The sequence below is a fragment of the Oryctolagus cuniculus genome, chromosome 11 (genome assembly GCF_964237555.1).
Source record: "Oryctolagus cuniculus chromosome 11, mOryCun1.1, whole genome shotgun sequence".
Classification (NCBI taxonomy): Eukaryota; Metazoa; Chordata; class Mammalia; order Lagomorpha; family Leporidae; genus Oryctolagus; species Oryctolagus cuniculus.
The window spans coordinates 27,463,833-27,533,484 of record NC_091442.1 but is presented as its reverse complement, the minus strand read 5'-3'; the positions used below and the strand labels follow the sequence as shown (position 1 = coordinate 27,533,484).

At 53.2% G+C, this 69,652-nt stretch overlaps 1 protein-coding gene and 1 long non-coding RNA gene across 3 annotated transcripts; one reads left to right on the top strand and one right to left on the bottom strand.

The window, feature by feature from the left end:
- Positions 1-21,008: 21,008 nt before the first annotated feature.
- Positions 21,009-28,090, bottom strand: LOC138844195 (uncharacterized). Its single transcript, XR_011379743.1, has 2 exons — positions 27,448-28,090; positions 21,009-21,302 (listed from the first exon to the last, which is right to left on the bottom strand). It is a non-coding gene; the product is annotated as an uncharacterized lncRNA (long non-coding RNA).
- Positions 28,091-47,344: 19,254 nt separating this feature from the next.
- Positions 47,345-61,932, top strand: LOC100351236 (Ig gamma chain C region). 2 transcript variants are annotated; one of them, XM_051845172.2, is made up of 7 exons: positions 47,345-47,616; positions 49,171-49,482; positions 50,528-50,848; positions 52,521-52,829; positions 57,293-57,574; positions 58,418-58,527; positions 59,131-61,932. In XM_051845172.2, exons 1-6 carry the CDS (start codon positions 47,553-47,555, stop codon positions 58,522-58,524), a joined length of 1,395 nt encoding a protein of 464 aa, XP_051701132.2. In that variant the 5' UTR covers positions 47,345-47,552; the 3' UTR covers positions 58,525-58,527; positions 59,131-61,932. The 2 variants fall into 2 exon arrangements, with proteins under 2 accessions (XP_051701132.2, XP_008254429.3); XM_008256207.4 differs by having other exon boundaries at positions 47,348-47,616; positions 57,260-57,574; positions 59,131-61,930.
- The last annotated feature ends 7,720 nt before the right edge of the window (positions 61,933-69,652 follow it).

Sequence of the window (69,652 nt, the reverse complement as noted above, 5' to 3'; positions counted from 1 at the left end):
GGGCTGTGTCCTCCAGCTGAGTGCTCTCTCTCTGTCTCTTGGTGGCAGTAACTTCTCTGTTCCCTCCCCCTTGGGGCTGGTGACAGCTTTGCTTGTCCAACCCCAGGGCTTCTGCCTTATCCTTTGTGGTTTCTTGTACCTTCACAGCGCATTGCAGGTGATCCCTTTGTTGAACTCTAACCAAACACACGGCTTAGGGTGCCGTCTGCTCCCGCTGGGACCCTGGCTGGCACTGCTTTTGAGTCACTCGCCTGGACTCTGCTTCAGCTCGGGTCACTGCCTTGGCTGAATCATCTCGCCTCTCCAGGCCCCCGGGCCTTCTCTTCTGTGGAATGGAGCAGAAATAGCCTCAGAAGGGGAGGCAGGAGTTCACAAACCTGCGTGTCTGTCCTCATCAGAAGGCCCGGCAATCAGGGTCAGGGTCAGGGTCAGGGCTGGAGACAGGAAGGGAGGCGGGGAGCATTGCAAAGCTGTGAGGGAAGGGGAAGGCCTCATGGGAGCCGGGGTCCCTGCCCTCGGGGCCCATCCTCCTCTGCGCCCGGGTGCTGGAGCCCAACAGCAGGGTGCAGCGGCAGGTGGCAGCCCCTCGTGCTGGCAGCTGGAAGACGCGCTGCTCACAAGTGTCTCCGAGCCTTCTTTTTATAACCATTGCAAGCTGACAGAGGCCCGAGAGTGTCAGTCCCTCCCGCGCCGGGTGGCAGCACACACAGGTGCCCGGGAGTAGAGGAGTGGGAGGCGGGGGCCTGGCTGGGGCAGAGGATGTGTGCAACACGTGAGAGCCCTCAGGGCCGGAACCCAGCCCTTGGCAGTGTCTTGGAGCCCTGTCCCTGCATCAGAGCTCCCAGCTTCCGAGCCTGCCCCCTCCCTGGCCCGCCAGCTCCTTTCTTAGCTGTCTCTGGATGCTGGCCAAGCCCCCTGCCCACCCCCACCTCCCCACTCCCCGCCAGTTAACTCAGCACACTGAGAGCACAGAATATTCAGGAAGTCATCCTGATGGGCTGCAGCAGGGGCTGGGGACTCCAGCTCCAGGGCCAGGTCTAGTTATTGTGGCAGCCATGAGCATGTGCCACTGAGAGATTGACAGACAAGACAGCACTGGACCCCTGCTTCCTGTCATCGCCACGGCGTGGTGGGGAGCACTGAGACAGGTGCATGCTGGGGACACACAGAGCCCTCCCAGCAGGTGACTTTGGCTCCCAGACACACAGTTCACCTTGCGACCGTGCTACCAGCCAATGCCATCCCGACCCCATGGCCTCCCCGCTCTGCTCCTGCCTGCGGTACTAGACCCGCAGCACCCCTGACCAAGGTATTCCCTGCCTTCTCCTGGCTCTCTCAATAAACCTTGTGCTTGCCTAATCCAACCTTGACCTTTGCTTCTCAACAGGCCGCTCTCATGCAGCCTCCCAACCTCTATGCTATCGAGGCAATGCTACCGTCGTGAGAACAGCACTGTCTCATCTTTACTGCGCATGCCGGTGGGCCAGCCCAGAGCTCCTCGAGTCCCTGCTGCCCGCTCCTCAGAGAGGAACTCAATTGAGGAACCTGAGACTCCGAGAAGGAAGGAACTGACTTGAAACACAGCTGGAAAATGACTGTGCAATCTCCCAAATTTTTTTTCTTAGTCTCTCTCTCACCCTGTGCACAACACAAGCCAGGGATTGTAGGTGCTAAGTCCCTTTTCGGTCATGCATGGGTCCCCCCTTCAGAGCCTGCCATCGTCCCAGCTTGTAAAAGGCTCTAGATAAATATTTGCTGTGATCGCACAGGAACAAATGAGCAGCCAAAGAGCTGTGAACAATGGCCAGGTGGCTCACCCACCTCGTACAAACGCCGTACTTAGGTTGCAGAACGAAGCTTGTGTTTGAAAGTTCTCGGCCCCAGAAAAATAGGAGGGTGTGAATTTCTATATTTATTAAAACGCATTTAGCTTCAATTCCTATCTCTTTCACACCCATCGGCTCCTTGCTTGGGGAGGCAGAGCTGAGCGATGGAAAGAGCGAGTCGAGATGAGGAGGGCTTCTGGCCCTGCCACCTTTGACTTTCTGGACCTTGATTTCCTCATCAAAAAAATGGGCATCAATGTTGACTGTGTCAGGTGCCTGGCAGACAGAGGGTTGGGTGAGCACAAAAGGGGTCGCTTTCTGCTAGTGCCTCTGGGTCGCCTGCAGAGGTTGGGCATGGTCCTGGTGCAAGGCCCAGTGGGCAGGCGTGGTGGCTGCAGTGGCTGGGACATTAGTCCCCAGAGGGGCTCAGGAAGCCATGCTGGCTGCCTGCTCCCTTCCCCCAGCTGTGCAGAGGCGTCCTGCCAGCCCATCCCAGCCCGCGGGCAAAGGTCAGGCCCCTGGCTGTCCCAGTTTCTGCTGACAGCAGTGGGACCATGCGTGAGTCACTGCATCACCCCCAGGTTTCTGCAGCTGTCCTCAGCTCAGCCAGGCCCGCCTGGATTAGTAACTGGATCACAGTCCCCGCCTCTGAGAGCACCGGGGCACTGGCCATCTCTGCTGTAGGACACCGCGGTGGCAGCTGCTCCAACCTCCTTGGCCCTCACTTCATAGAAGGAGAAACAGGGGCCTGGGGAGGGGAAGGGACTTGTGCAAGGTCACATTGAAGCTGAGTGGCAGAGCAGGGCCTAGAACCGACATGTGCTGCTTCCTGCTCACTCACTCGTACTCTGGATCCTAGCTCTAAAAAACATCTCAATTCCGTCTACCCTCCCAACCCCCCACCCCGGCCACGGTCACAGCCAAGGGCCTGTCGGCAGACAGCTCTCCTTCGAGCAACCACGGCAGCCTCCACTCAGTGAGTTCCGTGTGCAGCAGCCAGCAGCGCTGCTTTAGAAACGGGAATGAGATCCTGTCACCCCCTGCACACTCTCAGAGTTCCCCTTCTAGCTCAGAATCTGAATCTGAGGACACGACCAAGAGCCACCGAGCCCCAGACACTCTGCATCCTTCTTACCGCTCTTCCCCTCACTCGCGTGGCATGAAGCCCACGTGTGGGCCCCCTCTGTGTGTCTAGAGGACTCCCTGTCAGTCCCACCCCGGAGCACCTGCTGTTCCCTCTGCCTGCACACTTGTCCCCCAGGGCTGGTTCCTTCCACTCCTCCTGTGTCGGTGCAGACAGCGCCCACTCCCCCGCCACCACCGCTCTCTGCCCCGCGTCTGCTTCCTCCCAGCACACACACTCCTCACCAGAATCCTGGCCTAAGTGCATTTGCTTACACTCGTAGCACCCCCAAGAGTGGCTACTGCTTGGAGGCAGCGGCCTTAGCCTCCACTGTGGCCCCAGGGCCTGACAGAGTCCCTAGCATGGGGAAGATGCTCAGCAAGCATGAATGTGGAGGGAGAGGCACCGAGCGTGGGTGTGCATGGAGAGGGATCGAGCGTGGGTGTGCATGGAGAGACACCGAGCGTGTGTGTGGAGGGAGAGGCACCGAGTGTGGGTGTGCATGGAGAGACACTGAGCGTGTGTGTGCATGGAGAGGCACCGAGTGTGGGTGTGGAGGGAGAGGGATCGAGCGTGGGTGTGCATGGAGAGGCACAGAGCGTGGGTGTGCATGGAGAGACACTGAGCGTGTGTGTGCATGGAGAGGGATTGAGCGTGTGTGTGGAGGGAGAGGCACCGAGCGCGGGTATGCATGGAGAGGCACAGAGCGTGGGTGTGCATGGAGAGGCACAGAGCGTGGGTGTGGAGGGAGAGGCACCGAGCGTGGGTGTGCATGGAGAGGGATCGAGCGTGGGTGTGCATGGAGAGGGATCGAGCGTGGGTGTGGAGGGAGAGGCACAGAGCGTGGGTGTGGAGGGAGAGGCACAGAGTGTGGGTGTGCACGGAGAGGGATCGAGCGTGGGTGTGCATGGAGAGGCACAGAGCGTGGGTGTGCATGGAGAGACACTGAGCGTGGGTGTGCATGGAGAGACACTGAGCGTGTGTGTGCATGGAGAGACACTGAGCATGTGTGTGCATGGAGAGGCACCGAGTGTGGGTGTGCATGGAGAGGCACAGAGCGTGGGTGTGGAGGGAGAGGCACAGAGTGTGGGTGTGCATGGAGAGGGATTGAGCGTGTGTGTGGAGGGAGAGGCACCAAGCGTGGGTGTGCATGGAGAGACACTGAGCGTGTGTGTGGAGGGAGAGGCACCAAGTGTGGGTGTGCATGGAGAGACACTGAGCGTGTGTGTGGAGGGAGAGGCACCAAGTGTGGGTGTGCATGGAGAGACACTGAGCGTGGGTGTGGAGGGAGAGACACTGAGGGTGTGTGTGCATGGAGAGACACCGAGCGTGGGTGTGCACGGAGAGGCACAGAGCGTGTGTGTGCATGGAGAGGCACAGAGCGTGGGTGTGCATGGAGAGGCACTGAGCGTGGGTGTGGAGGGAGAGGGACCGAGCCTGGGTGAGCAGGGAGAGACACCGAGCGTGGGTTGGAGGGCGAGGCACTGAGCGTGTGTGTGGAGGGAGAGGCACCGAGCGTGGGTGTGGAGGGAGAGGCACCGAGCGTGGGTGTGGAGGGAGAGGAACCGATAATGGGTGTGGAGGAAGAGGGACCGAGCGTGGGTGTGGAGGGCGAGGCACCAAGCATGGGTGTGGAGGGAGAGGCACCGAGCGTGGGTGTGGAGGGAGAGGAACCGAGCGTGGGTGTGGAGGGAGAGGCACCGAGCGTGGGTGTGGAGGGCGAGGCACCGAGCGTGGGTGTGGAGGGAGAGGCACCGAGCGTGGGTGTGGAGGGAGAGGCACCGAGCGTGGGTGTGGAGGGAGAGGCACCGAGCGTGGGTGACCAGGGGGAGGCACTGAGCCACAGAAAGGGGCTGCTCTGCTGCCTCACGTGGCCCCACCGAATCTTCCACAGGACCCCTCCCCTCTCCTTGTCCCCCTCTGGGCTCCTGGCTGTGAATTCCTCTCTCCTACTGGACTCACTTCTGTTCTCAGGAGTCACACTCAGGTGTGTTAGCAGGGCACGCCTATTCAAAGGAAGTTTTTTGTCTTAGCTGACTTCAAAGGCTAGAGTCTAAGAAATGAATAGCGAACGGTGGCATCTGTTGCTTATAAGGTTGGAGGACTGTCCCAAGCCCCTGGAATTGCACTCAGCCCGCAGCTATCCCTCCGTGCCAGGTGACAGCGGGCCGTCCACCCCCAAGTCGGGCCAGGATTACACGGCCGGCCTTCGGGATTGGGCCTGTCTCTTGTCACCTCACTCCCCTCCCTCACCCACCACTTTCCCAAGATAAATCAACCAGGTCAGTCAACACGTTTTGATGAAAAAGAAACAAGTTACTCTTTTGACTCCACAAAGTAGGCCTTTCTCGTGGCAGAGGGGCTGGGGCAGCCCTGAGCATGTGGAATCGGCGCGGCCGGGCCAAGACAAGGCCTCTTTTGTGTCCAGGGACAAAGATAGAGTGTCCCTGCAAGCTGGGGCCAGGGCCTCTCCAGCGCCAGCTCCGGCGGCCGGGATTGGCTGGCCGTCAGACAAGTGCACCCTGGGACGGGCGGCCCAGGCCCCCAGCCACAGCCACCCCGCCCCTCCCTCTGCAAACAATCGGCTGGGGGTGACTAGAATCAGGAAAGCAGGCTGTCTGCGCTGGCCGGGCCACCTGGTGCTGATGGGCCTGGGAGTTCTCACAGCCTGCAGACTGGTGCTGGTGGGGTTGAGAGCCCTTGAACCTGTTGCTCCCACAGCCTTTGGAGCTGAAAAGACTTGGGTTTAGTTCCAGATTGGGGGGCCTTGGGTTTGTCATTCAGCTCACATTCATTGAGCACCTACTGTTTACCAGATGCTGATAAACAACCTGAGAGGGTCCTGGCCCCTGGGAAGTGGCGCTGCAGCTCAGGGCCTCTTGGCACCGGCCCCACCCCCGCACTCCGGCTTCACTTGGTCTGCAAGGGGCGCTGGGGTTTCCACCAGTCCTCGGGTCATTCTGGGGGTCCTGCGGCGTGGGGACGAACAGACCAATCAAGAAAATGTGTATCAGGCCCTGCAAAGGAAGCTAGGCAGGGAAGCCCGGGGAGGGAGTGGGGAGAGCAGCTGGGGCTGCCTGGCCCAGGGCGGGCATTTAGCCTGTGGGGTAGAACACCAGCTGGGAACCAGGCTCCCTGTGTCCAGTGGAAATTCCAGACGCTTACAAATCCCAGAGTCCTCAATATTAAAACCATAATTTAGAAAGTTATTTTCAAGTGGTGTGCTAGAATTGTGTGCAAATAATACAAGCGTGCCATATTGGGTGAGCATCCTAGATCAGGATGTTGGGCCTACCATCTAAGATTGCAACGCTTTGTGTTGGAATGGCTTGGGGCTTTAGAGTGTTAGAATGTGGGGTAGAATTGTGCTAAAATGTTTAATTAGGAGATCAATCTGTGTTCGGATGCTATGGCTGGGTGCAGTGTTACAATAGTATAGCAGAGGGTTGCATTAAAATACAGATTGCATTGGAGGGACCAGTGCTGTGGTATCGGTTCGAGTCCCAGCTGCTCCACTAACTTCCGATCCTCTGCTATGGCCTAGGAAAGGAGTGGAAGCTAGCCCAAGTGCTTGGGCCCCTGCACCTGTGTGGGAGACTGGGAAGAAGCTCCTGGTTCCTGGCTTCGGATTGGTGCAGCTCTGGCCATTGTAGCCATCTGGGGAATGAACCAGCAGATGGAAGACTTCTCTCTGCCTCTGCCTCTTTGTCACTCTGCCTTTCAAATAAATAAATAAATAAAACAGATTGCATTGGAATGTTTTGTTAGTATGTTTGTGAGACTAACATATTGAATTTAAAAATATATATATATATATATATTTATTTGAAAGGCAGAGTGACAGGAAGAGAGAGATCATCCACCTGCTGGTTCACCCCTCAAATGACTGCAGCAGCCAGAGCTAGGCCAGGCCAAAGCCAGGAGTGTGGCTCTCCATTCAGTCTCCCACACAGACGGCAGAGGCCCCAGCATATGGCCATCCTCCGCTGCTTTCCCAGCACATTAGCAGAGAGCTGGATGGGAAGCGGGGTAGCCAGGATTCGGACTTGCGCTGTGATATGGGATGTGGCTGTTGCGGGCTGCGCCACAACACCGGGCCAGCATGTTGAATCTGAGCATCAAAGGACAGCTCTTGGAGCTGCAGGGCGGAGGCGGGGCACGGGGCGCTGGATTTGGGCTCGGCTCTCACACCGCCTCCCAGTGCCATCCTCTCTCTCTCGGGATTTCGGTGTCCCTGGTATTTTTTTTATTTAGTTTGGGGGGCTGTTGGACGGTATGGTCTCCGGGGCCTCTCTCCGCTGGCTGTTTATGGGCCTCTGAGTGCTGGACGCTCACTCTGGACTTCCTCCTGAGCAGGAAGTGAGAATTCTCATTAACAATGAGGCTGATCTTATCAGGGAATTAATGGCTTTGCAGGGAGTAAACAGCTTCCTCACTGACTGGAAAGGAAAAGGACAAGCGATGAGGGCAAGAGAAACCGGACCACAGGGGCAGCAGGACAGGGCCTCCAGCCGGACCCTCCTCCAAACGGAGGGTCAATCAGTCCCCTCCCCCACTCCAGTATCACGCCCCACCCCCTCCAGACTCCAGGACTGAGCCCACTGCTGAGCGGCCACCACTGATGGCTGGGGGAGCTCCTGAGCTCTGAGTCTCCCCACGATCGGATCGATCATCTGTCTGTTAGGCCCCTTCCCTGTGGGGCCAAGAGCAAATGGGTCAAGCAAAAACAGCCGGGCCCTCCCATCCCAACCGCTTGTCGCTCTCTAGCAGGAAAGATGAGGGTGCTCAGGCACCTGGAAAGCCACAGGCTCACACGGGCTGTGGTTGCAACACCCTCAGGGCTTGCACACGCCCCTCCCTGCAGCAGCAGCAGTCTATGCCTGCAGGGCAGTGAAGGAGACAGCGCATGGCCTTGTCTTAGCTGGTCCTCTAGCACTGGGGCAGAGGACCCCATCCTGGGAAGCTTATAAAGGAAGGAGACTCACGGCTCATGGTTCTGCGGGGAGGGACTTTCCAGCGCCTGCTCAGCCTCTTGCGACAGCCTTGGCTGCTCCACGCACAGTGGAAAAAAAGATGCACGCAGAAGAGAGGAGGGGACAAAAAGGACCACCTGCTATAAAACAACCCACCCTGGTGATAACTACCCCGCTCTCATGGGAACCAGATGAACCCCCAGAGGCGCCCGCCGTTTCAACACAAGCTTTATCTAAACCATAACCCGTGCTCCTGTGCGAGCCACTTCCCCTTCTGAACCTGCGGCCTCCCCTGCAAAATAGGGTCAGGGCTTGACCTTAGTGGACGTGGCGGCCAGGACCTGGAGTCAGCACCTGAAGGCGTTTGGCTCAGCGCTCACTGAATGGCAGATGCACTGAGCCTCTGGAGACACGGGCACACCCCACAATCTCCCCCGACTCTAACCCGGGGTTCAGCTGCAGCCTTTCTCCGTGCTCCATGTTGCAGAGTGACAGCCACACCTCATGGTCCTTCTGAGATAAAAGTGGAAACCCAGGGCACAAAGGGAGCCAAGTGTCTTGGCGGTTGGGAGAAGGCTTTCCTGGGAAGCTGGAAGTCGGCGGGATGGGCTTTGTTTAAACAAATCTTTTTTGATACTTCTGAGAGCAGACGCAGCCTTGGATTCTGGAGTGCGGAGGCTGGGCAGAGTTTGAGGCCCACCTTGCTACCCTGGCTGTCCGCTCTCCCTCTCCAGGCTTCAGTGGGGCTTAAGAGGCACGGCCGGGAGCCGACAGCTAGTCTGGTGCTGATGCCCATGTCTCACGTCAGAGGGTCTGGGTTTCGTTCCTGGCTCTGGCTCCTCACTCCAGTTCCCCGCTAATGCAGATCCAGGGGGCAGTGATGGCTCAAGTAATTGGGTTCCTGCCGCCCACAGGAGAGACCTGGATTGTATTTCCAGCTCCTGGCCATGGCCCAGATCTCTTTTGGTTACTATTTGCATGGAGTATATTTTTCCATCCTTTTGCTATTTTTTTTAATTTATTTTATTTTGGACAGGCAGAGCGGACAGTGAGAGAGAGAGACAGAGAGCAAGGTCTTCCTTTGCCATTGGTTCACCCTCCAATGGCCGCCGCGGCAGGAGCCAGGTGCTTCTCCTGGTCTCCCATGGGGTGCAGGGCCCAAGCACTTGGGCCATCCTCCACTGCACTCCTGGGCCATAGCAGAGAACTGGCCTGGAAGAGGGGTAACCGGGACAGAATCCGGCGCCCTGACCGGGGCTAGAACCCGGTGTGCTGGCGCCACTAGGTGGAGGATTAGCCTATTGAGCCATGGCGCTGGCCTCTTTTGATCTATTGATAGCTCTAGATCTAGAGACTGTTATAGACAGAAACTCATTCTGTTAACTTACGTCTTTTGATTGAGAATTTTATCCATTTACAAATAAGCTAATAGTCAATAAGGGAGAACTTACTTTTCCCGTGTTGTTAGTTATGTGTATCTTGTAGTTTCTTCTGTCCCTCGTTTCCTCCATTACTTCCTTGCTTTGTGTTTTGTTGATTATTTGTAGTGATGTTTTTATTCTCTCCTCATTTCTTTTTCCATATATCCTACAGATATTTAGGATATCTATAGAAATCTATAGATAATTAGAAATATCTATAAGATGTAGATAATTCTTTGTGATTATCATGGGAATTATATATAACAACCTAAATTTACAACAACCTCATCTGAATTAATACAAACTTAACTTTAATTGCATACAGAAATTCTACTCCTGTACAGTTCTGTCCCATTCCTGCTTTGTGCTAGTGATGTCACAAGTTATATCTTCATGTACGAGGAGACTTCAGAAAGTTCATGGGAAATGGAGTGAAGAGTTAATAGGAGGGACGACACTGTTGTGGGTTGAGCTGCTGCTTGGAGTGCCTGCAGCCCATGTCTGAGTGCTAGCTCAAGTGTGCCTGCTCTGCTTCTGACCCAGTTTCCCGCTAATGTGCCTGGGAAGGCAGCAGAGGATGCATAAGGACTTGGATTCTTGCCCCCCACATGGAAGACCTGGATGGAGTTCTGGGCTCCTGCCTTTGGTGTGGCCCAACTCTAGCTCTTGCAGCTGTTTGGAGAGTGTGCTGTAGATGGAAGATCTCTCCATCTCTCTCTGTCATTATGCCTTTCAAATAAATAAATAAATAAATGTTTATAAAAAAACATAATGTGACTTTTCATGAACTTTTGAACCCTCCTCATATAAAATAAAATGGAGTTACAAACCAAAAATGACAACAGTACTAGCTTTTCCATTTGCCTGTGTATTTGCCTTTACTGTACAGCTTTGTCTTAATAGCTAATATCCATCTATTTCAACCCAACGGACCCTCTTTAGCATATCATGTAGGGCAGGTCAAATGGCAATGAACTCTCTCAGCTTTTGCTCATCATGAAATAGCTTAATTTCTCACTCAAGTTTGAAATGCAGTTCTCCTGGGTATCTAGCTCTTACTTGATAGTTTTTCAACACTTTGCATAAATTTTCTCTCTCTCTCTCTCTCTCTCTCTCTCTCCCTCCCGTGTGTGTGTGTGTGTCCCAGGCTTCCAGAGTTTGCACAGAAATAGGCTAAAATCGTAGGGCGGACCCCATGCACGGGAGAAGTCACTGACACTTGTTGCTCTGCAGATGCTCAGCTTCTCGTAGGCTTTGACAACTTGACTGTGATGTGGCTTGGTATGGGACACTCTGGATGTACCCTACTTAGTATTCATTGAGCTTCTTAGATTTAGAAATGCATGCCTTTGACGAAGTTTGGGAAGTTTTATCCACTGCTTCTTCAAGTTCTCTCTTCCCCGTTCTTCCTTCCCTCTCCTTCGGAAATCCCCATAACGTTTCGTGTCCGTCTGCTCGATACTACGGCACAAAGTCTCTTAGGCTGCGTTCGCTTTTCTTTTCTCTTCTTTTCTTTCTGTTCTGCAGATTCGGTCGTTTCAAAGGTCCTACCTTCAAGTTTGCTGACTCGTTCTCAGCCTTCTCAAACCCACTGGGGAGCTCCTCCAGTGCATCTCTCCAGAGTCTCACCCCAACATCCGACTTCTCCCCAGGGCTGTGGGTGGTCTTTCGGAAGTGTCCCCCTGTATGTTCTCGCTCCAAGGGTCTGTGGTCCACAGTGTAGCAGTACCTGCTGCTTCTCCCTGCCTGAGATCTGAGTTAGATTAAACAGAGAGCAGTTCTTCAAGCAACCATAAGACGGGTTAGAGTGTTGCAAGAAAGGTTGGCTTCCTCTATGTGGTTCAAGGGAGGGAACTGGGACTCTGCTGTCGCCCCCTCCACACCACAACAGCTGCTGTGCCAGGAACCGGGGTGGGGTGAGCGTGAGTAAAAATGCCCCAGATTTTTTTTTCTGCTGTTTTGAAGATGGATTTTTCTTACTTGGGTGTTCACTCAGTTGCTGAAAACCTTTGGCTGTTTTCCAGAGCTCCTGTGTTAGTTCAACCAATTTCTGGCTGCTTTCTTGATGCATGGGGGGAACGAAAGCTCGAGCTTGCTAGTGTGCAATTTTGCTTCTGTCACTCCTCCAATGGACAATACGCTGCGAACACTCAGATATGTAACTGCACATTACAGGGCAATGAACAGCATCGCTGGTGGGAATATCTATGGGGTGGGAGGGACTATGGATAATAGGGATCAAAAGAGGCCTTGGGAAAGATGATTTCTGAACTGGAAGAAGGGAGAAGCCAAGAAGGGAACTGAGGAAAGAGCAAGAATAAAGACCTCGAGGTGGCAAAGAACCTGGTTAGTCCCAGGCCCTGTTGGAAGGGTAGTGTGGCCCGAGCTCAGGGAGGCCTTGGGTCAGAGCACACACAGCCAGGGGCCACAGAGAGACTGTTGGGGTCTCTCTTAACCATGATGAGAACCCATGGGGGGTTTTAAGAGCTGAAGACACTTGGTAGGTTTTGTTCAGGATGATAAGGCCGCCGTGTACGCAAGGCCAAGGGTAAGAGCAGAGAAACCAGAGGGGAGGCTGATGCAGGTGCCCTGGAGAGACACAAAGCCAGAATCTGGGGACCGGGGACCCGCCCTCAGCGAAGGGCTCAGTGGGAGCAGCCTGGCAGTACCCCAAGGGCCTTCCGGGATGAACTAGGAACAGACCCAGCCAAGACAAACCAAGCCTGGTCCTGGAGTAGGTGTGTGTGGGGGGGGTGGGGAGCATACTTTCATCCCTGTGGGCTTCTGCTGAGGCTCTGGGATCCACCTCCCCCTGATGGGCAGAGGAAAAGAAGAGCAGCTGGACCTCTTGGTCTGTAGAACCAGCATCTGAAAGGCCCACATGTTCAAATGGGAACTGGGCTGTTGAGACGATGAGGAAGCTGAGGTGCAAAGCAGGGATGTGGCTGTGTCCTGAAGCAGGTTGGCCCCCTTTAGTGGGGACGAGTAAGGGACCGCTCTGCTCAGTTCCTGCTGGTACCACGTTATCAGCCTTCTCAGTGCGTCTGGGTTTAGATGCAGTGAGTCCAGAGTTGGGTGGGCCTGGCCAGAGGCTTACCCCTGGGAAGCACAACATGAGGCTGGGCAGGCTGCTGTCCCTCCTGAGCCCGTTCCTCACCCACATGCTGAGAGGACAACAGTCCCCACATACAAGGCTCTGAGCATGGCTGCTGGCTCATAGGAAGTACTCAGTGATTGACCTTGGCAGCAACAATAGCTGTGAGAACTGTTACTATCAGGGGATCCCGCCCAGGACTCTAGGCACTTGCAACCGTGGAATCTAGCCCGGTCCAGACTCAGAGGATGCCAGCTAGGATCCCTCTGTCTGTTTCCTCTGTCTTAGGCGTGGAGCTCAACTGTTCTTAGGTCCCACCTGTCTCATGCAAAGGGAAATGGCTCAGGGAGAAGGGAAGGTAATTTGAGCAGGGAGGGCTGGGAGAGTCTGTGCCCATGCCTCAGACAGGTGGCACTTGGGCTAGGCACAGAGGTGGGGCTGGAGCCATGCATACCAAGATGGCAGAATGGCATTCTAGGGAAGGGCGGGGCCTCGGCCAAGATCCGGAGGATGAGAAGCATTTCTTGTTTTGGACAGCAGGCGGAAGAGAGAGTGACTTTTTTAGGAGAGCAAATTCTAGGGCTACAAGTGTAGTAGACTCAACATGGCTTGGCAACTAACTGGAAGTGGCAGAGGGGAGGGAGGGCCCAAGCCTGACATTCAGATGGTCAGCTTGAGCACCTGGATGTCTGAGATGCAGACGGAGGACAGAAGAGGGCTGAGGAGGACGCTGGGGGTGGGGGGTGGGGGTGGCCGCTCCGGATACACTGTGGTCAAGGAGCTCTGTGCAGGTCCAGACCTGGAGAGAGGACTCAAAACAGGGACGGGCGCATGATGATGGGGATGGCCCCGGGTCTGGCTGCTTGGCTGAGGGAGACCGGCAGAGGAAAGGGATGGGGCCGGGCTGCTGGCTGCTGCCACTCCGGCTCCTGGCCCTAGGACTGGAGAGCCCCTCTCCTCTGTGCCCCTCCCCCTCCCGCTCCTCTTACTTCCTCTGGCCCTTACTTAGCTTTGTCATTTTAGGGAACTTGGAAAGCAGGCCTCGTGTCTTTAACTTAGAAAATTATACACTCCAATGAGCTGGAAAGGGGCTTTTGGAATAATTCTATTGAAAATATGTGGGTTTTCGCCTTGAAATGATCTTCCTGAAATTATCCCCTTTCTCTCTTTATAAATATTAAAAAGAAGGAATCAGAGCTTAGTGCTTTAAATCCCTATTCAGGGACTTTGCCTCCTGCCTCCCAGGAAAGCCACCAGTTATTTCTGAGGAAGAAAAGGAACAGGCTGGCTCCGTTTCCTTTAACATGACGCCCGTCGGAATCCAGCTTTCGGATGCCCCTGACCAGCCCCCCCGAGAGCCCCTGTTCCCCTCCAGCCTGGGGGGTCTGGGACTTGCTGGCATAGTGTGTGACGGGGCAGGGGGCCAGAGGGTCATGAGCTCTGGGAAGGGGGCAGCGAGAACAAAGTGAGGAAGTCTGGAGGGAGAAAGAGGCAGAGAAGAGCAGGGAGAGGGAGAAAGGAGAGATGGAGAAGGAGAGAGAGGAGTTGGGGAAAGAGACAGAGACACAGAGCTGGGAGTGCAGATGAAAGAGAGAGAGTGGGAGAGGGAGAGGGAAAGCACCGGGGAGGCAGGGGAAGTAGCACACAGGGGCAGAGACAAAAAGGGAACACACAGCACCAGAGAGGCTGGGAAGGCTGGGGAAGAAGCTGAGCCAGAGGCAGGAAATGGCAGGGAGAGCGAGAGCAAGAGACAGCGAGAGACAGCGAGAGAGGGGGAGAGAGAGAGGCTGGAGAACAGCTATGTGCAGACTGACAGGGTAGAATAGGGCCAGAGACAGTAAGGCAGACCCGGAGGCAGGGGAGACAGACCCAGTGCGACGCTGAGCCACACACCAGGATACTGAAGGGGCTGTGCCACTAAGGCTTGTGCGTGGGCACCAGTGGTGATGGGCAGCTGAGACGGCGTGCAAGAGGGGAGGAGCCTCATCCCCAGCCTGGCCATCTGTTATACACCCCAATCCCATGACTCAGATCAAGCATCACCCATCTGTAATCCCCTAGGGTCAGGTGGAGCAGACAGGGCGTGGCTTAGGAGACAGGTAGCCCCCAGTCTAAGCATCAGCTCCACCAATCATGGCCGTGTCCCCTTGGGCACCTTATACAGTCTTATGGAGTCTTGGCTTTCTTTTTTTTCTTTTTAAGAATTTATTTAGGCCGGCGCCGCGGCTCACTAGGCTAATCCTCCGCCTGCGGCGCCGGCACACCGGATTCTGTCCCGGTTGCCCCTCTTCCAGGCCAGCTCTCTGCTTGTGGCCAGGGAGTGCAGTGGAGGATGGCCCGAGTACTTGGGCCCTGCACCCCATGGGAGACCAGGAGAAGTACCTGACTCCTGCCATTGGATCAGCGCGGTGTGCCGGCCGCAGCGCGCCGGCCGCGGCGGCCATTGGAGGGTGAACCAACGGCAAAGGAAGACCTTTCTCTCTGTCTCTCTCTCACTGTCCACTCTGCCTGTCAAAAAAAAAAAAAAAAGAATTTATTTATTTCTTTGAAAGGCAGAGTGACAAGAGAGAAAGGGAGAAATGATAGACGTGGAGATGGAGATAGAGATAGGGATGAGATACAGGTCTGTTCACAGCTGCTGGGACTGAACCAGGCTGAAGCCAGGAGCCAGAAACTGCATCCCAGCCTCCCATGGGGGTGGCGGGGACTCAAGTACTTGAGCCAGCACTTGTTGCCTCCCAGGTGCATTAGCAAGATGCTAGATTGGAAGTGGAGTAGCCAGGACTTAACCCAGGCTCTCAGAGATGGGATGCCAGCGTCCCTCGCAGCAGCTTAGCCCTCTGCGCCACAGCACGCACCCCCACACCTTCATTTTCTCATCTGAAAAATGAGGACAACCATCCCTGCATCACAGGATCGTGCTGTTGCCTTCACGAGGCACTGCGCAGAGAGCGCAAGCCAAGTGCCCAGCAGCGATGGGCGCTGTCCAGCTCGGAGCCCCCAGTCCAACCGCAGTGCTTCTGTGATGTCCCCCGCGCCAGCCCTGACCTTGGTGCTCTGGAGTGAAACAGCCTGGCACAGGCACCTGGAAAGGGACCCCAGCGGGTGGAAAGGAGTAGGAGGTATCCTGGGTGGGAGAGCTCCTGGGGAGGCTGGATCAGGCGGCCATGGGGGGTGCAGTACAGGCGTGGTGCACTTGGCTGTGTCCCCTCCCTGATGCGTGACCTTGAGCCCTCCAGGGCTTCGGTTTGCCCAGCTGACCGGTGGGGGCTGCACTCCACGCTCTACCATTCAGGGGTTCTCAGAGTCTGTGATTGTGAGCAGCCCGGCCTGGCAGGGGGGCGGGAGGGTGTCCCCGGCTCCCCCCACCCTCCCGCCATGACTGCGGCAGGAACAGAGGCCGGCCGGCTCTGAAGGATCTGTCACAAAGCGCCGTGGTCGCTTACCGGTTACCACATAAGCCAGGCCCTTGATCTGCCGTGTTTGAGGAAACCCTTTGTTCCTTTCAAGCCTCTATTCCCGCAGCCAGAGCTGGTGCAGGGACCCAAGCAGTGAGTTTGCTCTTTCTTCCTTTTCCTTTTGGATTTTTTAAAAATAACTGGCTTGTGCGTTCAGGCAGTATTCCAGAATTGGTTCCCAGGCTGGGGCTTAAGGCCAGGGACTCCAGCAGCCCCTTGATGCCCAGAAGGCCCTGGGGGAGGGGGAAATGAAAGGCTAATGGGGGAGGGGAGGGCATGCACAGGTGTCCCAGAGGGAAACTCAACTCGGGCTCAGGGACTGGCATTGTGAGGTGACAAGGAAGCATCCCCAGGCTGGCTGATCCTGGTGCACCTGCCCTCCCGGTGTGGACCTCAGTTTTCCTGCATGGAGCTTAGAAGCCCTAGCAGACCTGGCTGCCTCTCCCCATGGCTAGACCCAAGGCAGACATTAGTTAACCAATCGCCTTTCCTTGCTCACTTGGATAAGCTCCGAGAACCCTTTATTACGGAGTGCTCGGGTCATCCACTAAGTGGCTTCCAGCCTGCAAAATGTGATCGTCAGTCTCCCATCCTGGGACCAAGCCATCTCCAAGGGACCCCCATGAAGTGGGTATGTGGCAAATATTTTTTGGATGAATGGAAAATTTTGTTAGCCCTTCCTGCGTGTCAGGCATTGTTCTAAGTTCTGCTCTAAGCAGTGAACAAAATACAGTTCCCGACCTCAATCTAATGTGTGAGGGAGACAGGCAGTAAGCAAATAAGCAGAAGAATCTATCAGATGTCAGGTGGTGATCAGTGCTATAAAGGAAAATCAACGAGAGTAAAACAATAGGGAGTGACAGAGCGTGGGGTGGGGACTCATTGAGGGTGGGGACTCGTTGAGGGTTGGGGGTGGGGGGCGGGATATGGAAGCACAGAACTCAACTCCGCAGGAGCCGCCTAAGACACCAGCACTCTCAGTCAAAACTGCCTTGACTGGAAGATTCGCATTTTTGTTGAGTAAGATTCCAGAAACCCATGACTAGGACTGTGTAACCACAGTGCAGCTCTGCCCGACTCTCACATCCCATGAAGCGATGCGAGCAGTCTGTGACTCTGAGATTCCGGGATTCACGGAAGCATCTTTTTGCTTGAATAGACCCGGATTCATTGCCTCTTCTCTCCCCACTACCCTTAGGAAATGGAGCCGAAAATAGCAACAGTCAAAACAACAAGCCGTTGCGGTTCTAAGTGCCGTAGTAAACAAACGGGCCCATGTCTGCGGCAGGCTTTGCTCACAGCGGTCCCAGACAGAGCCATTCACAAAGGGTCTGCCGCAGGCAGAGCGGAGTGAGCACCCAGGGGCAGGGACGGCCGAGGCTGGCGTTCTCACAGCCAAAGCTCGGGACCACTGAGACGGGCCCTTTGCCTCTGGGGAGCAAGATGGTAGGCCCTGTAAGGAGAGGGTAAAGAAAGGGGGTGGCGGAACCTGTGCTGTGGCACAGCGGGCTAAGCATCTGTGTGCAGCACTGGCATCCTATATGGGCACAAGTTCACATATGGGTGCCGGTTCTAGTCCCGGTTGCTCCTCTTCCGATCCAGCTCTCTACTGTGGCCTGGGAAAGCAGTGGAAGATGGCCCAAGTCCTTGGGCCCCTGCACCCAAGTGCGAGACCCGGAAGAAGCTCCTGGCTCCTGGCTCCTGGCTCCCGGCTTCAGATCAGCCCAGCTCCGGCCATTTAGGTCATTTCAGGAGTGAACCAGGAGGTGGAAGACCTTTCTCTCTGTTTTTCCATCTCTCTGTAACTCCACCTAATAAATAAATAAAATATTTAAAGAAAGACAGAAAGGAGGTAGTGTGGGAGCCAGACCGAAGCCTGATGAGGTTGCCGTTGGCAGAAGCTGGGAAAGCGAGTACAAGAGACTCCTGCCGTGTGTCCCAGGGAGAGGGGCTTGGTAGTTTCCCCTGGGCGGGGAGCAGGTGGGAGCAGAAGGCTAGGGAGGGGCTGGAGCCTGCAGGAGTCTGGAGGGCAGGGTTAGGAACAGGGAGGGGGCTGCCCGGAGGTCTCAAACGCAAGGACGTGATGTGATTCCTGGTTTAGAAGACTGCTGGTTGCCCTGAGTAGCCTGGACCGTGGGAGCAAGAGTGGGCGCTGGAAAGCCAGCGAGAGGCCGTAGACCTCATCCCAGGGAAACAGTGGAGGCTTGGATTCAGATGGTGACTGTGGACTCATCTGCTCCCCCATCCCCTGTTTCTCCCACCCACCCACCATACATTTACTCTGGGGAGTTGGGCACGGCGCTGAGATACAAAAAGGAGTTAGACATGGTTTCCTGCCCCCAGGGGCTCACAAAACAGCAGGGTGCGTGACACAGTGCCATGCCACGGTACCCGTGCACCAGGAGCTCCTGGCTGGCGGTGCCCCACGCCGGGGAAGGTTGGGAAAAGTCTCCTGGAGGAAATGCTGATGCTTGAGCCGGGTCTTTCAAAGGCCATGGAGGATCTGGACAGGTAACAAGAGAGTGTTCGCAGCAGGGGGACAGCTTCTGGAAAGACGAGGGAGCATGAGAGAGCCTGGTCTGTTCTGGAAACATGTAGCTGTCCAGGTGGGCTGGACCAACAGGTGTGTGGGGGACATTATGGGGGAGGGGCTTGGGCTGAGTTGGGAAGAGGTGAAGTTTGTGTTCAGAAGCGGGTCTGCCCCTTCCTGCTCGCCTCTGCCTGCCTCTACTGGAGTCAAATAATTTTATTAAGTGTCGGCTCCTAAACAAGATGCAGCTGTTTAGCAGATGTTGCCTCCGAGCCCAGATGGAGGTGCATCTTGGCGACGGGCACAGCATTTCCAGGGCGTCTAATTTGGGAGGCTATGGAGGGGAAAGGAATTCAAGATGCTGCCATCATTCTTTAATAACCACCATTAACGGCGCACCCCCCTCCCACCAGCACCCCAGCCACATGTCCAGCATCCCCGTGGGCTCCAGCCTGCAGGCACAGAGGCGGGCTGGCAGGTGGGCTGGGAGTTGGACTTGCTGCTTCTCGCTCAGAAAAACAACAAGAAAGGGGAATGCAAAAGTTGCCAATCCACAGAGTCTCCAAGGACTTCGATGAGCGTGGAAAAGGACTCCCCCCATTTTCCATGAAAGGGGACAAATGGTAGCCACCCTCCCCCCACCTTCTGAGCACCTGCTCAGAACCAGGTGCTGGGTCAGGTGCTTCTCATAAATGCTCTGCGAGTCTCTCACCCTCCCAGCAGCCATGCACAGCCCTGCGGAGGGCCCTGGCCGCCTCCTCAACTTGGGGTGTCCTTCCTCCCCACGTCCACGTGGCCCAATCCCCCATGTCCGTCAGCTCTCAAATGTCCCCTCCTCAGAGAGGCCTTCCCTGATCCCTCTCCGCAGGCTCCTCCTCCAACCCCTTCCTTTGCTTGATTTGTCCTCATCACCCAACATGTATGCATCTGTTTGGTGTCTGTTTCTCCCTTCTAGATTTTCAGCTCCCAAGGGCCAGGACTTCTGTCTGTTTCTTTCACTGTAGCCTCCCTAGCACTTGAAACAGCATAGAGTCCTAAAAATATTTGTTCAGTGGGTGAATGAACCATCAGTGGATCTCATTGAACACCGGGAGATGAAAATCACCTTCCCCAGAGCTACTGGGCGGCCAAGGGGCCAGCTGGGATTTGAATTCAGGTCTGTCTGATGGGAAAGACCTGCCCCCTTCACTCAGGGCTTCTTGTTGCTTCCATGTAGCACTCATTACTTTGTACGTGTTGTTTATCTGCTCCAGCCTTTGGTGTCAGTCTCTCTCTTTGGTGGCAGCTCCGTGGAGAGCAGGATTCATCTGTTTTGTTCACAGCTAAATCCTCGGCACCCAAACAGTCACTCGTAAGTATATGTTGGATAAAGGAGGGAAGGGCTGGGAGATGAGGGGCTGGGGGTCTTCACCCCCTTCCTGTGGGGGAGGATGGGGAACTCCAAGGAGCTTTTCATCCCCCTACTGTCTCCCACATACAGACTTAACATTTAATCTTGGAAGCCACTGTGCAAAGTAAGCATCATCCATGCCATTTTACAGATGGGAAGACTGAGTTTCAACCAGAGAAAACGGCTTGCCTCGCCCAGGATCGACTAGTTGCCGCTTGGCGGACTGGGACTTGGACCCATGTCTCCAGAGCAGACCCATCATGCAAAAGGGATCCCTATTTAGCACTTGCTGGTTCAGTCCACCCAAAGGCACCAGCTACCCGGCCAACAGGTGTACTCACAACCCACCTGGGCCTCTCCCTCAAGGTCGGTGCTGTGAGGGCCCTGTGAAACTCACTCGCTTCATTCACAGCTCCCAGTTTTGTCCATTTAAATGGAAACTTTCATGTTATTTTAACCCAAATCCCCCATCCACTTCAAGGGAAGCTTTGAATCCAAGAGGAAGGTCAGGAAGCGCTTTGGGAGGTAGCACAGGCACCCACTGGAAATCATATTAGCATATTCATTATCATCGGGGCCCTTTGAATGTGTTTTTTTAGCTGTTCCCTTTAAGTGACTTGGGGACAATGGCTCCTTTCTGTCCACAAAGTCCTGGGCCCAACATGGGTTGTGGTTGGCTGCTGTGTGCCTCTCCGAGCTGCCCACATGGCCACCATGAGCCCATGCTGTATCAGGGCTGGGGACAAAGGCCACCTGGAGCTGAATGAGGCCACTGTCTGAGGGTGGAGAGGTGTCGTCACTGTGGCAGGTGTGGTGGGACCCCGGGAAAGGGCTCAGGTAGCCAAAGATGTTACCTCCCTGCCTTCTAGGAGGCTGCACCCTGGTCACAGGACACCCCTGGGTGCAGCCAGTAATCACCGGTAGGTCTGGTGATCCATGCCAGGATCACCAGGGGAGCATTCACCAACAGTCAGTGCCCAGTGCCTCTCATCGCATCATGGGGGCCCAAATCCTGGCAGATGGGGCACAACCAGGCATCCGAGGGGACTTCAGGGTGCAAATGGGCAATGGGACACAGAGCCGGGCTGCTTCCTGCTCCAACCAGGGACCAAGGGCACAGAGATGTGAGGAGCGGATGGTGGGGGTAGGAAGGGCAACAGGAAGCCCCCAGGGGATGTGCAAGGGAAAGAGAGTTTTGGGGAAAAGGCTTTGCTTTGTTTATTTTTTAGAAGGAAATTTTCAAATGACACAGAAGCGGGGAGCTTAATGCAGTGAGCCCACAGACCTGCTGGCCGTCCACACTGAGCCCTTCCTGTTGCTGGGGTCTTTGGGGTACGCCGACCCCGGCTGCTCTGCAAACCTCCTGTGAAGTCCACGCCGCTCGGGGGCAGATCTGTGACCACAGGCCCTTGCCAGGGACACGGAGCTTGGGTCTCAGGATAGCGCAAGCTGCAGAAGCACAGCCAACAGCGGGAACACAAGTCCTTCTGTATTCAAAGAAAAAAAAAGAATTATCCTAGAAAGAAACCCCCACCTTTTCGGGCTAACTCCTCCTGGAGTGGCTTCCCCTCTGCTCTCAGGTGTTGGGACAGGACTCTGGGCAGCTTCCCCCTGAAAAGATCAAGACACAAGGGGACAGGGGCCGGCGCTGTGGCTCAGTGGGTTAATCCTCTACCTGTAGTGTTGGCATCCCATATTGGCGCCTGTTCGAGTCCTGGCTGCTCTTCTTCCGATCCAGCTCTCTGCTGTGGCCTGGGAGAGCAGTGGATGATGCCCGGGTCCTTGGGCCCCTGCATCTGCGTGGGAGACCTGAGGAAACTCCTGGCTCCTGGCTTTGGCTCGGTGCAGCTCCGGCCATAGCAGCCATCCGGGGAGTGAACCAGCGGAAGAAAGACCTTTCTGTCTCTTGCTGTCACTGTCTGTAACACTACCTCCCAAATAAATAAATAAAATCTTTAAAAAAAAAAAAAAAAAAAAAGACACAAGGGGACAAGCCTAGGGCCTGGGAGCGTCCAGGCGTGAGAACCTGGTGGGGATGACTCCAGGAAGTCCTGGCCTGTGACTTCTCGTTTATTTGATGCAGATTGGCTGAGCACCTACTGTGTGCCCAGCATTGTGTCCTTGGGAATGGGATGCAGTGGTAAACCCGGGAGCTGCAGAGACTTCCCCACGGGAAGGTTGTATTCGAGTGCAGGAGATGGACAGTAAAACAGGGAGTGAACTATGCTGTGTGAAGATGGTGCTGTGGAGAAAAAGAAGGCAAAGAGCGAGACTGGGGGAGGGAGTGCTGGGGTGGGCAGGCGCCAGGAGGGGCCTCTCTGCCAGGGACAGGGATGAGGGAGCGAGACCTGTGGGCGGAGCCCTGTAGGCTGGGGAACAGCAACTGCAAGGGTCCGGGGGTGGGCGCTCTCCTTCCAGGAGCAGTGAGCAGCCTTGCGGGGCAGGCGCAGAGCGGGAGCCAGGGAAAGCGTTGGCACCAGGGCTCTGTAGGGAAAACTGGAGAGATCGGACTGGCTAAGACCCCGAAGGCCTGGGCCAACACTTTCGTTTTTCCTCGGAAGGAGAATGGTTGTGACCGGAAGGGTTTAAGCCAAGAGTTTTGGGTGTCAGCAGGCCCTCTCTGGCTGCTGCGCCTAGAACCAGCTTCCTTAGAAAGACCGCCAGAGCAGGAGGTGGCTGCTGCGGCATCCCGGTGTGACAGGTAATTGTGGCCCAGACCAGGGTGGTCATGAGGGGTGCGGCCGGAGTGGCCAGTTTATGCAAACACTGCAAAGCTCAGCCAGTGGAACTTGCCGGCTGAAGGGACGCCGGGGTATGAGACAGGAGAGTAGCAGCCTTTGAGCTAAGCTTCTAGAATCAGGGAGTTGAGGTTCCCTGGAATGGGAATCCTGGTGGAGGCTGCCGTCACTTGGGGCTTGCACAGGAGGATGTCCTGGAGCTGTGTCCCTTTCTGTTTACCATCTTCACTGCTTGGCACTTTCCCTAAGGTCAAAGGTGAGGGCTGAGATAGCCTCCTCTGGGTTGAAAAGAGCCTGGGGAGAGCAAGGGCTGTGCTGTGGCACAGTGGGTTAAAGCCCCAGCCTGCAGCGTCGGCATCCCATATGGGTGCCGGTTCACGTCCCACCTGCTCCTCTTCCAATCTAGCTCTCTGTTGTGGCCTGGGAAAGCAGAGGAAGACGGCCCAAGTCCTTGGACCCCTGCACCCATGTGGGAGACCTGGAAGAAGTTCCTGGCTCCTGGCTTTGGATCAGCACAGCTCTGGTCATTGCAGTCATTTGGGAAAGTGAACCAGCAGAATGGAAGACCTCTCTTTCTCTCTGTCTCTACCTCTCTCTGTAACTGTCTTTCAAATAAGTAAAATAATTATTTAAAAAAAGAGAAAAGAGCTTGGGGGTTCTGGGGGTCTTTGTAAGGCAACCAGCAGGGATTGGCAGGCAGCATTTTTGGTCACCATCCCCGAACACAGCTTAGCCCCTGAGAGCCATGCAGGACCTGGAGCTCCCGGGCCAGATTCATTCCCAGCCCTCTCAAGACTTGGGGGGAGATGATTTTCACCACCTCTTCCCTCACCTGGCGCCTTTGCTCACCCATCGCTTCTGCACCTGCACCTGGTCTTGGAATTATCTGACCTTGTAGGGGTGTTTATGCAATGTTGTCCCAACTCTCTGTGATCTCAACTCAAACTGAGAGTTCCAACTGTTGCTGGTTGATTTAGTTAATGGTGCTCAGCCCTACTGGGTGGAGCTTCTGCACTGGGCAATATCATTGGCTACAGGATAGCCTATAGTTTGGCAGCTTTTGGGTCAGGTGACTTCTCTTCCAATCAGGTGTTGGGCAGTTGTGGAGCTATTGGGTACAGAATTCACGGTCAACAGTGGTAAAGATGGAGGCAGTGGCAGCAGCGTGGCATCCAGATGGAAGTGGACTGGATGGGACAACTTGGGTTTTGGTTAAGCCCCGCCTCTATCACCGACTCATGCGTGACCTGGGGCAGCTTGTTCAACCTTTCCGTATCTTCATCTCTACATCTATAAGAGCAAAAGAGTAGCATTACCTACATCTTGGGTTGTGATGAGGAATGTATAAGCTAATCAATGACATGCTTGTAGCACAGAATTTAATTAAGGCTCAAAACATGCCAGTCACTGTTATCATTGCTGCTGGAGGAACAGTTCATCTGCGCTAGTTCGGGTGCTTTAATGGTACACTCTCAGTCAGCTCTCACACAACCCCAGGGGGGCAGGCTCGCCTGTGGGTCCCACCCTACCGAGGTGATAATGGAGGGACAAGAGCAACACCAGGCTGTAAACACAGGTCTGTGTGGCTCCAGAACCAACGCTCTTAATCACCACGGCCCCCCAGACAGGGCACCTCAGTGTGCACAACCTCCCTGGGCCACTTCCACCATCTGCCCTCTTCCCCTGACTCCCAGAAGTCCCTGCCCTCCAAGGACTGAGTGCCTAGTGTCCCCCGATGCCCCAAAATGCAAGTCTGCTGTGAAGGGACCGCACCCTCTCCCCTGCGGCTGACAACGGCTGCTCCCACCCCTCGCCCCACGTGGTCCTCAGCGCGTCCCCTCAGCAGAGCAGGGATTCCTCCCTCCTGTGTGGCAGGTGCACAGAGATTCACCCAAAGAATGGGACTCAGGTTTGAACCCAGATCCAGCTGGCCCTTTTCCCTCTTCTACTCTCCTTGCAAGGACTTTGGAGAAGAGTAAGATTGAACGTGAAGAGAATCTGGAAAATCCAGGAGCCCCCATAGGGGTGAAGTAAAGGCAAGAAGAATGTGGGGTCCGAATAGAACCTCGGAGCCGGGGCAGGAACGTTCCTCCTTTAACCAGGCTGGATGCTGGACCCTTGGGAGGAAGGCGGGGGCTGCAGGCTCTCGGCTCACGTTTGTGTCCTCATGCTCACACGCTGAGTGTGGATGCGCCTTGCCCACACTCCAGGCAGTACACGGTCCCGGGCAGCACATGTGTGGGTGCACATCTCTGGAACCAGATGGAAGAGAATTTGACTCTCTGCACCTGCTCACTGTGTGGCTTGGGACAAGTCACTTGCCCTCTCTGGCCTCCCATGTACTCAGGGGTGAGCCTCCCTCACTGGGTTACTGCAAAGATTGAGTGAGATGCGTTCACGCAGAGCCTAGTGGGCGACAGATGCTATTATTACTGTTTCAGACATTAAAATCCTGTAGCCCTCACATGAAAAACTTCAGACGCTTGCTGTTGGCATGGGAATGATTAAAACATTCACCTTTCAGGAACACGCATTTACAAAATGTAAAGGGAAGATTATTTTGATGACAGTGTGGAGGATGGATTAGGTGGGACAAGATGGGAAGTGAAACATGTTGGCTGGGAATGTGTTTGGTTGCTGGTGGCCAAAACCTCGATGGGGAGGGGTACAGATTTCCAGTTTTTGCTCAATGTCCGTGGTCCCCTTTTTCCTTCGTCAACAAATCCCTAACTGCAAGGCTGAGCCTGTGGCATTTTAAAGCAAATGTTACAGCTTCTGCCTGTCCTCCCATAGCCAAGGTGTGGCCACATGGGCTCTGGGCAGCTCAAGAGATCGTGTGTGACTTCTAGCAAATGCCTGGATAGGGAAAGTCAAATCCTTTCTCCTGTGTCTCTGCTGGCTGCAATAGAAGATGTGATGGCAACATCTCAAGCAGCCATCTTGGGCCATGTGGCAAGTTAACAACAGCTGTCGAATCTTTGACTGTCCTCGCTTTGAGAGAAGGGGGCTGTCTCCCACATGCTCGAATTTGGGCGGACCTGTGATTTTGTTGACTAAGAGCGTCTGGTGGAAATGATGCTATGCCAATTCCAGGCATACTCCCTTAAGGGCACTGGCATCTTCTGTTTCATGAGCTTCCACAAGAAAGGTCAACATATCTTGCTGGAGAGCCTACCGTCCGCCTGAGCTGTGTTCCCGCCACACCCACCACGGAGCGGGCGTTCAAGCAAGACCCTGCGGGTTAGCCCGACCATCAGCTGAAAGCCACGGAGTGACTCCGATCAGTGCCCCATGGGTCACAGAGGGCTCTGTCAAGCTGAGCTCTGCCCAGATTTCCTTTTTTTTTTTTTTTTTTAATTTGACAGAGTTAGAGAGAGAGAGACAGAGAGAAAGGTCTTCTTTCTGTTGGTTCACCCCCAAATGGTGGCTACAGCCGGAGCTACGCTGACCCGAAGGCAGGAGCCAGGTGCTTCTCCTGGTCTCCCGTGCGGGTGCAGGGACCCAAGTACTTGGGCCATCCTCCACTGCACTCCCAGGCCACAGCAGAGAGCTGGCCTGGAAGAGGGGCAACCAGGACAAGAACCCGGTGCCCATATGGGATGCCAGCGCTGCAGGTGGAGGATTAGCCAAGTGAGCCACGGCGCCGGCCTCTGCCCAGATTTCCAACCCCCCAAACTGCAGACAGTTGGGTAGCAGTAGGTACCCAGGCAGACTGAGAGGCTGAGGTCGTTTGCTAAAGACGATGCAGCAACTCCACCAGCCCTGGCCCGGCTGCCTCCCAGTTTCTCGTGACGTGGGAACAGCAGGCCCTCTCTGTTGAAGCGTCTGTGACATGTGGGGCTGTTGCTCTGTTTCCCCAATTGTTGAATGAAACATCAACTCCTGCCCTATTACCTTCCCCAGGGAGCCTGCGTGCGCAGAGTAAGAACCAGGAAGGGAAGGCATTTATCATGTAGTACAAACAGTGCTCATGTCCCCAAAGACCAATGAGTGACACGCACAGCTATGATGTATTTAATGAGTGCATAATGGCTGTGAGCTGGCCTTGAACCAATTGCAGTGGAGCTTGGGATCAGACACACTAGCACTTGAGCCTCAGCTCTGCTACTTTCTAACTTGAGGAACTGGAGCAGTCACTGAATCTCTCCAAGCCTTAACTTCCTAATCAATAAAACCCAGATGCTGTGAATTCCCTTGTAGACTCTGTGTGATATGGTCAGTGTTGTGACACAGCGGGTTAAGCCACCACCTGTGATGCCACAACCTATATGGGTACCAGTTCAAGTCCTGGCTGCTCCATTCCCAGCTCTCTGCTAATGCACCTGGAAAAAGCAGAAGATGGGGCAAGATCGTGGGTCCCTGCCACCTATGTGGGCGACATAGATGGAGTTTCAGGCTCTTGATTTTGATCTGGCCCAACTCTGGCCATTGTGGCCATTTGAGGAGTGAACCAACAGATGGAAGAGTTTGCTCTGTGTGTGTGTGTGTCTGTGTGTGTGCCACTCTGCCTTTCAGACAAATAAATAAACCTTTCTTTAAAAAAGAATCAAATTAAATGGGATTAATCCATCTATTTGATAAATAGGATGTTCTAGGCCAGATCTGCCCTTGATATTGATGGGATCTAATGCTCACTCACCCCTAAATCCAAATGTTTAAAATTGCTAAAAGCTATAAATCAAGCTACCATCTCGATTCAAAGCTGTTCTGTCCTCTCCTTTATACGTGCGACTCTATGAACAACCTGGGTGGCCAAGGAGCGGCTGCACTGGGATATGCTGGCACTGGCATAGTGTCCCCATCCCCCAGGCTCTCCACAGTCCCGTGTGCAGACACCCTGGCCGCAGGGGCCAGCTCCATTCCCACCTGCCGCCCACAGGGCCCCTGGGCTTACCTCTGGGCCTGGTATTCTGCCCCCAGAGAACAAGAAGGGGCCTGGCAGCAGGCTTGGGGTCTGTGAGCAGGGAGGACAGAATCTTCCAGAAAGTAGGCAATAGCAGGAACAGGTATGTCCTCTGGCACCGTGGACATGTGCAGCTGCTAGATAGCCAGAGGGGGCCGTCGGTGGTGTGAGAACCAGGGCAGGGTCCCTGTTGCCTGGGTCTAACCGCCATGTGTGTTGCCCGCACAGGAGTAGGTGGAGCGGATCCCAGCCCCGCCCCCAGGGTGCTGAGGGCTCATCCTTGTAATCCGAGCCTCAGTCGCAGCCCGATCTGTAAGACAAGGGCTTAGCCGAGCTGACATTTCCAAGCGTGTGTTGCAGACCCAGGGCTGGGAACGTGGTGAATGTCACCAGGAACGTCCTTGAAGCCAGGAGCCCAGATGGGAGGGGGCGTGTTTCAGGCCTGAGTGATCGGCTTCCCCCGCGGACGGCGGCTGCCAGAGCGGGGAGAGGCTCTGCCCTCCGGCCCGGGCCCTTCGCTGGAGCGCCGTCTTCGGTAGCCTCTGCAGCAGCACCACTTCCCATCCCATCTAGAATGAAAGCCCCGCTCCTCGCCGAGAACTGCGAAGCCGGCTCCCGCCGGCCCCCGTGTCCCGGTCCCGCCTCTTGGCTACTGCTCTCAGCTCAGGGAGCACCTAACCTCAAGGCCCGCCAGGGGAGCCCCCGCCCTTCCTCACGCTTATAAAGCCCTGAGTGCGCTCCTTGACTTCCCCACTTTGCTCCGGCTGGACCCCTGCCTGGAGGGCACCTGCTCTGCTCTTCTGCTCTCTGAGATGGTTCCTGGGTCCTGGCGACGCCCGCAGGGGGCAGCTCCCTTCCAGCCCCTTCTCTTTAGAGAGTGTCACCAAGTGCCACCCTCCCTAGTGCAGCCAGGAGTAACACCGGGAGGGGCATCAAAAGCCTCAGGGGTCCAAAGTCGGGCTCTGTGTTGTTCCCATGTCCTTTGCATAGAAGTCTCAGCCTCAGTTTCCCTATCTGTCAAAGGGGGTGAGGACGAAGCTCTCCTACTTATGTGGTGAAGACACAGAGCTAAGGCACACACGGAGTTTAGAACAGAACATGGCAAAAAGCATTGCCTTTGTGTGACCCCTGTTGCCCTTTGAGCCCTGTATTGTTTGTGTATTTCTTGACTTTTCCCCTTTCTCTCTGAAATCAGACCCCCGACTGCAGACTCCGTGTCTGCCCAGCTCACCGCCGCCTCCCCCGGTGCCTGGGCACACGGTGGGGCCGCAAGGAGCTGGCACCCGCCTGAGATATAATATGCAACATTCCTCAGCGCAGTTAGGGAAACTGAGGCACGGCGGGCCGCTCCTGGTCCTCGCTGACGCAAAGGGAGGGCCGGCAGGGACCAGCCCCCGCCGCGTGCGCGGAGCCGCGCTGCGTGCGCTCGCCGTGCCCGCGGGTTTCTGCCGCGCCGGCATTTTTGTTCCCGGAGCGATTAAGTCTTTCAGGCCCGGTAGAAGCGAAGGCGGAAAAGCGGCGGCACCCCGCTTCAGCTGCGGATCGGGCCTCTTGTCGCCCGCGCTCGAACAAAGACATTTGCATGAAAACAGCATCTCCGCTCGCAGCAAGGACCTGTTGGGGGTGCGCCACGCGCTCCAGGGCCTCGCAGCTGCGCGCCGCTCCCCGGGAAGGGAAGGAGCTGGGTGCGGGGACCAGACTGAAACCGGGCGGAGAGGGGACGCTGCCGGCCGCGCGTCTAGGACCGCGCGCGCCCTCCTCTCCACTCCTCCGCACGATCGTCCCCGGCGCGGCGCCCGCTCCCTGCGCGCCAGGAGGAGCCGAGCGTAGTAGCGGCCACCCCGGAGCTCAGGCCCTAGCCTGCTTCCCCCCGCAGCCCCGGCTTCAGTCTCCGGCCAGTCCCACGGGGGCGCAAGACCGGCACCAGGCCTGTCTCCAGAGGCAAGCGGGCTTCCGGAAGGGCTCAGTGGGAATTCGCTCCTAGGCCACTCTCCAAAGCCGTTCCTTAGCCGCCTCTCCTTTGGAGAGCCCCCCTCCCCCACGGCAGCGCTCAGAAGCCGGCTAAGCTGCGCCGCGAGAACAGGTTTAGGAACCAGGGAAACCTGCGTTCAGAGCCCGCTCTCACTCATTGCTGCGGTCCCCTGTGAGCCGGCTACTCCGCCTCTTGAGGCCTCAGCCTTCTCATCTCTAAAGTGGGCACAACACAATCCTTACGGTGCTGTGGTTCAGTCTGAGTCACAAATTCGGGGTCTCCGTTCTCGGAATCACGGCTTCCAGTTTACAGACCTGGGACAGGTCCAGGGCAGGAAGGTCACACAGGGCGGGTCAGAGGCGAACCCTCCAGGTCTCCCTTCAGCAGCGCCAGTGGCTTCCGAGAGCAGGGAAGAGGTGCGGACTTCTGCCTCTCTCTCTGGGAGGACACTCTCGCTTCCCCCAGACCCGCTGCTCCACCTGGGGCTGCCTGCAGCAAGATTCTGGCGTGAGTCCCCTATCCCAGCCTCATGTTGCAAGTCGAGATCATTCTATTTTTTTTTTTTCCAACTGAAAACCCAAGCCGTTTCTGCCGGAGCCAGCCTGCTCTGGAAGGTGGACCGCGGTCTCTCCTCGGTTCCTCCCGAGAAAGAAGCCTTGCGCTGCCCTCCAGTGGCAGGCGCAGTGGCGCAGGCCAAGCCGAGGCGCAGGACCCGCTTGTCTCCGCGCGTGGGCCGGGGCGGACTGGGCGCAGGAGAGCGCCGTGGGGCCGCGCACGGCGGTCCCGGTGGCTCCGAGGAATCCTGGAACCAGAATAATAGACTGTGACCTCGAAAGGCACAGGAGGCTGTCCATTCCGCTTTGAGTCATGCTTGAATAGCTAACACGTTTCCATGATGGAGAAGATACCCAGGAAAGTAGAATGAAAGTCTCGCTTCCGGGCGTGCTTCCCAGACGCTAGGTCCCCTCTCCGGCGGCAGGCATTGCTGCGGGGGTTCTCCCCCCTCGTAGAGCCTGGGAGCCGGGATAGGAAAACACAGATATTTTACAGGGGCAGTGGCTTCTCCGGGCTACCCTTCTGCATCTTGCTTTGCTCTCCCTTAAAAATGGATCACAGAGGGACTGTGGCGCGCGGAGTGAAGCCTCTGGTGGCTGCCAGCATGCCCTATCTGAGCGCCAGGTCAAGTCCAAGCTGCTGGCAGCTCCCTGCTAATGCGCCTGGGAAAGTGGCAGATGGTCCGAGGGCTTGGGCCCCTGCCACTGACGCCGGCGACTCAGAAGTTCAGGGCTCCCGGCTTCCACCTGGCCCAGCCTCAGCCACTGTGGCCATCTGGGGAGTGAACCCCGCGGATGGGTGATCTCTTTCTCTGTCTCCTTCTCTGTCATTCTGCCTTGCAAATGAAATTTTTAAAAATGGATGATGGAATTTGTTCCATTCTGGTTTACATGGAGCTGTCTCATTCTTTTGAACATTTATCTAATGTTCCCCTAAATGTGAGGTGCTATTGATGGGTCTTGAGGTTGCGCCTAATCTTTTGTAATCACAGTGTTACAACAACCACCCCCGTTCCCACACTGTTATAGCCTGGGCATGGGGGAATCATTAGCTATTGTCCTCTGGCAAGGAAGGGTCTTCAGAAAAGTTAGGAAAATGCAGCTTATGGAAACAACTCTACACGGATTTGCTAAAAAATTGGCACCCAAATAAACTCATCTTTTAATTGCATTTCCACAACCCTGGTATGTGACAAACACTCCCAAACTCAGTGGCTTTACCTGAACCACCTTTGTCATTTCTCATAGGGGGCTGCTGAGCTGGGCCGGGCTGGGTTCTGTTTGCCTTGGTTGCCTGTGCCTGGAGCAGAGGGTGGGCGTGCTAGGTAATTGCTGCGTGACTGGCTCCTCCAGGAGGGTCCCAGCCACCGCCTGGCCGTCCCCTGGCTGTGATCCGAGATGAGAGGGATGCTCGGGTTGCAGGTCTGTCTGCCTGCAGCAACACGCAAGGCCTTTCGGGAATGCGGGCTGTTCTGAGCTCACATCCTTGACCTTCCTTGTTGGCCCAAGCAAGTCTCAAGGCTAGGCCAGATTCAAGATGGGGAGACGTAGAAGCTGCAGCTCCCAGGGACGGGGCACAGACTGCGATATAGGAGGCATAAACTATTGTGGCAGTTTCAGATGATGTTTAAATAAACTTTTAAATTTTAGAATAATTGTAGATGTACAGAAAAAGTTGCAAAGATGGGTCAGAGTTTCTGTATGTGCCTCAGCCAGCTTCCCCTGCAGGTTACATATTACCATGGGGCGCATACCGCATTTTCTCAGTATGGCCTCTGGTGGACCTTAGGTGGAATCTTCCGTACCCGACGGGACTGCTGTGTCATCGGGTGGTTCTGTGTTTAACTTTTTGAGGACCCTGCGTACCGTTTTCCATAATGGTTGTGCTAACTCACATTCCCGGGCACGATCGCGAGGGTTCCCTTTTCTCCACGTCCTCATTAAGCTGGTATTGTCCTTTTAGTGTCTGTGAGATCAGCGGGAATGACCCTCTTTGATGGGAATGATTTGTATCTTTTCTCTTTTTTTTTTCCTCTGGGTTAGCCTGGCTAGAGGTGTATTAATTTGATTAATCTTTATAGAGAAACATCTTTGTTTTCATTGATTTTTTTTCTATTCTTTTCCTGTTTTCAATGTCCTTGGTTTCTGCTCTAATTTTGTTATTGTTTCCCTCCTACTGTCTTAGGTTTGATCCTGTGTTCTTCCTCCAGTGTTCTAAGTGGAAGTTTGGGCTGTTGCTTTTAGAACTTTCTTCTTTGCTAACGTACAATTTAATACTATAAATGTCCTTCCAAGTGCTGCATTAGCTGGATCCAACACCTTGATAATCTGCATTTTCATTTAGTTCTAAATATTTTCTGATTTCTCTTGACACTTCTGTTTTGCCCCATGGTTTATTTAGAACTGTATTGTTTAGTTTCCAAAGACATCCAGCTACCTTTGTGGGTCCTGAATTTTGAGCCTTTGTTGTTCAGAGCCCAAGATCCGTGTGGCTTCTTGAAGAACTGACCCCTTTCTGGTGATGTAATGTCCCTGTGTTACCCTGATAATCTCCCCCATGCTAAAGTCTACTTTGTCTGAAGTGAAAATAGCTACCCCAGGATTCTGTTAACATTAGCATAGTGTCTCTTCCTCTGTTTCTTTACTTCAAAACAACATTGAAATGTAGTTCGCATACCATAAAGTTCACCTTCTTCAAGTGTACAATTGTGTGGTTGTTAGTGCGTTCACAGCAATGTGCAATCATCACCTCCATCTAATTCCAGAGGCCTTTAAGCACCCCAGGAAGATATCCACAGCCTTTGGAAATCTCTTCCCATCCCCCGCCCCGCTAGCCTCTGGCAGCCACTAAGCCACGTTCTGTCTCTATGGATTCACCTGTTCTTCCCATTTGCTATAAACGGAATCCTGCAACGTGGTTCCATAGTATGCCTGGCTTCTTTCACTTAGCATAATGTTCTCAGAATTTAACCATGTTGTATTACGTGTCACCTCGCCACTCCTGGGTTCCTTTGTCACGCTGGCTGATGTTCTGTAGTATGGTGCAATGTTATTTGCACAGCTCCATTTTGCTGAGCAGTTTGTCAGCTGGTAGACCTTGGGCGTGTTTCCATCTTTTGTCTCTGTTGAGCAAGGCTGCTGTGAACATTGCTATATGAGCCTTTGTGTAGGTCAATGTTGTCAGATCCCTAAAAGTGGAATTGCTGAGTGCTATGGTAACTCTGCACTGTAAACGTTTTGAGAAATCACCAAGCTGCTTGCCAAAGCACATACACCATTTTACCTGCTCCAGCAACGTAACAGCGCCCATTGTTGCCACAACCTGGCTCATGCTTGCTAGTGTACGTCCTTTTTTCTTTGTATCTTCATATTTTGATACATTTACATGACATAAATTTGCCATTTTAAGCATACATTTCCATGGTGTTTCTTACATTCACACTGTTTTGCAGCCATCATCACTAGGTATTTCCCCATGTTTAGAAATCATCCCAAATAGAAAGTCTGCAACTATTAAGCAATAATTGGCAATTTCCTCCTTCCACAAGTAACTCCCGAGGTACTTTCTGTTTCTATGACTTTGCTTGTTCAAGAAGTTTCATGTAAGTGGAATCACACAATACCTCTCTTTTTGTGCCTGGTTCCTTCTCCTGGCGTGACGGTTTCAAGGTTTTCCTTATTGTGGTGTCTATCAGAATCTCATTCCTCTCTATGGCCACATAAACAGGCCATCCTAGTATTTGTCATGTTTTGTTTAGTCATCCATCTGAGGAGGGACATGTGGTTCGTTTCCACCTTTTGTCTGTTGTGATTCATGGTACAATAAACCCTGCATAGAAGGATCTGTTTGAGTCTCTGTTCTCTATTCTTTGGTGGGGCAGGGAGTTGTATAGTCAGGAATGGAATTGCTGGGTCATATGGTAAGTCTATGTTAAGCTTTTTAAGAAATTGGGAACTTTTTTTTTTGACAGGCAGAGTGAGACAGTGAGAGAGAGAGAGAGACAGAGAGAAAGGTCTTCCTTTTTCCATTGGTTCACCCCTCAAATGGCCACCACAGCCGGCGCGCTGCACCGATCCGAAGGCAGGAGCCAGGTGCTTCTCCTGGTCTCCCATGCAGGTGCAGGGCCCAAGCACTTGGGCCATCCTCCACTGCACTCGCTGGCCACAGCAGAGAGCTGGCCTATTTCCTCTTCTTAACACCAGTGTATGAGGGTTCCGATCGCTCCATATCCTTGCCAGCACTTGTCATTTTCCATTTATCAATACCATCATCATCATTTTATAGCCATCCTGGTAGGTATAAAGTGGAATCTCACTGAGGCTTTGGTTTTGTATTTCGCTGAGGACTGATGAATGCTGTTGAGCATCTTTTCATGTGCTTACTGACCATTTGTGTATCACCCTTGGAGAAATGCTTCTTCAAGTCCTTTGCCCATTTTTTTAAATGGGTGGTTAAGTTTTCTTTTGTTGCTGAGTTGCAGGAGCAGTTTATACAAATATATACTGGATATTAAATCCCTATCATAAATAAATTATAAATATGCTCTCCTGTTGCTTTGGTTGCCTTTCTATTTTCTTGGTAATGACATTTGATGGTAGAATTTTAATTTAATTAATTTATTTGACAGGCAGGGAGACAGAGAGAGAGAGAGACAGAGAGAGAGAGAGAGAGTGAGAGTGTTCCCATCTGCTGATTCACTCTCCAAATGCCCACAATGGCTGGGGTTGTGCCAGGCTGAAGCCAGGCCCTCAGAGCTCAGTGTAGGCCTCCCACATGGATGAACCATCACCCACTGCTTCCCAGAGTCTGCAATAGCAGGAAACTGGAACCGAAGCAGGGTCCAGACCTGAACCCAGGTGCTCTGTATCTTATCCATCAGGCTAAATGCCTGCCCCTAAATCTTTAAACTTGAATTAATCTTTTTCTTTTGTTTTTCATGTCTTGCAGCCACTGCCAAATCCAATATCTTGGAGATTTACTTCTATATTTTCTTCCTTGAATTTTATGATTTTGACTCTTTTTTTTTTAAGGCTTTGTTCATCTTGAGACAATTTTTTTTGCATTGACTGTGAGGCAGAACCCCAGCTTCACTCTTTTGCGTGTGGAAATCCAGTCTTCCCAGCACAATCCATTGTTTCCTTGTTGACTGGACCCATCACCCTTGTCAGAAATCAGTTGGGTTTATTTCTGGACTTTTGATTCTATTTCATTGGTCTGTCTGTATGGCAGGACAACACTGTACCAATTATTTTAACTTTATAAGTAAGTTTCCAAATCAGACATCTGAGTCTTCCAACTTTGTTTCTTTTCAAGCTTACCTTGGCTATTGAGGACCCCTTAGAATTCCATATGAATTTGAGGATTGGATTTGCCAATTATACCAAAAATTATTTTCAGGATTTTGATAAAGATTGTCTTGCATCTGTTGACTGTTTGGGGTAGCATTGACGTATTAGCACTATATATTGTTAATCCTATCTGTGAACATAGGAGTTGTTTCCATTTATTTAGGTCTTTAATTTCTCCCAGCATTTTGTAATTTTCAGTGTATAAGTCTGTCACCTCCTTGGTTAAATTTATCCTTTTGGGTGATATTTTAAATGAAATTGCTTTCTTAATTTCCTTTTCAAATTGTTCATTGCTGATGTATAGAAACAGCTGACTTTTGGATGTTGAGCTTATACTCAACAACTTTGCTAAATCTTCTGTGGATTCTTGGGGATTTTACATATGTAGGATCATGCTCTCTAAGTAGCGATGATTTCACTTCCTGCTTTCCAGTTTGGTTACTCTTTATTTCTTTATCTTATTTCACTGCTCTGGGCTAGAGCTTCCAGAACCGTATTGGATCACAGCGGTAGGGGCAGGCACCTGTCTCCTCCCCCATCTCCGGGGAGAAGCAGTCCGTCTCTCAGCGCTGAGAAGGCCGCTAGCCTTGTGTCTTTCAGAATTCCCTTTACCAAGCTGAGGCGCCCTCCTTCCACTCACAGTTTTCTGAGTGGGTTTTTATGTATTATTATTAGGAAATGATACAGATTTAATCCAATGCCTATTCTGAATCAATTGAGATGATTGGGTGGCTCCTCTCCTTCATCCTAGTAATGTGATGCATTACGCTCATTGATTTTCCTGTTGAAATCACCCTACAGTCTGGACTAACTCCCACCTGGTCATGGTGTATAATCCTTTTACTATGCTGCCAAGCTCAGCTGGCTAGTATTTGAGGAATTTTATATCTCTATTCATAAGGAAATTGGTCTATAGCTTCATTTTTCTTTTTTCACTCGTGTGTGTGTGTGTGTGTGTGTGTGTGTGATGTGTTTATCTGGTTTTAGAGGCCGGATAATGCTGACTTCAGAGAATGAATTAGCAAATGCTTCATTGTCTTTCATTTTCTGGGAACAGCTTAAGAAGAATTGGTGTTCACTCTTCAAGTATTTGATAAAATTCACCAGTGAAGCCATCAGGTGCTTCTTTGTTAGGAGACTGTTACCTTTTTTTTTTTTTTTTTTTTTTTTTTTTTTTTTTTTTTTGACAGGCAGAGTGGACAGTGAGAGAGAGAGACAGAGAGAAAGGTCTTCCTTTGCCGTTGATCCAAAGCCAGGAGCCAGGTGCTTCCTTCTGGTCTCCCATGCAGGTGCAGGGCCCAAGCACTTGGGCCATCCTCCACTGCCCTCCTGGGCCACAGCAGAGAGCTGGACTGGAAGAGGAGCAACCGGGACAGAATCCGGCACCCTGACCAGGACTAGAACCCAGGGTGTTAGTGCCGCAGGCAGAGGATTAGCCTATTGAGCCGCAGCGCCAGCTGAGACCATTACTATTATAGATTCAATTTCTTGTGACATGTCTGGGTTATTTTCTATTACTTTGTAAGTCAGTTAAGATAATTTGTATATTTCTAAGAATTTGTCCATTTTATATGGTTATAGAATTTGTTGATATAATACTGTTCGTAGTAGTCTCTTATAATTCTTTTTAATTCTATAAAATCAGTATTAATATCCTGATTTTTATTTCTGGTTTTAGTAGTTTGAGTCTTCTCTTTTTAAAGTCAGTTCCCCTAAAGATTTATCTAATTTTTGATCTTTCTGAAAACCCATCTTTTGATTTTGTTGATTTTCTATATTTTTTCCATCTATTTTCTAAATATCTGACATATCTTTATTGTATCTTTCCTTCTGCCAGCTTTACATTTTTCCATTTTCAACCTTTGGGTTCAGCTTGCTTTGCCTTTTGCAGATCCTTAAGCTATTTAGGTAACTATTTAGGTAAGTTACCAATTTGATGTCCTTTTTTCTTTCTTAATGTGAGCATTTACAGCCACAAATTTCCCAATAAGCACTGCCTTCAACATATCCCAAGAGTTTTAATTTGTTGAGTTTGCATTTCTCATTTGTCTCAAGGTATTTTCTACTTCCCCTGTGATTTCTTTGGCTCATTGGTTGTTATGTCATTTAATTCCTACATATTGTGAGTTAATTTTCCACTTTTATTTTTGCTTTGGTTCCACTGTTATCGGGGAGGATTTTTTATTTTGTAATAGGGTTTATTTTGTGGCCTAACATAGATTCTGTCCTAGAGAATGCGTTTCCATTAGACCCTTTAATATATTGATTGTAGTGATTTTAAATTCCCTGATCATCTCCCAGTCTCCCAACCTGTGCTGTATCTCTGTCTGCTTCTGATGGCTGTTGTTTCTTTTTTTTTTTTTAAGATTTATTTATTTGTTTGAAAGTCAGAGTTACACAGAGAGAGGAGAAGCAGAGAGAGAGGTTTTCCATCCACTGCTTCACTCCCCAATTGGCCGCAATGGCCAAAGCTGCGCCGATCCGAAGCCAGGAGCCAGGAGCCAGGAGCTTCTTCCGGGTCTCCCACGTGGGTGCAGGGGCCCAAGGATATGGGCCATCTTCCACTGCTTTCTCAGGCCATTGCAGAGCTGGATCGGCAGTGGAGCAGCCGGGTCTCGAACCGGCACCCATATGGGATGCGGCGCTTCAGGCCAGGGCTTTAACCCGCTGCGCCAGAGCGCCGGCCCTGTTGTGTTTCTTTAGTCTGCGTTTTCTCCTTGCTGTTTTGCATGTGCGATAGGCTGAGTGGTGGAGGCTGGGATGGGGAGATTTTCCTGGATCTCCAGGTGCACCCTAGTGCAGCCACTTTGTCTCCTGATAGGAGGGAGCCCTGGCCGTGAAGGCAGGGGCCACAGGCCAATGGGAGAAGCAAGGGGAGGATCCTCTCCTGGAGCCTTCGGGAGTGGGGGGGGGGGGGCTTGCAGGCCTGCTTACCCCTTGAATCCATCTGGCCTCCAGGACAGGAAGTGCGTGAAGTTCTGTTGGTTTTAGGCCCGGAGCTTGTGTGGATCTGCCACAGCAGCCCGGGCAGCCAGCACAGATGCCTTGTAGACTCCTGTTGAAAGTTGCCCGTGTGGTATAGGAAAACAAATCAAATTTAGCTGCACGTCTCCTGGCAGCTCGGAGGCCGGGGGTGGGGGGGGGGACTTCCCTTTCCTTTAGCGGCCTAGTTCTCCCCTCCCCTCTTGGTTCTGGGGTGTGCTGTACCACCCCTCAGAGTCAGTGCCTGGTAGCTGCAACTCGCTATGTGATGCTGGGGCCTCATCGCTGCCGGGACAGAACAGGGGAGCATTTGCACGTGGGCTTGGCCACAGTGAGGAACCGGGGGCAGCACAGGACGGAGCTCTGTCCTGAGCCCTGCTTTTTGTCTGAGAAAATGTGAACTAGGATGGAGGCCAGAAGAGAGAATGGAGAGAACATTCTTTTTCTTTAAGATGTATTATTTTCTTATTCATTTGAAAGGCAGAGAAAGGAAAGACAGGGAGATCTTCCCATGGGCTTGTTCATTCCCCCACTGGGCAAAATGGCTGGGGCAGGGCGGGCCAAAGCCAGGAGCCTGGAGCTCCATCCGGGTCTCTCACATGGGTGCCCATGTACTTGGGCCATCTGCTGCTGCCTCCCGAGATGCATTAGCAGGGAGCAGGAGGGGAAGCGGAGCAGCCAGAACTCCAGTCGGAGCTCCAAGGATGGCCGCTCACCCGCCATGCTGGAACATGGGGGCCCGGCGGGAGCATGCCTCATCTCCTAATGAAATCTCTTTCCAGGGCCTCCATCTCAGAGCTGCAGACCTCAGGAGGGTTTCTCTTCCTCCAGATGAAACAGGAAGTCTGCGGGGAGGCAGGAGAGTGCAGAGTTCCTTCTGCCAGGCTGGGGCAATGTCTCAGCAACGCCCTTTGGACAAGCATCCCTCTGGGGACTGGGGACAAGGGGCGGCAGGGCCTCACCGTGGCCCCTCCCTGCCAGAACCACAGGAGAGCTTTCTGGGCTCCTCCCCAGAGGAATCTCAGTGGAAGGTTCCTGGAGGACAAACCTGCAAGAGAACGAGGGCCTCCCTGCCCTCCTAGGACCATGTCCGCGCTCCTGGGCCTCATGCGCTGCCTGCCTGCACCTGGGCTGCAGCAGTCCACCGGGATGACCAGGGAACGCTCTGGGTTCAAGCAGATCTTGGGGACTGGATCCGTCTGCATGCACCGACTCCCCAGATTTGGGGCTGGCAGTTTATTCTGCAAGCTCAGTTCTCTGATGGGCTCCAGAAAAGCCATTGACTTCCCTCTTGCTCAGCTTTTTCTTGCTATCAGGACGAGAGTAATGACCTCCGGGCTCCTTACATGTCGGAGTTGAAACCAAAGTCCTCACTGCGGCCATTAGGAACGTCAATGAACTACAGCTGGTAAGAAATACTAAGAGTCACAAAATCATAGGACTGTCATCTTGGAATCATAAAGCCTTTGGCAATAGACTCGTAGAGTTTTACAGCTGGGGAAACATAAATTCTAAGAATGAAAATTCCTCATTGAAAATCTCCATGGCCTCGCCACTGCTTATGGGATGACACGGACATAAAACGTTTCATGTGATCTGACCCGTTCCATCTCTCCAGCCTCATCTCTCACCACTGTCTCACCTCCCACTCAAGACCCACTCTCCTCCCCACTCCCTGCCAAGAGCAATTTCTGCCTCCCACCCAGGGTGCCTGCCCTGTCTGCAATCACTTGAGATTCCCTGATAGATCCTGAGTGTTGCCTGGAACACAGCAGACTGTCAGCAATTATCTGTTAATCTAATTAAAATTTAAATTATTGGACTGGGCACTTGGCACAGCAGCTAAGACATCACTTGGAGTGCCTGCATCCCATATCAGAGTGCCTGGTTCAAGTCCCAGCTGCTCCACTTCCAAGCCAGCTCCCCACTAATGCGCCTGAGAAAGCAGCAGAGCATGCCCCAGGTGCTTGAGTTCTTGCCGCCCATGTGGGAGACCCAGATGGAGGCCTTGGCTCCTGGTTTCAGCTTGGCCCAGCCCCAGTTGTTTCAGCCTTTTGGGGAGTGAACCCATGGACAAAAGGTCTCTCTCTGTGTGTAAGTCAACTTTTCAAATAAATAAATAAATCTTAAAAAGGAAAAAAAAGGCCCCGTGCTCAGTTGGCCTTGGGTTCAAATTACGGGTCAGCTGGGTGGCCTTGATTAACCTTTTCTGCAACCATTTAAGTCTTAATTTCTCTCATCAGCAAACTGGTAATGAGAAAATGAGCCTCCTCCCGGGGCTGGGTGAACCATGCACCAATCCTAGCCAAGGGCTGAGTGTCTCCCGGCTGTGATGGTGACCATCTGTTTGAATGCCTGTCTCTGTCTCATCCCCCCTTCTCTGTCACTTCTCTCAAGGGCAGGGGCTGATTCTGATGAATCTCTTTGCCCCCGGCACTCAGCATGGCTTATGTTAAACACTGGAGAAATGTGGAGTTATGAATGAAAAGAAACAAATCTTAGCATGCCATTCTCATCACTCGACTCGTAAAATCCGAGAATCTCATGTCACATTTATAACTGCAAAGTTGGGAGCAGCTTGGAGATCAGCGTCGTGAGGCTTCCAGTATTTTGGATGATCCCCCACAGTTAGTAGCATCCTTTTTCGTGCCTCCTGGTGCAAAGACACACACGCGCACACATGCACGTACATGCACACGTCAAGACAGTACTTGTCCAAGCTATGTGAGATAAACACAGATATGTCCTCTCCCCCTCTTCTCCCTCCCCTTCTGTCTTCTATGTTTTTTCATTTGGAAAACTGCTCATTTCCATCAGCGAAGCTGAAAGCTCTGTGACCTTGGCTTTGAAAGAGCACTTCCCGGTCCAACGGCTCAGCCAGACTCCTTCTGCAGCCCCTGCACCCGGCTCTCCGGTGCTTGCACGCTGCCGTCGGGGGAAGTTCCCCACAAAGGTGAGAGGTTTCATTGCTGGATAGCAGCCATTGCTAGACAGTCCTTCCTTCTCTCAAGCTGACAGGAGCCTCTGTGACTTCCTCACCGGTCCCCGCCTTGCTCACAGGGCTCTCTGACAGGTCCCCTCGTCTCCCCGAGCGTCTCTCTGTCCTCGCCGCTCCTGCACAGCTGCCTCACCCAAGCACACACATGGAAACCCTCCCCACAAAAAGCCTCTCTTGCAGGTGAAGGCATGGATCGTCACCCATCGCTTCCCATTCTCACATTCACCTGCTCTTCCGGGGCTGGGAGACCATGAGGCCAATCCCTGGGTAGCAGCCGAAGTCTTCAGCTCCTGGAGCAGAGAAGAGCATTGGGACTGCATGAGACACCAAAAGAGGGTTCCCAAGCCCCCACCCCAACTCTCTCCTCTTCTTGTTTCCTTTCTTCGACTGCTTAAGTCTTTCCACTGAGATACCTATTGGGTTAACAAATAGCATTTCAGGAATCAGAACCGGGCAAGGTGAGAGAGTAGGTTGGTGTTTCACACCTTAGTCCGAATTTCCCCGGCCACTCTTTGGCTCCACCACCCTAAGAGCAGCCAGAGGTTGGAATTCTGATGGCAGCCCTCCATGGGGTCTCTTCAGGAGCAGGGAGGGAGGCCCTCACCCCGAGGTAACTGAGAATTCTCAGCTCTGGACAACATCCTAGGCTCGGGAGGTCCAAACTCCTTCTTCACTCATTCCCTGGGCAAGTATTTGTTGATCAAATTGTGCTTGATGTTGAAGATAGCACGGAGGCCAAGCCAGCCCTCCCTGGAGGGTTCAGGGCAGGAGTGATAAGGACAAGGACCCCATGGCAGCAAGATGTGATAGGTGCTCAGTAAGGTCAGGGGTGGAGGGGCTGGGAGCCAGGTCCCCTTAGCTCACTGGGTGCTGGGGCCTGGGAAAGCTTTGTGGAGGGTGCTTTGGAGCTGAGACCTGCAGGACAAGGAGCCTGGGCCGATGCTAGCCTCCAGCTCTGGCTTTCCCCATCAGGGTTTTCTTCTCGATCCAGATGCTGCTCTATTTGGTTTAACTGCAGAGTTGAAGACTTCTCTAGGACCCGTGTCTGGGATGGGACCGTGATGGTATCTTGAGATACCATGGGACGGCTGGTATCCTGAGACATCCGGGTCCAGAAGTCCGCCATTTTGGCTTCCATTTGTTCAACTCTCGAAAGAAGAGAGAGGGAAAGGACGCTGAGGCAGCAATGTCAAGGCCATCTTCCTGGGGTTGCAGAGCTGCCCAGGCAGTGACGCAGGGACTGGGATGTCACAGAGGGGTCCTGTTCCTCTGTGGTTGTTTGCCTCACCTCAAAGCAAAGGCCAAGGGCAGCACCTGTCATGGAATAAGCAGTGCCCTTGTTCCAGGTGTTTCAAGGTAGCCACGGCGGAGCAGTGAGTCAGGCTTGCGTCTCTTTGAGCACAGGCCCTGTGGGACCGCAGGGGTCAGGCCGCCAGCAGACACTGTGCTGAGGGAGGCCTGAGTCCAGCTGGGACCCCCAGAGTGCAGGAAAGGAACAATGCCTGCAAATATTCAGGACTGAAGGAGCCTTAGAGACCACTGGGCCCGCACCCTTGGCGACCCAGCTATACAGTGCAAGTCCCCGAGAGCTGGCCCAGGCTTACCCTGTAACCTGGAGGCAGAGCCAGACCTGCACCCCAGCCCCAGCTCCCTCTCTCCCTAGAAGTCTCCCCCCATTTTCAGAAGCTCCCCTACCCCTCGCCTACCACTTGCCAATGTCTAGCCCTCTCCTCAGGCACCTGACTGTCCACACTGCAGCAGCCTCTTGCCTCCTCCTGGCTGCCCCCTTGGCTTCCTCCTTTACCTTCCTTGAACCCATCCACCCCCCCACCCATCCCCCAAGCCAGAAGAGCCTAACTTTTCAGTCTGCAAATTGGAGCCAGTCAGCCCTGGGCTCAGCCCAAGACATTGCACACTGATGGCAATCCCACGGCCTCACCTCACACTGCAGATTTGCCTGTGACTGCCTGCCCCCAACTGCTCCCACCACAGAGGGAGGCTCAGAGATGCACACTCCTCTCTGGAACATTCCTTAATGCTGACTCTTCTCTGGCACACAGCTTCCCGGAGTGAAGGCCCCTGTCTTGCTCACCTCCCTTGCTCAGTGCCCTGCATGGTGCTTGGCACAAAATTGGCCCTCCATAAAGAGTTGTAGGAATGAGTGAACAGAGACCGAAACCAAGTCAGTCAGCAAACACGTGTACAGAGGCTGTTCTGGGTCAGGAGCTGTGGTAAGTCCTGAGGACTCAGGCCTGGAACAAGTGGATGAGAGAGGGTCCTCGTCCCCAAGGTCACCATCTGGGGAGACACACATCTTTGCCGAAGCCTTGGAGTGACACAAGTGATTTTCCCACTGAGACCAAGCCCCGTCTAGGAAGATGGAGTGAGAACGAAAGATCCAACTGCAAGGCATTGGGTGTCAGGGACCCTGGAAGTCCCTTTTCAGGGATGTGAGGGGCTCTCTGTCAGCCTGAAAGGCCAGGGTGGGGGCCCCCGGGATTTCAGCCCCAACAAGAGGGCAGGCGTATGGACTGGGTGAGAGCCGGGGCCCACTGGGGCTGGAGGCAGGAAGAGGACTGAGAGGAAGCAGAGCCTTGGCCAGCAGGCAGGGGCCCAGCCCGGGGGAGCCCTATGGGTCTGTCAGCACTCCTCAGCCCCACCCCGGGCCTCCAATCTCCCCACTTCTCCTCATGCCTTCCCACCTCACAAGGCAGGCTGACCGCAGCTCCCCGCCCTGTTGCGGCCATTTCCTCATTCCATGCAGACGCTGTAGATTCGAGAGCCTTTGAAAGCAAACCCACTTCCTCCAGGAAATCTTTTCTGCTTTCCCACTGGGAGTACTTCCTTCTTTCCCTTACCCCACAGCACATACCCTCCTTTTACTTTAGTTAGCCAGTGACCCATCCATTCTTCCATCCACGAATTCATCCACCTGTCTATGGACCCAAACCTCTACCCATGGATCCATCCATTCTTCCATCCGTGGATCCATCCATCCATCTATAGACCCAACATCTATCCATGGATCCATCCATCTATCCCTTCCATCCATGGATCCATCCATCCATCTGGGAATCCAACATCTATCCATGGAATGACCCATCCGTCTAACAGATAGATGTGAACCAAACCATCCCACTGACTCCTTAACTGTGTTCCAGATACATATTCACAGTAGTGGACAAGCACATAACCCCTGTCCTCCGGAGTCTACAACACAATAGGAGAAACAGCGTTGGGCAAATAATTGCAAATCTGATTACACCTGTGCTAAGTGCTATGCAAGAGAAGTACTGGAACCCTTGGGGGAGTCAGGGTAGGATTTCCTGAGAAAAGTACGCTTCATCCAAGACCTGGCTGTCCAACATGGTAGCCAGTAGCCACACGTTGCTATTGAGCACTAGAAATGTGGCATCAGATAATTGAATATTTTATTTTATATAATTTTACCTAATTTTTATTTAAAAACTAAGCAGTGAAATTTTATTGCTGAAACAGGACTTTATTGTTTTGGTGGTGTAACCAGGAGTATTGGGCAAGAGAGGGAACAGAGGCAGAGGATCTGAAACTGTTTGCTGGCTGAAGCCCGTGTCTCGGAGGATGTCGCAGGCGCCTTCTCTTCCCCAACACTGTACTGGGAGGCGGAGAGCTCAGCGGGAGTCAGATTTTCGAATGAAGACGCCTGTGGCTGAGCAGGAAGCGCCCCCCCCCCCCGCGCTCTGGTTTCTACATCCTGGACGCTCCCTGACCCTCTCTGTAGAACCCTGGCAAACTGCACCCCAGGGAGGGAACCAAACCCCCCACTGTCTACTTCACTTGTCCCTGGTACAAAAAGCTTTCCTGGCTAGCACCGTGGCTCACTAGGCTAATCCTCCGCCTGCGGCGCCGGCACCCTGGGTTCTAGTCCCGGTCAGGGTGCCGGATTCTGTCCCAGTTGCTCCTCTTCCAGTCCAGCTCTCTGCTGTGGCCTGGGAGTGCAGTGGAGGATGGCCCAAGTGCTTGGGCCCTGCGCCTGCATGGGAGACCAGGAGGAAGCACCTGGCTCCTGGCTTCGGATCGGCGCAGCGCACCAGCCGTGGCAGCCATTTGGGGAGTGAACCAATGGAAGGAAGACCTTTCTCTCTGTCTCTCACTGTCTAACTCTGTCTGGCAAAAAGAAAAAAAAAAAAAAAAAAAAGCTTTCCCCCTGGGAAAGCCCGCGGCTGCTGATCTGGTGACGCCCCCTGGGCAAACAGAACCCGTGCCCTCTAACAGTAGCACTGCACTTTACTTTGCAGAGAACGCAAGGTATTAAAAAAAAAAAAGGCGTGTAAAGTATCACAATATTTTATAATGTTTCACATGTTGAAATGATGCAACTTTGGATATTGGATTAAATAAATTATATTAGTTCAGATGAATTTCACCTAATCCTTTTAAATTTTTTAAACTATTTTATTTGAGATAATAGTTTTTAAAGATTTATTTATTTATTTGACAGGCAGAGTTGCAGAGAGACACAGAGAGGGACAGTGAGGTCTTCCATTGGCTGTTTCACTCTGAAATGGCCGCAAAGGCCAGTGCGGTGCCAGATGGAAGCCAGGAACCAGGAGCTCTCTGGGGCCAAGCCTTGTTGAAAGTCCAGTCCTAACTAGCCTGCTATAAAATGTCGGTTTCATGTCCAATTTAGTGCCTACGTCCCCCCTCGCCTCCACCGAGCCCCGCCCTAGATCCTGCGTGCATGTGAGCTGATCTTTGAATGGGGCTCCTCTGCCCCTGCTGTATTTGGGCCCGGGAAAAGAGGAAGGAGAAGTGAGCCTTTCTCACCCAAAGGCGCTCTGCCCTCTGTGGTGGGATCTAGAAGCTGGCGGTCTCCTGGGCACAGGTGCGGTCCCCAAGAGGCACCTCATGTGCACATGCATGTGTGTGTCGCGGGGACGCTCCCTGCACAGTCTCCCTCACGCCAAGTGCACCCTGCTCCCCAACTCCCAGCCTGCAGTCCGTGCTGCATCCCTCCTGCACGTGGCCAGCGCTCCCAGTGGACTGCAGGCAGAACCCGGTAAGCCCAGCCACCCGCCTCCAGAGGGGACTCTCGAAGGCCCCTGGCCCCGGCTCCTCTGCATGGAGGAAGTCCCGGCTGCTCCCCTGCCACCTGGTCTCTCTGCCAGATCTGTCTTTTCAGTACCCTTTCCTTCTGCTCACAGGGGCACACGAGTGGATCATCAAGTCCACAGTTGTCTCGGGAGACACGAGGAGAGAGACGAGCCGGCCTCCTCCTCCTGCAGGCCGTCATATCTCCAGGAGTAACCCGGTCGTTATGACTCGCCGAGCCGGGCGGCCGTGGAGTAGAGAGGAAGGGGAGGTTTCACAAGATGCCCACCCCAGGCCGACAGCTTCTCCTGGCTGGTGCTGCGGTATGGACCGGGGCACTGAGGTGGCCAGGGGAGCAGGCCAGACTTGCTGCCTCCTAATCAGTCCTCAGTACTTCCCCGGCCCCAAAGGCCCGTTCATTGCTACCAAGCACCCACGATGCTCCTGGCACCGTGCTAGCTGCAAGATGTAGCATCTTCCTGGCAAATCCCCTTTCTGGGCGGAGACAGATCAACGCAGGCAAGCCTCTGGGTCAGGGCCAACCGTGGGAAGGCGCAGAGTACAGTGAGGGGATGGCGGGAGGCTGGGGGAGGCCAGGGGAACAGGTGGCTGTTCGGTTACAAATTCCTTTTCCCCCAGCTGGGAGCTCAGTGGATGATTCTGGGCCTCCTGAAATGGCGAGGCAGGGGGGCTTCCAAGTGCATGCCCTTTCTTCTTCGCATGGTGGCATACTCATCCAGTTCTGATCCAGCCAGTAGCAGCAGAAGCCATCCTGAGCCTGGAACAGATCTGCTTCTCAGTGATGCCTGTTTGATGTGGAGGAGCCTCCAGATCCGGGACTCCCAAGGCCAGCATATCAGAAGGCAGCTCCAGGGCCTGAAGCTTGAGGCAGAGCCCCAGCCCCTCCCAGCCCAGCGCAAGTGCATCCGAGAGCCAGTGCCCAGCCAGAGGAGGCAGCAGAAGCCGCCCTACCCAGGGGTTTGGGGTTTGGAAGAGGCCTTGGCCACAGTGACCACTTCTCTCGTGGTGGCTCAAACCTTGCCCCACGCCTGGGGGTGGGTGGGCAGTGGAACGTATAAGGCAGACCCAGCCATCAGGACACCTAGGCTTGTGCAGAGCCTCGTCCAAGGGTTGTGGTCGGGCTGGACCAGGGACGCTGTAGCCTCTCGCCATGCCTGCCTCACCTGGGCAGGCGCTGGACTTCCTCCTGTCCGCCCTGCTGCTTGGACTCACAGGTGAGTCCTGAGCCCTGCCCCTGGGGATTCCAGGGAGACCCAATCCCCACACCTGGGTCCCGGGCAGAACACAGCCTCAGGCTCTCGCCAAGCCATTTTCTTGCCTGCCAGGTATCATTTCTCCTCCTCGATGAGGACCTTGTGGGAGAAGGGAGACGATGGAGTTGGGGGTGAGAGCAGGAAGATGCGACACATGGGTCAGGGCCGTGGGGAGGCCCAGGTGAAAGAGGAGCCCACCTCCCAGCCGGTGTCCCTGCTGTCAGCTCTGGGCTGGGTCAGAGGGTGTGGGGGGCAGACAGACAGGGGGAGAGAGAAGTCCCCTGACCAACCCAGTAAGCCCTCAGCAGCCACTGACAGGCTGTGCAACCTGGAGCAGCTTGCTAACCCTCTCTGAGTCTCTGCCTCCTTTTCAGAAAGTGGGGGTGCTCATGCCAGACTCCCACGGGTGGGGTGTGGGTGAAGATGAGCACGCACCCCCAGAGCATCTTGCAAATGGCAGGGTGCTGTGTGCAGCGAGAGGACAAGCCCCACGGCCTCCTGCTGCCCTCTGCCACCTGTCCCTGTGTTGTCCCTGCTGACCTGTCTGCCTGTCCCCCGCATCTACCACTTGAGCAGATGCAGACTCATCTCTGTGCCCCCAGCACCCCACTCCTGGCCTGGTGTGGAGCAGGGGCCCAGGGATACTCTGAGGACCTGGACAGCTGTCCTCGTCTGCTCTTCTGCTCAGAGACAGCGCTGGTGCATCCCAGGATCGGGGCAGAAACTCCTTTGCTTCAGTCCTGGGTGAAGCTGCCAGGGTGGGGAGAGCTGCCCATCACTGGGGGAGAACAAGCAGGGGACCCAACCCCGTGGTGATGGGGGAGTCCCCTGAGGGTGGCTGCCAGGAGGCTTGGTGCTCTCAGTTTACATGTGAAAGGAGAATCTTGACCCTAGCCATCCAGCACGGTCCTCCCCCAGTACTTCCCATCTCAAAAACACAGGCTCACAGCCACCTGATGCTGGGGGTCAGGGGGCCCGGGCGGGGGTGCTCATCCGGGATTCACTCTGCTTCCACCCACCCAGGACTCCACCAGGCTGGCAGGCTCCGTCTCTCACATGCATTCCCAGTCCCTTCGTTCCTCACCACCCCAGTCCAGGCCACCGTCACATCCCCGTGTGACCCCTTGCTGGGCTCCCTGAGCTGGTCCCCACCGGGGCTGCACGCACAATGCCCTGCTCATCTCTAGAAAGGGGGAAGGAGCCAGCTCGCCCTCTGCTGGAGGGCCTCTGTCCCCAAGCCTGGCTGCCTCCCACGCTGATGACCCACACAGCGGTGGGTGCCTGCTGTCCCCACGCTCAGCGAGGCTCCCGTTCACTCCTCACTTTCAGCTCCACCCTTGGGGAACCAGCCCCCCGCTGTTCTCTGTCTGCATCCCAGTTGTATTTGCTTGTGCCCTGGCCACGTCTGTCTCCGTGTGCAGACCCAGGACCTGCCCTGCTGTGCAGCCCTCCACCTCCGTCCCTCGCCAGCCCGCTCCGCTCCACGCATAGGGTCATGGACCTTCTGTTTTGCAGCTGGGAAGTTCTTCATCACCCTCACGGGCCCTTCCTCGAGGACAACCCCCGGAGCTTCCGTGCCTTTCAACTGCACGGCTGGCCCCTTCGGCTCCCAGGACATCAATGTCACTTGGCTGAAGGACAGCGACGAGCACCCAGCCTCGGCGCAGCACCTGCTGCCTCACAACGGAGGCAATTACTCGGTCAGCAGCAAGGCCTGGGTGACGCTGGCCCGCCAGGACGTGTGGTCCACGATCGCCTGCGAAATCACACACCGCGTCCTGCCCAAGCCCCTGCGGGCGGCCCTGAACCTCTCGCAGGTGCTCCGAGGTGAGCAGGGCGGGGGCCAGTCCCGGCAGCATGGACTTGCAGGGGTTCCCCAGACAAAGCCCCATCTCACAAATGGGGGCCCAGAATCACCCAGCCTGTTCCCAAGGCTGGTGCCGCCCGTCGCGCCAGCGTCCCACGGCAGAGCTCCGGTTTGAGTCCTGGCTGCTCTGCTTCCCCACGAACTCCCTGCTGATGCACCTGGGGAAGCAGCCGACAATGCCCCACGAATTTAGGCCCCTGCTGTCCACGTGGAAGACCCAGATGGAGTTCCTGGCTCCTGGTTTCAGCCTGGCCCCGTCCTGGCCATTGCAGCCATTGCAGCCATTCACAGAGTGAACCAGCAGTTGGAAGATCCTCCTTTTAAACTAATTAATTAATCTTCAAAAAAAAAAAAAAAAGGAGAGAAAACACTGATTGCAGAGGACAGCTGTCTGGGCTCTAACACTCCTACTTGAGTCACTGCAGGCCGTGTGGGTTTGCTTGTGCTCCTTCACCCTTTTGAGCCTGTTTCCTGGTGAAATGGGAATGATACTAAGCCCTTCTCTGTCCAACCCCTCTGAAGAGCACGTGTCGCCCTTCATAACACCCCTCGGAGAGCACCGGGCACAGTAGAACCGGCCACACGTGTTTCATTGTCGTGTTCTCCACTGGTGTGGCCTCACCCTCACAACCTCTTTGTTTGTATGTTACTTTTGACTGATTTAAATGTTTATCATTCATTCAATTAATATGGAGCACCCACGGTGTGCCAGGTACTTCCACAGTGTTAGGGATGTTGCGATGAACAAAGTGAAGTCCTTGTCCTCAGGGGGACTTTTAATCACCCTGAAAATTCGACTGTACCATATGAATTATTTCAAACACAACAGAAAACAATACGCCAGCCACCCCTGAGCCCCTGCCTGTGTCTAATGGACTTGAACATTTAACCCCATTTGCCTTACACTGAGCGAGCCATCCTGAGGCTGGTCCCCAGGAGGGGGCACAGGGGCGGGCAGGCAGGGGTTAAACCCCACCATACCCTAATTACTGTCTCCCTGTCCAGTCATCCCCACCCTGAGGATCACCACCAACCCGTCTGCGACCCACGTCCGCGAGCGTCAGAGAGTGAACCTCACCTGCCACGCCAGCCACTTCTACCCCTCCGCCCTGTCCCTCACCTGGATGGAGAACAGGCACACCTTCCTGACCGTGGAGTGGCCCGCGGTCACAAGAAACGCAGACGGGACGTACTCTCTGAAGCACACGTGGCAGGCAGAGGCCACGCTGGAAGGGAGTGAGTTTGCCTGCTGGGTGGTCCAGGATGATCAGCCTCCTGTCCAGGCCAATGTCACCCTGCGAGCACAGGCACCCGAGCCCAAGAAAGGTGGGTGCGGCTCTGGCCCGGCTCCCCCGGGGCAGCGTGGCCAGGAAGGGGCGGGGACTCGGGCTAGGAGTGCGTGACGGTGATGGGCGCAAGGGTGCAGAAAACCCTCACACATTCACCCCAAATCCACTCTTCTCCAACCTCATACCTAGAAGGAGGGGTGCGACGCCCCCTTCCCAATCCCACGCACCTGCCTCAGCGCCTGGGTGCGAGTTAAGGACAGCTGGGCACTCAGACTCCTTCTAGGAAGGACCCTCGGAAGCTTTTGAAAGTGAACTGTGCAGAGCAGAATTCCCGACTTACACGGGAAAGAGCGTGGATGGCGAGTCCTCCTTCCCTCGCCCCAGCCCCAGCCTCTTTCTCCTCCAAGTCCTGGTCCATCCCTCTCGGGCGCATCCGTAGATCCTTTTGCCCACCAGGGGGCGCTGCCGGCCGCAGTCCGGGCCAAAGGGCCCGCTTTCCTGAGGTCCTGCTAGGAGGAGCGTGGGAGAACGAGTTGCTGGGGGTAGGGGGCGGGGACTAGGATTGGCCCCGCCCAGGTGAGCGGGAGTGTGGACCGGCCGCTCTGCCGGAGCGCGGGAAGTGGGACGGGGCGCTCCCCAGGAGGCGGGGGTGTGAGGCGCCCTAGGCGCGGCCGGGGACGGGGTGGGCGAGGCCGCGGGGCTTCCATCGGCCTCTGCCTCTCCGGACCGGCGCTGGCCTCGGCCTGGCCGCCGCGAGGAGCCGGGAGCGGGTCGGGTTGCGTCCGCGTCGAGTCCCGCCCGCCACAGAGCGCCGCGGGCGTGGGCCCCTGCCCGCTGGCCCGGAGCCGCGCTCCCGTGGCTCCGTCCTTGGTACAAACGCCCGGGCGGCTCTGCCTCCGCAGCCGGCCCCGGTGCCTCGGATCCGGTTCGGCCCACACCCGCTGAGCACTTACTTCGGCGCCCGCGGGACGGCCGGGCAGGTCCCTCCGAGGGCCTGGGGAGCGGCGCCGGGGCTGGAATGCAAGCCAGTCCGCTCTCCTGGCCCCCGCCTGCCCCGCGTTTTTCTCTTCTCTCCTGCCTGGGGATGCGAACCCAAGGGTTATCTGAAGCGTCTCCTCAGATCCCGGTCTTAAATATATTTTTTTTAGGATTCATTTATTCATTTGAAAAGCAGAGTTATCAGTCAACGCTGAGAATTGAGTCATTCCCATCTTACAGATGAGAAAGCCGAGGCTTAGAGTTGAGTGGCTCGGACTCACCCAGAGAAAGGGTTGGGGTGCAGACTTGGACAGGCAACCCAAAGCCCGTGCCCCTCACCTCTGCCTGGCTGCTCTCACCCCCTCACCACCCACCCATGCCTTGGTCCGGGAGCCTGAAGGCAGGCCCTGGGGCCAGACTGCCTGGCTCAGTACCTCTGCCCCGGCCAGCCAGCCGAAGGCCTTGAGCAAGTTACCAAGTCTGTCTGGGCCTCCGTTTGCCTGTCTGTGGAATGGGCTGGCAACAGCTCCCATGCCCCAGGCTTTGTGGGAGCTCCCAGTGAGCTGGGAAGAGACCGTGCCGGGGTCAGCATGATGGGCGTGCTCCCCCTCTGGCCTGACCTCGGCTCCTACGAGAGCGCAGCCCTCGAGCCTCGGGCAGGAGGAAGCCGGGGCTGGCTCCCAGCCGCCTTGGGCCCGGCTGTGCCCTCACACCGGCGGCTCTCCCTGCAGGCAGGATGGCCCACTCCGTCAACCTGGAAGGCCCGCGTCAGCGCTCCAAGCCCGGCACCAGCATCCAGCTGACCTACAGCTCCTCGGGGGTCCACACGCAGCACGTGATGGTCATCTGGTTTAAGAACAGCAGCAAGCTGCCCAGGTCGCAGACCAGCGTGCAGCCCAGCGGGCACACCTACAACGTGACCAGCAGTGTGCTCGTGCCGCTCCGGGCGGACGACCTGTTCTCCTCCGTCGTCTGCCATGTCAAGCACGGGTCCACGCTGGTCTTCGAGCAGTCTGTCCACCTGAGCCAGTACCTCCGGGGTAAGGCCTTTCTCTCTGCTGCGCCGCCTGAGTGCCGAGCCGGGTCGTGGCCATGGCTGAGCCTTGGTTTCTTCGCTGAAGAAAGCATAGTCCTCTCTTGGCTGACACAGTGATTCAGTGGAGCAGCACCTGCAGGGTACTTAGCACAGTTCTGCACAGGATGCTTAACACCTGTGGAGTACTCAACACAGCACCTGCAGGGTACTTAGCACAGTTCTGCACAGGATGCTTACCACCTGTGGAGTACTCAACACAGCACCTGCAGGGTACTTAGCACAGTTCTGCACAGGATACTTAACACCTATGGAGTACTCAGCACAGCACCTGCAGGGTACTTAGCACAGTTCTGCACAGGATACTTAACACCTGTGGAGTACTCAACACAGCACCTGCAGGGTACTTAGCACAGTTCTGCACAGGATTCTTAACACCTGTGGAGTACTCAACACAGCACCTGCAGGGTACTTAGCACAGTTCTGCACAGGATGCTTAACACCTGTGGAGTATTCAACACAACACCTGCAGGGTGCTTAACACAGTGCCTTGCTCCCACTCGCCGCTCAGATGGGGCAGCTGTTACCAATCATTAGCCTTCAACAGTGCCTTCCAGAGGGTACTCCTTGCACCTGCAAGGTGGAGACAGAATATTTCTCCTCTGAGAATGCAGCTTTATTATTATTGTTTCACATGAAGAAGAGTGAAGGGCTTTGTGAGCTTCGAACTTCCAGGGCTCTGGAGTCTCTAGCTCTTTCGTTGTTCCTGGCATGGGCCTGATTCTTCGTCCGGTCTTTTGGTTGGTTTTTCCATGCTTTGGCAGATCTGTGAATTCTGTGAGGTCAAAAGGTACCGAGCCCGGAGGGAACAGTAGCAACTATTCTATCGCCAAAGACCATTCTAAAGCCCAGAGAAGGCAAGTGAGGGGTCCAGGCACGCACAGCAGTAAAATGCATTCTTTAAATGCGTATCGGACTTTACAGTTCGCACAATATTTTCTTCTTCACTTTCTCATCCACAAGACAGGGGAGGAGCGTGCTGTTATCATGGAAGGGAGCCGGTGCTTTTACCAGGAGGCATGCCGGTGGTAAATCCTGAAGCAGCCGAGCGCGCCCTCAGTTACGCATGGACACACGGTCCTGTGGGGTAACGTCCGGTGCACGCAGCTGTTGGTCTCGTCCGTGGTGTCCGGGAGTGAAAGCTTCCAAGATGGTTGCGCTGCCGCGGGGCAGGGTCTCCACTCCACTGCCTGCACCTGCTGTGGGCTCACCTCCAAGCTGCCTTTGTTCTCTCAGCCTCAGTATCTTTGGCTTACAATAGAAAATGGATAGTTCAGGGGGTCCTCCTTATCCGAGTCATTACTGTTCGTATTTGAAAAGCAGAGACAGAGATCGTCCATCCTCTGGTTCACTCCCCCAATGCCTGTAGTAGCCAAGGTTGGACCAGGCTGAGGCCAGGAGCCTGGCGCTCCATCTGGGTCCCCCACAGGGGTGGCCGAGACAGTTGAGCCATCACCTGCTGCCTCGCAGGGTGTGCATTAGCAGGAAGCTGGGGCCAGAGCAGAGGTCTCTGGTGTGGAGTGGGTGTCTTAACCGAGGCCAGAAGCCCGTTCCTTGAGCATTTATGACGCAGTTCCCTATAGCAAGGACAGTTGTGTGGAGAAGTTGTAGCAAATACAAGTATTGACGAGCGAGGTGATTGCTTATAAAGTTAGCAGCTGCTCCACCCTCCCGCCGACACTGCTGCTCTCAGGTTGTGTCTCCCATCGCACAAGTCTTGGGGGTAGGGTGCGGGGGGGTCTTTATTTTGGATCCCCTGAAAGCAGAGCCTGAAGCCCAGACCCAGGGGCAGGAGGTTGGGAAGTGGTGCCCAGGGGGGTGCCCCCAAGGGTGTCTAAGGGACTGTGGACAATGGGGGCTTCTTGCCGGTGTGTGGGGGGGACCATCTGAGGCACGTGCAGGCAGGTGATGCCTCAGCGCGTCCCATGGAGGAGAGACTGGGGTGTCCCATAGTTGCAGAGAACCCTGAGGCAGATGGGGCAGGCAGGCGTGGCAGCTGGGGTGGGACTCCGTGTGCGGGTGGCCCCCTCTCCGTGTGCAAGGTGGCTGCCTTGCGGTCCGGGAGGGGGCGTGGGAGGGGAATTGGAGCCCAGACGCCTTCTGCAGGAGGCTGGTCACCAGATCGTCCCGTGTGAACAGGACCCACTTCCGCTGCAAGGGGAAATCGGAGGTCTAGCCACAGTCATCTGTGAACTTGGTGGGAATGAAGTGCGGCGGTCTCAGACGCAACTCTGCGCAGCTGGGTGTGGAAGCAGAGGGGTGGGCGTTTGGTGCAGGGGTGGAGATGCTGCGTACGACGCCCACGTGCCGTGTCTGAGCACCTGGACTTGAGTGCCGGCTTCTGATCCAGCTTCCCGCTGGTGCACACCCCAGAGCAGCTGATGATTCAGATACTGGGGCCCCCGCCACTCACACAGGAGACCCTGACTGAGTTCCAAGCTTCTGCCTTCAGCCTGGCCCAGCCTTGGCTACGCGGGCATTTGGGGAGTGAACCAACAGATGGAACTTCTCTGTCTCTCTGCCTTCCAGATAAATAAAACTAAAAGTTATTTTTAAAAAATAGAAGAAGAAAGGAAAGAAAATCTGTGATAATGACGCTATGGGCACTTTACAGAAGGAACACGGATTAAAAGGGGCCTCTGTGAAAATCGACAAAAGATTTGAAAATTTTCAAATAATTTTCCCAAATTACCTATTAATGGTTGTGCTGTGAATGTGCAACTGGAGATGAAGGATTTGTTGGAACCATAGCATAAGTTTGGGGGAGAAAATTCTATCAGGTTCCTTCCACTGCCAACACTTGTTCCTTCTGTTTGATTCATGGCTGCAATTATATCCTATATCAAATTAAAAATCCACATGAAATAAAATTATTTTTATTAATTACATGTGTTTCAAGATGAGATTTCAAGCAATTCTGCCTTGATTGTTTCTATGAAATTGGGACCTGACTTTGTATAGGTTCCTGCTAAGGGTCGCTTTTTGCTTTTCCCATACCAAGTGATTTTCTGTGCTTACCTCACTCAGTTTTGTGAAGAATAAATAAGAAATACACACACGGGGTCTCAAACACTGCCATGGTGTGCATGGACACAGTTGTCCCCCGCTGCGTCCAGGCCTCTGTCCTCCTAACACTGAGTTGGACACTGTGCAACTGAGAGCTAGAATAGGCCACCTGAGCCCCGTGGCACCTGCCCCGTGGCAGCTCGCCCCAGCTTCTCCCCATGGGCTCCACCCCAGCTGTCAGGCCTTCACCATCCTGGGCCTCCTGTCTCAGGTCTTACTTTGCTCGGTGGGAGTCCCTGTGCTGTTCCGCAGGGAGAGACGCAGCACCCGGAGTGAGCACTGGGGACCGTGTCTTGTCTGAGCTGTCCAACCCATTAGCAAAATCGCTGACAGAATTTTACAGGTCTGAGTGGGCTGTGAGTGAAAAAGGGGAATTTTGAAATCAGATGCCATCACTTCTTGGCCTTTTGGCTAAGATCAAGTGTGAAATCAGATGCCTTTAGTTCTTTCAGATTGCACTACATAAGAATCATTCTTTCTACCCCAGACCAGGACCTGGAATCTGTCTGAACTGTACCCGTGAGAGCTCATCTGACCTTAGAGAATTTCCTCATTGCAGTCTTGAAAACAGAGCACGGATGACTTGTGCAGAGTCTTGCAGCTGACCGTGGTGTCGGTGCCGGGACCAGAAGCCAGGTCTCCCAGCCCTTGCTGAAGCTGTGCCACGCTGGGCGTTTATAGGAAGTCCACTGAACTAGGACAGGGTCCCTCCAGTGTTTCTCATTGTGAACATTTTCTGTTGCACAGCTGGAAAATCTGGTTAAAGGAGAAAAATCTCAGGGTCATTAGGCTAGAGTTGCAGGTGCTCAGAATCAAGTGTTTACTGCTGTATCATTTGGGTGTCAGAATAGCACAGAGCCAAGAACACTGCCTCCAGTGCAATCCCAGCTTTGCCGCGTGTGACGTTGGCAAGTGCCTCACCCTCTCCACACTCAAGGCCTTCCTGTGTAAAGTCTTAGGTCTCGGAGCAGAGCCTAAGAATCTTCAGATCTCAGCACAACCCAGGCATAAGGGAGTCGACCAATTTGTAGCCAGTGAAGTGGAATTCACACCTTATCTTTTCCTCTTCCATGGGCAAAGTGGGAAAAGGGAAGATGAGGCTGGCATCCATCCATCCCATTCGCTCCTCCCTGCACCCACCCAGCCCTCTGAGCGTGCCTTCATTCATGCACTCGCAGCCTCACCCAGCCCGGTCTCCTCTGCAGGCGTCTGTCCCCCAGCGCAGCTCTGGGTTAGGCCTTGAGCAGATGCCCCCGTCCCCCCACGGCAGACTTCCCACGGTCACTTTCTGCTTTCTCTGGGCTTTGTCAGTTTCCCCTGCAGTGACAGTGTCCCATTCTTCAGCGTCCTCCGGCTTGGTGGCGGTCACCTGCCACGTGCAGAGATTCTATCCACAAAGTGTGTATCTCACCTGGGTGGAGGACTGCCACACGCAAAAGGGAACCGAGCAGCCCCTGTCCAGGAGGAACGGAGACGGCTCCTACAGCCTGAAGAGCTTGCATCTCGTGAATGCGTCGGTGCAGAGGACTGAGCGGGTGGTTACCTGCAGGGTGCAGCACGAGGACCAGCCTCCCGTCCAGGCCAGCCTCATCCTGTCCACGACAGCACGCACCCTCGGGAGCCCAGGTAAGGGCCCCTCGGCAGGGATCTCCTGAGTGGGTTCCCGGGACACTGGGAGGAGGGGAAACATGATCATCATCAAAGTCTTGTTCAGCTTAAGAGCCTGCAGTTCCTTGGATAGCCAGAGCGGTTTCTGGCCAGTGGCTTCCCTCGGCGGGTGGTGGCCCTCTTGGAAGTTTCTGTGGAGAGAGCCGTCTCTGAGCTCGGCCTCTGGGCAGTGGCCCTGAGAGCTCAGCTGGGTGCCCTCCCCTGCAAGGGCTGTCAGTGTGGCTGCCTTTTTAAAATGGTTGGTGAATTCTGCGGAGGCAGCCTCGCCTGTGCGTTGATCCTTAGGACTCGCCTGAGCAACCTTACTCATTGCAGGGGTGGGGATGGGGGGAGAATCAGGTGAGGATGGAGAAGTTCTTCCGGTTAACTCAGGCTCTGAATTCCCTGTGCCCAGTTGTGCACCTGGAGAGAGGGTGTGAAGGAGGCTCCTCACTCACTGCGTCCTTGTGAGGATTAAGTGAATTAATATACACACTTCGTTACATTATAAATATATATGTGTAGTCCACACGTATGTCTGTGTGAATGTCAGCTACTGTTACAAGTGTTTGAATTCAAGTAAAGCTATTTTTTAGTTTCCAGTAATTACAGCTGCGTGAACTTAGACAACTGAGTTGATTATCATCTCAGGCCTCAATGTATTCATCTATAAAGTGGTGCTAAGTGAGCTTGCATTAAGCCAACCACAAGAGCATGGGCTTGGATTCTGATGGAACTGGGTATAACTTGGGGACTCGGGGACTTCCGACCTCAGGGCATTGAAGCACACTCACTGGCTCCTTCTGTCCCCTGGCATCTTAGGTCTGGAAATCCCTGCCGTTGTTTTTGTGGCCTTACTCCTGGGCCTCAAGGTTCTGCTGGTGTTGAGTTTCACGGTCACCTACATCTGCAGGTGGCGACACCTGTGACAGGTGAGGTCAAGGTGGGCACTAGTCCTTAGGGAAGGAGATCAGGGCCGTGTTTGTGGCCTGGCAAGGGGAGTCCAGGGCAAGCACACGAAGTCACCCAGTGTCCCCAGGGATGATCTAGCCGCAAGAGAAGATTGTGAACACTCTTGCTTTCTCCAGAGTCTTTTGGAATTCTCAGAACCTCCAACTTTATGCACTGGGCAGAGCCCTGGGGTAGGAGATTTCCAAGCCCAAGTCCCTGGGACCCTGGAAGTGGAGATCCAAGGTGTGGGGATGGGATAAAGGTCAAGACCCTGGCTACAGACTCTCTGTATGCTGTTATGCATTTCAGTTTTCATGTGGTGTATCTTTGGAGTGAATAAGGAAAATATTGCTAAAATCAACTAATAGAACCCATGTGAGGAGCATGCAGGTTTGGACTGGTGGCAAAGATGCATGTGGGTGTCCGAGTTCAGAACCCAGACAGTGGGGCGTGGGGGCGTCGCTTCCAATGTGCACCATGAACTTGGCCTAAGCAGAGTAGCAGGTGTGCAGTAAGGGCTCACTGTACACTCGTGGAATCAATACATGAGTGAATGAATGATTGGGTCATTTTTTCTCCTACAGTTCCTGTATGCCCTGTGATACGTTGCCTGCTGCCCTCTCCAGCGGGTTCAATTGGGAAGAAGAAGCTGCAAAGACCCCTAGGTCACCAAGACCCCTGCCCGTCTCTCTGCCATCCCAATGGACATGCTCCCTCCCCAACACTCCCCTGCTCTTCCCTCCCTCAGAGCTCTGGAGCTGAGTTCAGATGAGGCCATGGGCTGCCTTGGTCCCGCCGTGCTGAGTTACACTCCACTCTAAAGAGAAGCAGTCTGCTCAGGGAAACAGGGCTCCATCCTGCCCTTGATCATGACCAGCTCTTAGTTTTCAGAGCACTTTCTTCCTTTTATCTGAGGCTTTTGTAATATGATTTTATTTTAACATGTATTTATTTTGAAATCACCAAAATATTGAATAAGCAGTTTTCTACTCTGAAATCTATAATATAAAAAATACCCATGGACCCATCATTCTGCCTTCACAAAATATTTACTTTTGCCATCGTATCCTTTAGTTCCTTCTTAAAAACCTTGTCTTGAAGTTGGTCATTCCTAAGCATGATTTTACACTGTTATGACATATGGATAAACCCTTAAGGAACGGACAGCATTCCTTGGCATGTTTCAAATTTTACATGTTATTATATTGTACACAGCATTCTGGAACTTTATTTATTATGCATAGGAGTTTATGGAATTTATCCCTGTAGATGTGTGTAGCTCCATTTGATTAATTCCCCGCTGCTCTGTGGTCTTCCATGCAGGCATACCGCACCGTTTATAGATTCTTGACATGATGGAGAGTGAAGCTTTATTCAATGTTTTTGCTGGGACAGCTTTGCAACAAGACATTTATGTATTTGTTTCCTTGGGTACACGTAGGAGAGTCCCCTTGTTCTCTGCTAGTGTTGTTCACAAAGCAACAGCGTTGTTAGCATTTGGAAGCTTTTGTTATAGAAATTTGTTTGCAGTGTTGCTCTTTTTTCTGGCGAGTGTGTGTGTGTGCACCTGCATGCATGCTATAGATGGTAGCATCTTTTTTCCTGCAAGCATGCATCACCCAGCACTCTCAGAATGCATCTCCATCCCTGCCATCTATCAACTCTCTAGAAACCTGAGCTCTCTTGATGACCTCTTTGTTCCACTGATCTACTTACCCCTCCCTTTGTCAACACTGCACTCTTAGTTTGAATAACTTCGTAATAAGTTTTGATACTCCTTTAGGGCAAATCGCCTCACCTTTTCTTGTTCAAAATTGTCTGGCCTATTCTTGGCCCAAATGTATTTTAAACTCGCCCTGCTGAGTTTCATGAAAACCCTTTTAGAATGATTTGATTGCATTGAATTTATACATTAATTTGGGCAAATGGACCTCTTGCCAATATTGAGTCTTCCCATTGATGGGCATAGCCTATCTCTTCTTATTTGGGTTTTCTTTTATAACTGTCAATTTATAATTTTGCAGTTTCTTCCCCCATAATGGTTGTATGCATTCTTAGAGCTACCTTTAATACTTTCTGGTTTATGAAATCTCTAAAAATTATGATTACTTTTTTTCACTGGTTTTTGACTGCTGAATAGGTTTGAAGCTGGGTTTTGAACATCAATCTTATATTCAGAAAGCTTATAAAATTCCCTCACTATTGCTAATAGTGTGGACAATCTTTTTTGTGTAACTCCTTTACGCTAACCTAATGGTCTTACACTCCATTTTCAGCTGTATCAAGGTTCCACGTGCACACAGGCTAGGAGCAGAACAGCCCTGTGAGTTCTCCGTAGGAAGCCTGGAGCCGGCCTGGCAGCCACGCACAGTCCACTCCCACCGGCTGCCATCTGCAACCCTGTTAGCTGATTATGCCAGGTTTTACATCTCACACACGGGTTGATGATGCTGATTTTGATTTTTTACTCTTAGGCATTACTGATTGACTTCCCACGACCCATGTAATGGCCTCTACTGCTGACTTCCTGTCACACTTGCTCCTCCCATCCCCCCAATGTGATCATCCCATAATTTGGGACAGCTTAACAGACAGTGTCTTCACTATAATGACCAAGTGAATGCTATTTATAACCAAGCCTGACCATTCCCAGCTTCTGCTTAGGTCGAGTCTTTCACACACAGCGCCGTGACCCTAAAGGGTTCCCTGTGGGTTGCGTCTTAGTGACCCCACTCCCACTATTCCAAATCCCTGGCAAATGCTAACCTCTGCTCCATCTCTGTCACTTTGATGGTGATCAGTAAGGACGCTCCTACAGTATGTGACACTGTCTCTCTCTGTTCAACTGAATGCCTTTAAGATCCCTATAAGTTGTCACAAATACTTCCTTCCTTTTCTCCACCAAGTAGTATCTCGTCAGATGGATGGGCAGTTTGTTTAATTATCCACCTGTAAGGTGTTCTGGTTGTTTCCAGCATTCCATCACTACAAAATGATATGCTATAAACATGCATGCATAGGTTTCTCTGTGTACGTAAGTGTTCATTTTCTGGGATAAATATATGGGAATGCAATTGTTGAGTCACTATAATAAGCTTATGGTTCAGATTTTTGAGAAATTGCTAGCCTACTTTAGATCAGCTGTGCCGGTTTACATTCCCACCTGCAATGGGCGAGAGATGCCTTCTCCACGTCCTAGCCAGCATTTGGTATTGTCACCACAGTTTATTATCACTATTCAGTTAAATACATAGTAATATCTCACTGTGGTCTTCACTTGCATTTTCCTAATGGCGGTGAAGTGAAGCATTTTTTCATAGTTTGGTTGCTATTTGTATCTCCTCGCTGGTGAAATGTCTCTTTATGTCCTTTGCCTGTTTATAATAAGAATTCTTGGTTTTTTTCTCATGTTTGCTGTTGAGTTGTGAGAGTTATGTTGGAGATTTGAGGCCTTTGTTAGATGTGTGGTTTGCAGATACTTGCACCCAGTCTGTAGCTTTCTTTTTCTTTCTTTCTTTTTTTTTTTTTTTTTTTTTTTTTTTTTTTTTTTTTTGACAGGCAGAGTGGACAGTGAGGGAGAGAGACAGAGAGAAAGGTCTTCCTTTGCCGTTGGTTCACCCTCCAATGGCCGCCGCGGCCGGTATGCTGCGGCCGGCGCACAGAGCTGATCCGATGGCAGGAGCCAGGTGCTTTTCCTGGTCTCCCATGGGGTGCAGGGCCCAAGGACTTGGGCCATCCTCCACTGCACTCCCTGGCCACAGCAGAGAGCTGGCTTGGAAGAGGGGCAACCGGGACAGAATCCAGTGCCCCGACCAGGACTAGAACCCGGAGTGCCGGTGCCGCAAGGCGGAGGATTAGCCTAGTGAGCCGCGGCGCCGGCCGAGAAAGGTCTTCCTTTGCCATTGGTTCACTCTCCAATGGCCGCTGCGGCTGGCGCACCGCGCTGATCCAAAGCCAGGAGCCAGGTGCCTCTCCCGGTCTCCCATGCGGGTGCAGGGCCCAAGAACCTGGGCCATCCTCCACTGCACTTCCTGGCCACAGCAGAGAGCTGGCCTGGAAGAGGGGCAACCAGGGCAGAATCCGGCACCCCGACTGGGACTAGAACCCGGTGTGCCGGCGCCGCAGGCAGAGGATTAGCCTAGTGAGCTGCGGCGCCGGCCTCTGTAGCTTTCTTTCCTTGCCTTGACCTGGTGTTTTGGAGAACAAAAGTTTATAATTTCCAGTTTATCGATTTACAAAATGAATCATACATTCAATGCCAAGTGTAAGAACCCCTCATCAAGCCCTTAGTCTGGAAGATATTTCCCTATATTTTCTTCTTTTTTTCTCACTCAAATTATTTATTTTTGATATAACACATAACCTCAATATGAGATGTCTTATTAAAGGAAGCATCTCCAACAAGGCCAAGCCGGCATCTCTTCTAATATTTAGGTTTTGCCCAGAATTCCCGAAACATGGAACAGCCCATACCATGTGGATGAGGTGAAGGGACGTTTTCGTATTTCCCCTGCTCTTCAGTTTGTACAGTCCATAAGCGACAATTGCCACAAAACCCGCCATTCCAATGGGGACAAATGGTGCCTCTTTAGCTTTCGGATAAGTTTGGATCCCTGATCTTCATCATATGAAGAAAGAGAAACATCTATATTGGTTGACATATTGGTTGCTTGAAGAATCTTCCCACAGCAAGAAACCCCAAGCACATTCCCTTACATTTTCTTCTAAATGTTTTATAGTTTTTTATTTCACATTTGAACCTATGATCCATTTTGAGATGATTTTTATGTAACGTGAGGTTTAAGTCTAGGTTCACTTTTTGTTTCTGAATAACCAGCACCTTTTATGCAAAAGGCTTTCTCCTTTAAGGAATCAAGTCTTCATTCATGGAATTGCTCTTGCCTGTTGGAAAAATCAGTTGTTGGTTGTGGGGTTTTGTATCTGAGTTCTCCATTGTGTTCCGCTGATCCATGTGTCTGTCCCTCTGCCAGGATCATGGAGTTCTGAGTGCTGCACCTGTAGAAGTCTTAAAATTGAGTATGGTGAATCCTCCCATTTTTTTCTTTTTTCAAAATTGTTTTTGACTCGTTTCTCTGTCTCTCCCGGTCTGCCTGTGTAAATTTTAGAAACATCTAATGTACACCTACAAATCTATGGCTAAAGATTTTGCTAGGCGCTGTGTTCAACCTATATATCAGTTTGACATTTTTACTACGCAGAATGCTCCAACCCACCAGTACAGCATGTCTCCCCTGTGATGGTTAATTTTAGGTGTCAACTGTCTTGAGTTAAGGGTTACCCAGGAGATTGGTAAAGCATGTTTCTGGGTACGTCTGAGAAGGGGTTTAAACAGGCGTTTGTTTAAGTGAGCAGACTGAGTAAGGATCTGCCCACACCCAGCGTGGGCAGGCCCCATCGCATCAGCTGAGGGCCAGGATAGAACAAGAGGACTGGGGACAGGTGCACCACTCTCTCCTCTGGAGCCAGGCCGTCATCTTCTCCTGGCCCTCGATGTCGCATGCCAGGTTCTCTAGCCTTTGAGACCCCTGCCGGCACCCCCCAGTCTTAGACTGAGAGATACATCATGGACTATCTGGGTTTCCAGCCAGCAGACAGCACATCATGGGACTTTTCAGCATCCTTAATGGCTTGAGCCAATCCTATAATAAATCCTCTCTTGTCTGTCTGTCCTCTATCTTTCTTCCCATCCTATAAGTTCTGTCCATCCCAATAGTTCTGTTTTTCTGGAGTACTCTGATTAATACATTCCCCACTTCTGTGAAAATTCCTTGCTTTTTTTTTTTCCAACAGTGTCTAACAGTTCTCAGTAAAGGTCTTACAAATGTTTCATTATATTTATGTCCAGTATTTCAACTTTTGAGTAATTTAAGTGGTATTGCATTTTGAATTCTGGTTTTCATGGATTGGTTGCCAGTGTGTAGAAATACAGTTGATTTCAGAACATCACGCATCCTGCAACTCTTCTGAATGCACTTCTTATTTTCCAAGAGCCTTGTGCGTAGATTCCTTGGAATGTTCTACAAAGATTATTATGACATCACTTGCAAACAGAGCCAGTTTTATTTATTTCTGATATCTCTGCTTTCTAGTTCCCTCTGGCCTGAATTGCTCTGGCTGGGACTTCCCACCCTGTATTGAAAAAGAATGGTTAGGGAAGAAGATGAACATCTCACTAAGAAATCATCATGGGTGGGGGGAAAGCCCTGTGGCGAAGCTGGTAAAGCCGCTGCCTGCAGTGCCTGCATCCCACATGGGTGCTGGTTCGAGTCCCAGCTGCTGCACTTTTGATCCAGCTCTCTGCTATGGCCTGAGAAAGCAGAAGAAGATGGCCCAAGTGCTTGGGCCCCTGCACTCACATGGGAGACCCAGAAGAAGCTCCTGGCTTCGGATTGGTGTAGCTCTGGCTGTTGCAGCCATCTGGGGAGTGAACCAGTGGATGGAAAAACTTCGCTCTTTCTCTGCCTCTGCCTCTCTGTAACTGCCTTTCAAATAAATAAATAGGCTGGTGCCTGCGGCGCCGGCACTCCGGGTTCTAGTCCCGGTCAGGGTGCCGGATTCTGTTCCGGTTGCTCCTCTTCCAGGCCAGCTCTCTGCTGTGGCCCAGGAGTGCAGTGGAGGATGGTCCAGGTTCTTGGACCCTGCACCCGCATGGGAGACCGGGAGAGGCACCTGGCTCCTGGCTTTGGATCAGCGCGGTACACCAGCCGCGGCGGCCATTGGAGGGTGAATCAACGGCAAAAGGAGGACCTTTCTCTGTGTCTTTCTCTCTCTCACTGTCCACTCTGCCTGTCAAAAAAAAAAAAAAAAAAGTAAATCTTAAAAAAAAATCATCATGGGATGGGGACCCACTACTGCCAATAATACTGGAGCAGGCCGGCGCCGCGGCTCACTAGGCTAATCCTCCGCCTAGCGGCGCCGGCACACCGGGTTCTAGTCCCGGTCGGGGCGCCGGATTCTGTCCCGGTTGCCCCTCTTCCAGGCCAGCCCTCTGCTGTGGCCAGGGAGTGCAGTGGAGGATGGCCCAGGTGCTTGGGCCCTGCACCCCATGGGAGACCAGGAAAAGCACCTGGCTCCTGGCTCCTGCCATCGGATCAGCGCGGTGCGCCGGCCGCAGCGCGCCAGCCGCGGCGGCCATTGGAGGGTGAACCAACGGCAAAAGGAAGACCTTTCTCTCTGTCTCTCTCTCTCACTGTCCACTCTGCCTGTCAAAAAAAAAAAAAAAAAAAAATACTGGAGCAGCAGAGTCGGGTCTAGGAAGTCTGGCAGCCAAGGGGAAGCCATAGTGCTGAAATGCCACACCTTCCCAAAAGCCAAGAATGATCGCTCGAATCCACCATCTTCTAAATCTACCCTCAGAGGCAGTTAGCAACCATGCTGTTTGCTTGTCACTGAGCTCCAGCCCAGACCTGCCAGTGTCACAGGGCCCAGAGCTCACATCGGAGCCACCAAAACTTCTGGGCCTTCCGGATGGGCCTCTTCCTCCCCATAAGTAAGCCTCCCAGCCAGAGGCCACAGCAGCATGAGGCTGGACCATCCACTGGGGGAAAGCTGTCCAGAAAACCCGTGGGGTCACCTAAGAAACTGCAGGTAACAGGCCCAGGCGATGCTGGCTGTGCAAACTGTAGACAAGACTCGCATTGAAAATGAATCTTCAGGTCGCTTTCTAAAAGAGATAAACAGAGATAGCTCACCCTAAACCCTATCAGACTCGAAGAGGGTTACAGTGGGGAGAAAGGCCGGCTAGTCTTCATCCAGGTTCTTGCCTCTGCACATGCAAAAATTCAAGGAGGAGATACGGATGAGGGTGTGCAGAAGAGCAAGATGTACTTAAAGGGGTAGTACACACTCAGACCAAGGTCAGGCAGCCTCCAGAGAAAAACCTGAGTGTTGCAATTTACAAGAGTGAGATGATTCCTATAGGATAGAGGGTGGTGCCCAGCGGCAGGGTCTCATTGAATACTCAAAGAAGGCAGAGTTTGGGATGAGGCTGTCATGCAAATGGTGATTCCGCAATGTCTGCTACATGGCGGAAAGTGGGGCTCAGGCACATGCTGGGAAGTGGCTGTGCTGAGCCTGCAGCCATGGTGAATGGACGTGAAAGGGGTAGGGTTTGGGCAGCGTGCACGGGTGAGCAGATGCTGGCCATCCTCAGCTCTTCCTCAGGAACTTCCCTGTTATGCCAAGAGCAAGCCAGATCCTGAATTATTTACCATGTGTAAGCTAGAGACTAATAATCAGACCAAGAGCAGCCTGGCACTTACATAAGCCTTTGGCAGAATCACAGTGAATAATGCCGTTCCCAAGACAGAGTTAATAGACAGTTTGTTGGAGAAACACAAGTCAAGCTGCCACCAGTAAAGTCACAGCTGCTCGCTAGACAAAATCTTGTGAGACCAGGAGAAAAACCACAGGATTTGTCCCTCCTACTGTAGTCAGACTAAGCACCAAGAACCCCACTGGTCAATAAAGGTTAGCAATGTTAAATACTGTGGTCTTCAGTGGTGAGCAGGCTCAAGTCCACCAGGATGCCGCCCCTGGTGTGACAACGTACTGCAGCTGGTGCCCAAGGAACCTCAACCGGGACCAAGGAAACAACCACGGGAAGGAAACCTCTGCTGTAGCTCACAGAGTGCATCTTGCATCCCGGGTCCCCTGCGGGAAGGGGAACGCATGACCCGTTGTTTGCCTTTCCCTTGTAGATCACATGCGGTGTGAAATGAAATGTCCGTCCCTCCTTAATAACCGAGTCCGTTATGATGTTACCAGGTGTTCTTCAATGTTCAAGAAGGTATGCTTGGATTTGCGATGTGATTGATAACCACCCATAAACCTGTATTGTTTAAACCTGATTCAAGGCAGGTACTCTCCTATAAGAAAAGTATAAGCTCATTGTACTCTATAAAAACTATACACATTGGCCGGCGCTGCAGCTCACTAGGCTAATCCTCCACCTGCGGTGTTGGCGCTCCGGGTTCTAGTCCTGGTTGCTCCTCTTCCAGTCCAGCTCTCTGCTGTGGCCCGGGAGGGCAGTGGAGGATGGCTCAAGTGCTTGGGTCCCTGCACCCGCATGGGAGACCGGGAGGAAGTACCTGGCTCCTGGCTTCGGATTGGTGCAGTGCCAGCCATAGCGGGCATTAGGGGAGTGAGCCAACAGAAGGAAGACCTTTCTCTCTCTCTCTCTCTCACTGTCTATAACTCTACCTGTCAAATTAAAAAAAAAAAAAAAAAAACTCTACACACCCTATAAAAAAAGTGCAAAACTCAGGGCCACTGGCCTGTGTGTCTGGGTTTAAATCCTAAGTTCAACTAGCTGGATAAACGTAAACTTTGATTTTTTAACCTGGCTCTGATTATTTCTGCTAACGTCATGGAAGAACAGTCAAACTAAGTTGTAGTCTTACCCTGTTACTGAACAGAAAGGAAAACAGCAAATACAGAGATATACCCCAGTTTGCTTCAGGGAGGACAAAACCACAGACAGGCAAGCATGAAGTGAGATCAGAAACCCACTCAACCTAGCTCTAGACCTCAAACACTCCGCGGGCTACAAAAATCAAAAGCCATGAGCCACGAAGTATCATCTAACAGCGGCTGTAATTCAGCTATTCCAAGCACCCCTAGCCTAAGAGAAGATAGAACAATGAGGATAAATATGACAACAAGCATGGACTTTGATGTTCAGCTTGGAAAAAGCTCTTCCCAGAACCATTTCCTCAACAGTAACAGCTCCCAAAACTCAGGTTGGAACAGAACCACTAATGGAAAGGAGACCCAGAGGGAGCCCAGACTCATCCAAATATTAAAAAGAAGACAGTAGCAGAGGAACAAAGGAAACAACTGGAAGACTGGCAGAAAACCATGAATGACATGACCCGCTGAGAGACTTGCAGGACAAATAGTAGAACTGAATGTTGCATTCTGGAAGACCACTGAAAAAGAAGAGGAAGGAAAGAAAGCGCAACCTGAATTGCCCAATAAACTTGAGAACTCTGGGGCAGAATGTTTGCATCTCATTGAAGGGGACACTTTCTAATAAAATATGTAACATATTTTCTAGTATTCCTGAGGCCAAAATATTGTCTAAATGGTGGATCTGCAATGCAAAGTTGTTGGCAAATAAAGTGAAGTTATAGAAAGAGGCTGTTAAAAATGAGGCAACACCAATACAAGTGTTGCCGGAGGTGGTGGTGGATAGTTTTCAAGATCCAGCAGAAACGTAGAATAAACTCTCTGCTCCTATAACTGCTGAGAGTAAGGACAACAGCCTGGGACGAGCTCACCAGGGGATGGAATCTGGAGAGGCTCGTCTTTCTCTGTGGGGAAGTAATCCCCATTAAACAAGTCAAGGGTCATAACTCTGGGATCAAACTACAGGTTGCCCCATCCCTGGAACAGGTAGAAGGGGAGAAGTGCAGGATGGGAAGCCGTCGATCCTGTATGGGCTCAGTGTAGTGCCCCGCTGCCCAGAAGTGCTGCAGGACCAAGCTGAACAGAAGCTGCTCTTGACAAACTCTCAGGAGTGGAAGAAGATGCCAGCACTGTGCACAGCTGGTTAAGCCACAGCCTGCAGCGGCCGGCATCCCGTATAGGTGCCGGTTTGAGTCTCAGCTGCTCCACTTCCTTTCCAGCTCCCTGCTGATGCACCTGGGAAAGCAAAAGATGTCCCAAGTGCTTAGGTCCCTGCACCCATGTGAGAGAACCAGAAGAAGCTCCTGGATCCTGGCTTTGGCCTGGCCCAGCCCCAGTCATTGCAGCCATTTGGGAAGTGAACCAGTGGATGGAAGATCAATCTCTCTTTAGCTCCTTCTCTCTCTCTAACTCTGCCTTTCAAATAATAATTTTTAAAAAGTAGAAGAAAGAGTGTTTTATATTCTGTAAAAATGAGTCTAGGCCTATAACAGTAGGGTTTCTAATTCCTGAATCATCATTTTTGACTCTTTCTTTAAAAATATTTATTTGAAAAGCAAAGTGACAGAGAGGGGGAGACAGAGAAGAAGCTCTTTCCTCTACTAGTTCACTCCTCCAAATGGCTGCAATAGCCAGGCCTGGGCCCAGCTGAGGCCAGGAGCCTGGGACTCCATTCAG

What these genes read in the sequence shown, in the direction of transcription:
- LOC100351236 (XM_008256207.4), top strand. Translation starts at nt 47,553, where the DNA reads ATGCCTGCCTCACCTGGGCAGGCGCTGGACTTCCTCCTGTCCGCCCTG. An exon ending in CCTGCTGCTTGGACTCACAG is followed by an intron (nt 47,617 to 49,170) that starts GTGAGTCCTGAG and finishes TCTGTTTTGCAG; the next exon opens with CTGGGAAGTTCTTCATCACC. An exon ending in GGCACCCGAGCCCAAGAAAG is followed by an intron (nt 50,849 to 52,520) that starts GTGGGTGCGGCT and finishes CTCTCCCTGCAG; the next exon opens with GCAGGATGGCCCACTCCGTC.